This window comes from Ovis aries, chromosome 2 (assembly GCF_016772045.2).
Source record: "Ovis aries strain OAR_USU_Benz2616 breed Rambouillet chromosome 2, ARS-UI_Ramb_v3.0, whole genome shotgun sequence".
Classification (NCBI taxonomy): domain Eukaryota; kingdom Metazoa; phylum Chordata; class Mammalia; order Artiodactyla; family Bovidae; genus Ovis; species Ovis aries.
Window position 1 is genome coordinate 116,759,731 of NC_056055.1, and position 72,089 is coordinate 116,831,819.

Consider the following 72,089-nt stretch of genomic DNA (forward strand, 5'->3'; position numbering starts at 1 on the left):
GGCTTTTTAGTTCCTCTTCACTTTCTGTCATAAGGGTGGTGTCATCTGCATATCTGAGGTTATTGATATTTCTCCCGGCAATCTTGATTTCAGCTTGTGTTTCTTCCAGTCCAGCGTTTCTCATGATTTACTCTGCATAGAAGTTAAATAAGCAGGGTGACAATATACAACCGTGACGTACTCCTTTTCCGATTTGGAACCAGTCTGTTGTTCCATGTCCAGTTCTAACTGTTGCTTCTTGACCTGCATACAGATTTCTCAAGAGGCAGGTCAGGTGGTCTGGTATTCCCATCTCTTTCAGAATTTTCCACAGTTTATTGTGATCCACACAGTCAAAGGCTTTGGCATAGTCAATAAAGCAGAAATAGATGTTTTTCCGGAACTCTCTTGCTTTTTCCATGATCCAGCGGATGTTGGCAATTTGATCTCTGGTTCCTCTGCCTTTTCTAAAACCAGCTGGAACATCAGGAAGTTCACGGTTCACGTATTGCTGAAGCCTGGCTTCGAGAATTTTGAGCATTACTTCACTAGCATGTGAGATAAGTGCAATTGTGCGGTAGTGTGAGCATTCTTTGGCATTGCCTTTCTATGGAATTGGAATGAAAACTGACCTTTTCCAGTCCTGTGGCCACTGCTGAGTTTTCCAAATTTACTGGCATATTGAGTGCAGCACTTTCACAGCATCATCTTGCAGGATTTGAAATAGCTCCACTGGAATTCCATCACCTCCACAAGCTTAGTTCCTAGTGATGCTTTCTAAGGCCCACTTGACTTCACATTCCAGGATGTCTGGCTCTAGATGAGTGATCACACCATCGAGAATATCTGGGTGGTGAAGATCTTTTTGTACAGTTCTTCTGTGTATTCTTGCCACCTCCTCTTAATATCTTCTGCTTTTGTTAGGTCCAGAGCATTTCTGTCCTTTATCGAGCCCATCTTTGCATGAAATGTTCCCTTGGTATCTCTAATTTTCTTGAAGAGATCTCTAGTCTTTCCCATTCTGTTCTTTTCCTCTATTTCTTTGCAATGATTGCTGATGAAGGCTTTCTTAGCTCTTCTTGCTATTCTTTGGAATTCTGCATTCAGATGCTTATATCTTTCCTTTTCTCCTTTGCTTTTCGCTTCTCTTCTTTTCACAGCTATTTGTAAGGCCTCCCCAGACAGCCATTTTGCTTTTTTGCATTTCTTGTCCATGAGGATAGTCTTGATCCCTGTCTCCTGTACAATGTCATGAACCTCATTCCATACTTCATCAGGCACTCTATCTATCCGATCTAAGCCCTTAAATCTATTTCTCACTTCCACTGTATAATCATAAGGGATTTGATTTCGGTCATACCTGAATGGTCCAGTGGTTTTCCCTACTTTCTTCAATTTGAGTCTGAATTTGGCAATAAGGAGTTCATGATCTGAGCCACAGTCAGCTCCTGGTCTTGTTTTTGTTGACTGTATAGAGCTTCTCCATCTTTGGCTGCAAAGAATATAATCAATCTGATTTTGGTGTTGACCATCTGGTGATGTCCATGTGTAGAGTCTTCTCCTGTGTTGTTGGAAGAGGGTGTTTGCTATGACCAGTGCATTTTCTTGGCAAAACTCTATTAGTCTTTGCCCTGCTTCATTCTGCATTCCAAGGCCAAATTTGCCTGTTACTTCAGGTGTTTCTTGACTTCCTACTTTTCCATTCCAGTCTTCTATAATGAAAAGGGCATCTTTTTTTTTTGGGGGGGGGGGGGGGGGTGTTAGTTCTAAAAGGTCTTGTAAGTCTTCATAGAACCATTCAACTTCAGCTACTTCAGCGTTACTGGTTGGGGCATAGACTTGGATTACCGTGATATTGAATGGTTTGCCTTGGAGACAAAGAGAGATCATTCTGTTGTTTTTGAGATTGCATCCAGGTACTGCATTTCAGACTCTTTTGTTGACCATGATGGCTACTCCATTTCTTCTGAGCGATTCCTGTCCGCAGTAGTAGATATAATGGTCATCTGAGTTAAATTCACCCATTCCAGTTCATTTTAGTTCACTGACTCCTAGAATGTCGACGTTCACTCTTCCCATCTCTTGTTTGACCACTTCCAATTTGCCTTGATTCATGGACCTGACATTCCAGGTTCCTATGCAATATTGCTCTTTACAGCATTGGACCTTGCTTCTATCACCAGTCACATCCACAACTGGATACTGTTTTTGCTTTGGCTCCATCCCTTCATTCTTTCTGGAGTTATTTCTCCACTGATCTCCGGTGGCATATTGGGCACCTAATGACCTGGGGAGTTCCTCTTTGGTATCCTATCATTTTGCCTTTTTCTACTGTTCATGGGGTTCTCAAGGCAAGAATAGTGAAGTTGTTTGCCATTCCCTTCTCCAGTGGGCCACATTCTGTCAGACCTCTCCACCATGACCCGCCCGTCTTGGCTTGCCCTGCAGGCGTGGCTTGGTTTCATTGACTTAGACAAGGCTGTGGTCCTAGTGTGATTAGATTGACTAGTTTTCTGTGAGTATAGTTTCAGTGTGTCTGCCCTCTGATGCCCTCTTGCAACACCTACCATCTTACTTGAGTTTCTCTTATCTTGGGCGTGGGGTATCTTTCACAGGTGTTCCACCAAAGCGCAGCCCCTGCTCCTTACCTTGAATGAGGGGTATCTCCTCACAGCCGCCTTTCCTGACCTTCAACGTCGGATGGTTCCTCTTGGCCCTTGAAGACCATGTCCTTATCTCACATGGGAAAAGGAAATTCCTACCACTTAACCTTCTCCGACCTCTTGCATCATCTAAGGAAGGGTGAGGAACATAGCCCACAGGACTAAGGGTTTCAAGAATATAAATTGTAAACACTGTATCCAATGAAAAGACAAGGGTGATGGTGGGGAGAAAGGGGTAAAATGTGTACCAAAGCAATATGCTAATTACTTCAGAGACACAGGTTCACACAAGAAAAATAGATGACTTGAATAACTATCATCTATCAACATTTAAATCAACTATTGGAAATGTTGGAAAACCTTCCAAAAAAAGAGAAGCAAGTCCAGGTGTATTCACTGATGAATTCTGAAAATATTTAGGAAGACATAATACTAATTCTGCACACAATCTTCCAGATAGAGAGGCAGAAGAAATACTTGATCATCTATGAGACTCAGTACAGTTCAGTCATTCAGCCATGTCCAACCCTTCGCGACCTGTGGACTGTAGCACACCAGGCTTCCCTGTCCATCACTAACTCCCGGAGCATGCTCAAACTCGTGTCCATCGAATCAGTAATGCCATCCAAACATTTCATCCTCTGTAGTCCCTTTCTCCTGCCTTCAATCTTTCCCAGCATCAGGGTCTTTTCCAATGAGTCAGTTCTTCACATCAGGTGGTCAAATATTGGAGCTTCAGCTTCAGCATCAGTCCTTCCAATGAATATTCAAAACTGATTTCCTTTAGGATTGATTGGTTTGATATTCTTGCAGTCCAAGGGACTCTCAAGAGTCTTCTCCAACACCATAGTTCAAAAGCATCAATACTTTGGTGCTGAGCTTTCTTTATGGCCCAACTCTCACATCCATACATGACTACTGGAGAAATGATAGCTTTGACTAGATGGATCTTTGTTGGCAAAGTAATGTCTCTACTTTTTAATTTGCTATCTAGGTTTGTTATAGTTTTTCATCCAAGGAGCAAGCGTCTTTTAGTTTTGTGGCTGCAGTCACCATCTGCAGTGATTTGGGATCCCAAGAAAATATAGTCTTTCACTGTTTCTCTTGTTTCCCCATCTATTTCCCATGGGGTAATGGGACCGAATGCCAAGATCTTCATTTTTTGAATGCTAAGTTTTAAACCAGCTTTTTCACTCTGGCTTTTTAAGTTCCTCTTCACTTTCTGGCATAAGGGTGGTGTCATCTGCATATCCAAGGTTATTGATATTTCTCCTGGCAATCTGATTCCAGCTTGTACTTCATCCAGCCCAGCGTTTCTCATGATGTACTCTGCATAGAAGTTAAATAAGCAGGGTGACAATATACAGCCTTGACGTACTCCTTTTTCTATTTGGAACCAGTCTGTTGTTTCATGTCCAGTTCTAACTGTTGCTTCCTGACATGCATATAGATTTTTCAGGAGACAGGTCAGGTCGTCTGGTATTTTCCATCTCGTTCAGAATTTTCTGCAGTTTTTTGTGATCCACACAAAGCTTTGGCATAGTCAATAAAGCAGAAGTAGATGTTTTTCTGGAACTCTCTTGCTTTCTCTATGATCCAACAGATATTGGCAATTTGATCTCAGGTTCCTCTGCCTTTTCCAAATTCAGCTTGAACATTGGGAAGTTCTCAGTTCAGGTACTGTTGAAGCTTTGCTTGAACAATTTTGAGCATTACCTTGCTAGCGTGTGAAATGAGTGCAATTGTGCGGTAGTTTGAACATTCTTTGGCATTGCTTTTATTTGAGATTGGAATAAAAACTGACCTTTTCCAGTACTGTGGCCACTGCTGAGTTTTCCTAATTTACTGGCATATTGACTGTAGCACTTTCACAGCATTATCTTTTAGGATTTGAAATAGCTGAACAAGAATTCCATGACTTCCACTAGTTTTATTCGTACAGATGCTTCCTAAGGCATCACATTTCAGGATGTCTAGCTCTAGGTGAGTGATCACACTATTGTGGTTACCTGTTCATTAAGATCTTTTTGAATAGTTCTTCTGTGTATTCTTGCCACCTCTTCTTAATAGCTTCTGCTTCTGTTAGGTCCATATCGTCTGTCCTTTATTGTGCCCATTTTGCCATGAAATGTTCCCTTCGTATCTCTAACTTTCTTGAAGAGATCTCTGCTCTTTCCTGACCAGCGTGAGGAACTCCGCCCATGGCAAAGGTCATGAGGAAGGAGGCTTGGCATACGCAAAGGCGTGACCAAGCCTCAGGAAACCCCCTGTTCCCGAGCATCTACCCCAAAACCAAAGTCTGTTTTATGCTCTCCCCCATAACCGTTTCTCTCAGAGAAGGAGTAAACGTGCAGCTCCAAGGCAATAAAAATTTCTGGGCGTGACAAGAGTGTTTCAGCTTACGGAATCCTCTGAAGGTTATCTAGCCCACCTGTATAGGTTGGTCTGGCCACATGTGATTGTTTACAGCCTCCCAATCTGAGAGGCATGAGATGTTTTAGACTTACTAAAGGCAAATTCTTTTGGGGAGTTGGAAATTATTAGTGTAGTGGGTTGGTTAGGAATTATATTGGTGAATGGCTTTTCATCTGTTGTGCCAATAATTGCTGCTAATTCCCTACCCTGGGTGTGACAAGGGTGTCTTAGGTCAAACCTCTCTGCTGACAGACTAGCTTGTGTGACAGGATTACCCACACTCCTGCCACTGCACATGATTGTTTACTACCTCTCAACCATAAACAGCACAGAGAGTTTGGAGTATTTTGAAAGTCTTAATTAGCATAGGGCTTTTCTCATTGTTGAGTCAGTGATTGCCTCCAGGCCTCCATATCCTTAGGCACCTGGGAATATATTAATCAATGTATTTGGAATATAGAAAAGGAAATATAGTAGTTTTTTAGGGTTAGCAATACTAGACTTTTTGAGTTAATAAATTTTCTCTTTTGTAATAGATCACTGTACTTTGTTATAAATCACTGTGTCCTTGCTATGTAAAAATGTAACTTTATCAATATCTTAAGACTAAATAGATCTTAAGGGGAACATTGGTGAAAGGATTTTCATTTGTTGGGTTGATGTTTGCTACTAAATCTCCATGTTCCCTGCCCTTATAATGAATATAACTAACATATAGGAGAAATAAGCATTAACCTTTAAGCATATAGGAGAAATAAGTATTAACCTTTAAGATTAATCATGTTAACCTTGGGTTAAATAAATTCCTTTCTTGATTGTAACTCACTACACCTCACCCTATAGGAATGTAACTTTATTTGGAGGATGGTGCCTGGTTTAAGAAAAAACACCCTTGGAAGAAATAAGGTTTTTGATTATCAGAAAGAAAGGATCATAGAATGTCAGCAGGTCTCACTCATGGCCAGAAGATGATGTAAAATCCCTAAGACCTTTTTATGTGAAGCACCTGATTTTGGTAAAGGTCAGGACTGCTGACCCCCACGTGACTCTGTATTCATCCCTATGTGTAACAAAAGGTATATAAGCAAACCCAGAAATAAAGAAATCGGATCAGTTTCTGGAAAGACTGATTCCCCCATGTTGTTTCTTTCTTACTCCCCGTTTTTCTGGCTGAATTCCCATCTGGAGCATGGATGCTACTCCACGTAAACCAAGTTATTCAGCCTCTTTTTCTCCACTAATATTCCTCCTACACTATCCGTTTCTAATCTCTCTCTATATCTGTAATTAAATATGTATTTTTCCAAGGACGCCGACGCTGTCCCACCTTTGAATTCCCTGGATCCACCAGGGCTGGACCCCAGCACTTTCCCATTCTGTTGTTTCCCTCTATTTCTTTGCATTGATCACTGAGGAAAACTATCTTATCTGTTCTTGCTATTCTTTGGAACTCTGCATTCAGATGAGTGTATTTTTCCTTTTCTCCTTTACCTTTTGCTTCTCTTCTTTTCTCAGCTATTTGTAAGGCCTCCTCAGACAGCCATTTTTCCTTTTTGCATTTCTCTTTCTTGGGGAGGATCTATCTCCTATACAATGTCACATAACTCCATCCATAGCTCTTCAAGCACTCTATCAGATCTAATACCTTGAATCTATTTATCACTTCCATTATATAATCATAAAGGATTTGATTTAGGTCATACCTGAATGGTCCAGTGGTTTTCCCTAATTTCTTCCATTTAAGTCTGAATTGGCAATAAGGAGTTCATGATCTGAGCCACAGTAAGCTCCCAGTCTTGTTTTGGCTGACTATGTAGAGCTTCCCCATCTTTGGCTCAAAGAATATGATCAATATGGTTTTGGTATTGACCATTTGGTGATGTCTGTGTTTAGAGTCATCTCTTGTGTTGTTGGAAGAGGGTATTTGCTATAACAAGTGTGTTCTCTTGGCAAAACTCTGTTAGCCTTTGCCTTGCCTCATTTTGCACTCCAAGGCCAGACTTGCCTGTTACTCCCGGTATCTCTTGACTTCCTACTTTTGCATTCCTGTCCCTTTATGATTAAAAGGATATCTTTCTTTGGTGTTAGTTCTAGAAGGTCCTTTAGGTCATTATAGAACTATTCAACTTGAACTTCTTTGGCATTAGTGGTTGGGGCTTAGACTTGGATTACTGCGATTTTGAATGGTTTGCCTTGGAAACAAACAGAGATCATTCTGTCATTTTTTGAGCCTGCACCCAAGTACCTAATTTTGGATTGTTTTGTTGACTGTGAGAGCTACTCCATTTCTTCTAAGGGATTTTTGCCCACACGAGTAGATACAATGGTCATCTGAATTAAATTTGTCCATTCTCATCCATTTTGTCACCCTGCTTATTTAACTTATATGCAGAGTACATCATGAGAAATGTTGGGCTGGATGAAGCACAAGCTGGAATCAAGATTGCCGAGAGAAATATCAATAACCTCAGATACGCAGATGACACCAATCTTATGGCAGAAAGTGAAGAAGAACTAATGAGCCTCTTGATGAAAAGAGGAGAGTGAAAAAGTTGGCTTAAAGCTCAACATTCAGAAAAATAAGATCATCACATCCAGTCCCATCACTTCATGGCAAATAGATGGAGAAACAGTGGAAACAGTGGCTGACTTTATTGGGGGGGGGGCGGTGGCTCCAAAATCACTGCAGATGGTGACTGCAGCCATGAAATTCAAAAAGGCTTACTCCTTGGTAGAAAAGCCATGACCAACTTAGACAGCATATTAAAAAGCAGAGACATTGCCAAAAAAGCTCCGTCTAGTCAAGGCTATGGTTTTTCCAGTGGTCATGTATGGATGTGAGAGTTGGACTGTGAAGAAAGCTGAGCACCAAAGAACTGATGCTTTTGAACTGTGGCGTTGAAGAAGACTCTTGAGAGTCCCTTGGACTGCAAGGAGATCCAACTAGTCTGTCCTAAAGGAAATCAGGCCTGAGTGTTCATTGGAAGGACTGATGTTGAAGCTGAGACTGCAATACTTTGGCCACCTGAAGTGAAGAACTGACTCATTGGAGAAGACCTTGATGCTGGGAAAGACTGAGGGCAGGAGAAGCAGATGACAGAAGATGAGATGGTTAGATGGGATCACCAACTCAATGGACATGAGTTTGAGTAATCTCCAGGAGTTGGTGATGGACAGGGAGGCCTAGTGTGCTGCAGTCTATGGGGTGGCAGAGTCGAACAGGATTGAGTGACTGATCTGAACTGAACTGAACCTTTTAATTCACTGATTCCTAAAATGTCAGTGGTCACTCTTGTCATCTCCTGTTTGACCACTTCATGTTAGATTCATGGACCTAACATTTCAGGTTCCTACGTAATATTGTCCTTTACAGCATTGGATTTTAGATCCATCACCAGTAACATCCACAACTGGGCATTGTTTATGCTTTGGCTCCATCTCTTCATTCTTTCTGGAGTTATTTCTCCACTCTTCTCCAGTAGCATATTGGGCATCTACAAACCTGGGGGATTCATCTTTCAGTGTCATATCTTTTTGCTTTTTCATACTATTTATGGGGTTCCAAAGGCAAGAATATTGAAATGGTTTGCCATTCCCTCCTCCAGTGGACCATGTTTTGTCAGAACTCCACCATGACCCATCCATCTTGGGTGGCCCTATTCGGCATGGCTCATCGTTTCATTGAGTTCATTGGATCACGAGGCTGTGATCCATGTGATCATTTTGGTTAATTCTCTGTGATTGTGGTTTTCATTCTGTCTGCCCTCTGATGGATAAATATAAGAGGTTTGGGAAGGTTCCTGATGGGAGATAATGACTTGGGGGAATCTGGGTCTTGTTCTGATGGGCGGGGCCATGCTCATAAATCTTTAATCCAATTGTCTGTTGATGGGTGGGCTGTGAGGCTAGCACTATCTTAATATGAAAAACAGAAAATGACTTAACAAGAAAAGAAAATTAAAATCCCATCTCTCATTTATTTGCAAATAAACATAAACATCCTCCACAAAATATTAGAAAATAAAATGCAATCATGAATAAATTTTGTAAACCATAACCAAGTGAGATTTATTTTAGGTTTGCAAGGCTGGTTCAACATTCAAAAGTTAGTTAATGTAATTTACCATATGTCTGTCTAAAGGAGAAAACTAATATAATCATTTAATGACAGCAATAGACAAAAGTCAACATGCATGGTTTAAAAAATAAAAAACCCTGTGGAGAAAACCAAGATGGCAAAGGGTTAGATGAACATAGAGTACATCTCTCTCCAAGGATGCATTAGAAACACATCTATAGATACATCAGTTCTCACAGAACACTGACTGAATACTTGTAGGGGTCCTTGACTCCGAATCCAGGGAAATTGGTTGGAACAGAAGAGAAACATTTGAGGCTGTTGGAGGAGGATGAAGCAGATGCTCTGTGACATTCTGAATAGAGTGAGAAACACACAGACAATCTGTACCATGACAGTACATGCTCCAGACTGGGACACACGTCCACTGGTGTGCACAGCCGGGAGCTGGAGCATGGAGATTGGAGAGTAATTCTGGGATGAGGACTGCTGTTGACTGCAGGGAGATGGCCTGAGGGGAAGAAGGAAAGAAATCTGAAACAGAGAATGCCTTTGGAGAGAAACCAGGTGGCAATGGAAGCAGAGTGCTACTGCTGAGTCATGTGCAGTGGGTGGAACCACCACTATAGCCCCTTTCTCCCCTCATGCTGGCCCTGACAATTGTGTAATAGAGAAGGACCAGCCAGGGCTGCCTTTTGAGTGCCTGCTGTGCCAAGCAAGCTCCAGAGGCAGAGAAACTAAAGAAGAGCAACTCAGAAAACTTTCCATGAGATGCAAAACCTGCAGATTAAATCAACACAATCAACTAGATATACTCTATGTCTGTGGAATATATATTAAAAAATAAAAATTTTTTTAAAAAAAGCTTTTCCACAAAAGGACATGCTCTAGCTCTGGCAGAGCTAGACATTGGAGGCAAGCACACATGGGAGCAGGGCCAGATTAGAGCCTAAGCTGTCTCTACAGCAGATTCAGACCAGCCTTCCTCAGTATAGGAGGTCCTCCTAGGCATTTAGATGTGGGTTCACAGCTGGGTGAAAGATGCTAACAGCTGAGATGCTAGGAAAACATTTTTTATTATTTTTCTGTTCTGCTGTTGGATTTGCTGTTGTTTCTTTCTTTCTTTTTTCTTTGTTACTGTAGTTGTTGCTTTTATTGTTATTAAGCATTGGGATTTTTTAAATCATGCTTTTAATTTATTTTATATATTTCTCCTTCTATCTTGACTTTATGCTGTTCTGTTTCTTTTTGTTTGTTTGCTTTATTGTTGTTTTAATTTATATATACAGATCTTTTTTCATGTTTCTGTTTAAACTTAGATTTTCTCTTTTTTTTTCATTTACTATTTTTGTCTCTCTTGTTTTCCATGCTTTATTCCCCAGTTGGCACTCTGCTTGGTTTTGTTTTCTGTTTTGTCCTTTAGTTGCTTTGTTTTTAATTGGTTGGTTTCATTTTTGGTTTATTTTGTTCATCAGGTTATTCTTTTGTAATTTCTTTTTTTTTTTTCCAATCTGTATTGGTTTCTCCTAGGTGTGTTTGTTCCTTTTTTTGTTTTTTTGTTTCCACTTATCTGATATTTATTTTATCATCTGTCTAGGTTTGATTTTTTTGCTTTTGTTTTGGGAGGGTTTTATTGTTACGGCAATAAAGTCTAAGGTTAACAGCTGAACTTTCAGCAGAAACTCTGCAGGCTGGAAGGGAATGGCAGGATATACTTAACATAATGAAAAGGAAAAACCTACAACCAAGATTACTCTACCCAGCAAGGACCTCATTCAGAATCAATGGAGGGGATAGAAAGAGACATCTGATACAGGTAAAAAATCAAAACAAAGTCAAAGTTATAAATCTCATATTAGGCAAAATAGACTCTAAGGACTACTACAAGAGACAAGGTAGGAGACTATATAATGATCAAGAGATCAATCCAAGAAGATATACCAATCGTAAATAATTATACACCAGATATAGATGCACCACAATACATAAAGCTAATGCAAATAGACATAAAAGGGGAAACTAACAGCGACACAATAATAGCAGGGGACTTTAACACCTCCTTATACCAATGGAGAGCTCATCCAGACAGAAAATTAACAGGGAAATGAAAGTCTTAAATGACACATCGGAACAGATGGACCTAGTTGATATTTAAAGTCCATTTCATCCAAAAGCAACAGAATACACCTTTTCCTCAAATACATATAGAACATTCTTCAGGAGAGATCACATCTTGGGTCACAAATCAAGCCTTGGTAAGTTTAAGAAAATTTAAACTGCAACAATGCTGAGATTAGATAACATTTACAGGGGGAAATAAACCTAAAAATCACAAATGTATGGAGGCTAAACAATACTGTTCCAAAAAAAAAAAAAAAAAAAAGAAAGAAAGAAAGAAATTATTACTGAAGAAATCAAAGAGGAAATTTTAAAATACCAAGAAACAAATGATAATAATAACACAGCAACCCAAGGACTGAAAGTATTCTAAGATGGAATTTTATAGCAATACAATCCTAGCTCAAGAAATGAGAAAAACATCAAATATATAATCTAATCTTATACCTAAAGCAGCTAGAAAAAGAACAAAAACATCCAAGGTTAGTAAAAGGAAAGAAATCATTAAAGTCAAGACAGAAATGAAAAAGAAATGAAGGAAATGATAGCAAAGATCAATAAAAGTTGGTTCTTTGAGAAAATTAACAAAATTGATAAACCATTAGCCATACTCATCATGGAAAAAAGGAAGAAGATGAAAACCAATAAAGTTCAAAATGAAAAAGGAAAAGTAACACCAGATAATGCAGAATAACAGGATCATAAGAGACTATTATGAGTAACTATATGCCAATAAAGTGGATAACTTGGAGAAATGAACTAATTCTTAGAAAAATACAACCTCCAAGTCCGAACCAGAAAGAAATAGAAAATATAAAGAAAATAATCACAAGCACTGAAATCAAAACTGTGAATAAAAATTTTACAAAAAATAAAACCACATGCCCAGATGGTTTCATAGGCAAATTAAGTTGCTCAGTCATGTCCGACCCTTTGCGACCCCATGGACTGTAGCCTACCTGGCTCCTCCATCCATGGGATTTTCCAGGCAATAGTACTGGAGTGGATTGCCATTTCCTTTTCCAGGGGATCTTCCCAAACCAGGGCTCAAACCCAGGTCTCCCGCATTGTAGACAGACGCTTTACCGTGTGAGCCCCCAGGGAAGTCCTATTAAATGTTTAGAGAAGAACTAATATCTCAAATTCTTTCAAGAAAATTCAGAGGGAGGAAGACTCCAAAACTCATTCTCTGAGGTCACCATCTCCCTGATACCAAAACCAGACAAAGATACCACAAAAAAAAAGAAAGAAAGAAAATATAAGCCAATATCACTGATGAACTTAGAGGCAAAAATTCTCAATAAAATATTAGCACACAGAATCCAACAACACATTTAAAGGATTACATATCATGATAAGTGGAATTTATCCCAGGGATACAAAGTTTCTTCAATATATACAGATTGAAAAATATGTTACACCATAATAACAAACAGAAAGATAAAAGCCATATGATTATCTCAATAGATGCATAAAAACCTTTTGACAAAATTTACAATAAAAACTCTACAGAAACTGGGCATAGAAGGAAACTACCTCAATATAATAAGAAATCCATGACAAATCCATGGCAAACATTATTCTCAATGATGAAAAACTGAAAGCTTTCCTCTAAGATCAAGAACAAGACAAGTGTGTCCATTCCTACCATTATTACTTAGTATAGTTCTGAAAGTCCTAGACATGGCTATTAGAGAATAAAAAGAAATAAAAGAAATCAAGATTGGAAAAGAAGAAGTAAAATTCTCACTGTTTACAGATCATATGATACTATATACACAGAAAAACCTATAGATGCAACCAGAAAATTACCAAAGCTAATCAATAAATTTAGTAAAGCCACAGGATACAAAATCAATACCAAAAAAATCCCTTCATTCTTACACATTAACAGTGAAAAACCAGAAAGAGAAATTAAAGAAATAATCCCATTCACTATCGCAACAAAAAGAATAAAATACCTAGGAGTAAACCTATCTAAGGAGACAAAAGACATATATGCAGAAAACTGTAAGACACTGATAGAAGAAATCAAAAACAGTACCAACAGATGGAGAGATATATCATGCTTTTGCATTGGAAGAATCAGTATTGTGAAAATGACTATACTACCCAAAGCAATCTACAAATTCAACACCATCCTTATCAAATTATCAATTACCTTTATCACAGAACTATAGCAAAGATATTTACAATTTGTATAGAAGCACAGAAGACCTCAAATAGCCAAAGTAATCTTCAGAGAGAAAAACAGAGCTTTGGTAATCAGATTTCCTGTCTTCAGACTATACTACAAAGCTATAGTTTCAAGACAGTATGGTACTAGCACACAAAAAAAAAGACATAAGGATCAATGGGAAAAAGGTAGAAAAAGCCCAGAGATAGACCCATGTACCTTTGGGCACCGTATCTTTGACAAAGGAGGCAAGAATATACAATGGAGAAAAAACAGCTTCTTCAATGAATGGTGCGGGTAAACCTTGACAACCTCAAGTAAAAAAATGAAATTAGAACACTTCCTAAAACCACACACAAAGCTAAATTCAAAATGGATGAAAGACCTAAACTATAGGCCAGATACGATAAAACTCTTAAGGGAAAACACAGGCAGAACCCTCTTTGGTATAAATCACAGCAAGATCCTCTTTGACCCACCTCCTGGAGCAATGGAAATTAAAAAAAAAAATAAATAATTGAGAGCTAATTAAACTTAAAAGCTTTTTACACAGCAAAGGAAACTATAAACAAGGTAAAAAGTCAGATCGGGAGAACATAACTGCAAATGAAGCAACTGGCAAAGGACTAACCTCTAAAATACACAAGCAATTCATCCAACTATTAAAATATCAGAAAAACAAACCAACCAATCAAAAAGAAAAAAATAGGCAGAAGATCTAAACAGACACTTCTTCAAAGATATACAGATGGCTAACAAACACATGAAAAGATACTCAACATCGCTCATTATTAGAGAATTGCAAATCAAAGCAACAATGAGGTTTCACCTCACACCAATCCAAATATCCATCATCAAAATATCTATAAGCAATAAATGCTGGAGAAGATGTGGAGAAAAGCAAACCCTCTTGGAGGACAAAGGTCTGTATAGTCAAAGCTATGGTTTTTCTAGTAGTCGTGTACAGATGTGAGAGTTGGACCATAAAGAGGGCTGAGCACCAAAGATCTGATGCTTTTGATTTGCGGTGCTGGAGAAGACTCTTGAGAGTCCCTTGGACAGCAAAGACATCAAACCAGTCAATCCTAAAGGAAATCAACCCTGAATATTCACTGGAAGGACTGAGGTTGAAACTGAAGCTCCAATACTTTGGCCACCTGATGTGGAGAGCAGGCTCATTGAAAAAGACCCTGATGCTGGGAAAGATTGAGGGCAAGAGAAGAAAGGGACGACAGAGGATGAGATGGTTAGATACCATCACTGACTCAATGGACATGAATTTGAGCAAACTCCTGGAGATGGTGAAGGACAGGGAAGACTGGTGTGCTGCAGTCCATGGGGTTGTAAAGAGTCAGACACAACTTAGTGATTGAACAGTAATAACAACTTGCACTGTTGGTGGGAATGTAAGCTGATACAGCCACTATGGATAACAATATGGAGATTCTGTAAAAAACTAGGAGCAAATCTACCATATGACCCAGCAATTCCACTACTGCATATACCCTGAGAAAGTTCAGTTCAGTTCAGTTCAGCCACTCAGTCATGTCACATTGACCACAATTCAGAAAGACATATGTACCCCATTCATTGCAGCACTACTTACAATACCAGGATATGGAAGCAACCTAAGTGTCCATCGGCAGACAAATGGACAAGGAAGTTGTGGTACATATATACAATGGAATATTGCTCAGCCATTAAAAAGGAATGGATTTATGGCAGTTTAAGTGCGTTGGATGAATTTAGAGCCTGTTATACAGAGTGAAGTAAGTCAGAAAGAGAAAAACAAATACTTTATATTAACACATATATATGAAATCTAGAAAAGAAATCTCTATGAACCTATTCAGAGGGCAGGGATAGAGGTATAGACATAAAGAACAGACTTGTGGTCACAGCAAGGGAATAAAAGGATGAGACAAATTGAGAGAGTAACATTTTTCCATGTGTAAAAATGATAGCTAGCAGGAAGTAGCTCTATAGCACAGGGAACTCAGCTCAGTGCTATGTGATGACCTAGAGATATGGGATGGGGGAGGAGGGGAAGGAGGTTCAATAAAGAGGGGATAATATGTGTATTCATAACTGATTCATGTCATTGTATAGCAGAAATTAACACAACATTATAAAGCAATTATCTTCCAATTAGAAATTAATTTTAAAAATTAAAATTTAAAAAACCATAAGAAAGCTAGTAATAGAAGGAAACTCATTGACATGATAAATAACATCCACCAGAAAAGAACTATGGCTAACATCATAGGTAATAGCACTGTTAGATTAAGAACAAATCTCACCAATCTTATTCAACATCACACAGAAAATCCTAGCTAGTGCAATAAGACTAAAGAAAAGAAGAAGGATGAAGAGGAGGAGAAAGAAATAGTAAGAAAGAAGAAAAGGGAAAAAGAGAGGGAGAAGAGGTATATTGATTTAAAAGGAAAAGATAAAAACATCCTTATTCACAAATGACGTTACTATCAACATAGAAATTCCCAAAGAATCTACAAAAATATTACTGAAAGTCAGTATAGCAAGGTCACAAAATACAAAGTTAATATACAAAACCAGTTGCTTTCCTTTGAATAATCAATGAATAATTGAAGTTTGAAAAAAATTTTTAATGCCATTTAAAATAACACCTAAAAGCAAGATATTTAGATATAAATATGCAAAGATTCAGGCTTCCCTAGGAGCTCAGCTGGTAAACAATCCACCTGCAATGAGAAGACTCCAGTTCAATTCCTAGGTTGCAAAGATCCCCTGGAGAAGGGATAAACTACCCACTCCAGTATTCTTGGGCTTCCCTGGTGGCTCAGACAGTAAAGAATCCACCTGCAATGCAGGAGACCTGGGTTCAATCCGTGGTCCTTTGTTAGGAAGATCCCCTGGAGGAGGGCATGGCAACCCACTCCAGTAGTCTTGCCTGGAGAATCCCCACAGACAGAGTAGCCTGGCAGGCTACGGTCCATAGGATCAGAAAGAGTCAGACACAACTGCACAACTAACCATAGCACATGCACAGACTCTATATGGGGAAAACTGTAAACACTGATGAAAGAAGTATAAAATATATAAATAAATGGATATTTCATGTTCATGGATTTTAAGACTCAATGCTGACATCAGATCTTCCCAACTTCATATATAGATTCCATATAATCCCATTAGCTATTTGTATATATCCACAAACTAATTCTATAACTTATATAGAAATCCAAAAGACCTGGAATATACATCACAATATGAAGAAGGTTAGATTGGAGAATTTATACTACCTGATTTCAAGATATACAGTAAAGGTAAGGTAATCAAGACAATGTATTATTGGTGAAAGAAATACATAGATCAATGGAATAGAATTAGGAGCCCAAAAAAGACCCATAAAAATGTAGTCAACTGATTATTTACAAAGGCACAAAGGTCATTGAGAGAAGACAATCTTTTCAAAAACACTACTCAAAAATTTAGATGTCCATATGCAAAAAAAAAAAAAAAAAGAACCTTGACAAAGACATTGCACTTCCACAAAAAGTAACTAAAAATGGATCATAGAAATAAATATAAATGAAAACTTATAAAACACAAGAGAGGATCTGCCAGGGTCCAGCCCCGGTGGATCTAGGGTGATTCGAAGCATGGATGGCGTAGGTGAGAAGAAATTTATTTATTTATTAAGATTAGATTATGAAGAAATAGTGTAGTAGGAAAATTAAGTGGAGAAAGGAGGCTGAACAACTTGGCTTACGGGGAAGACCAATAAAATCTCAGGACAAGAGATTTGCACCATCTACATTGGGCCACTGGCGCCCACTTGAATATCGAAGGGCGCCCCACCTTAGGCTCCCTTTTGTGCGGGTCTTAGAAGCCAGGACAAGCAACTAGACTTGGTGAGCTGCCCCACTCCAGATGGGAATTCAGCCTGAAATTAGAGTAAAGGAGAGACACGGGGGAAACCAGTCCAGCGAGTGGCCCGGCCTCTATTGTTCAGAAGGCAGTCCATGGGGTCACTAAGAGTCGGACACGACTGAGCAACTTCACTTTCACTTTTCCCTTTCATGCATTGGAGAAGGAAATAGCAACCCAGTCCAGTGTTCTTGCCTGGAGAATCCCAGGGATGGGGGAGCCTGGTGGGCTGCCATCTATGGGGACTCACAGAGTCGGACAAGACTGAAGTGACTTAGCAGCAGCAGCAGCACATAAAGATCAAGAGACAAATTGTACTGAATAATCTATATATAAACCCAACCACATAATCACGGTCATGATTTTCAACAAATGCAAAAGAAAACACAGTCATTTCAATAAATGATTCTGTACTACTTAACATCAAAGGCGAAACAAAATCTGAGAAGAAGATACAGAGGAAATTCAAGTTTGTGAATTTGGGCTTGGCAAATATTTCTTAACTACCACACCAAAAGCATGATTCACAGAACAGCTATGAAGTATATTTCATCAAAACTAAAAACTCTGCTCTTGCAAAGACAGTAGTAAAAGGATGATAACCCGCAGATTGGAGAAATATTTGCAGAAACATATACCTGGTAAATGATTTGTGTCCTGGTTTTGTAAACAAATGTCAGAACTCAACTGTAAGAAAACAAAGTTAATATGATTTCTAAAAATGGGTAAAAAGTGAAAGATTTATACAATCTCAGGAGAGTGTGATGAAGAGAAAGTAGCATTGACATACAGTCCATAAGGCTGCAAGGAGTTGGACATGACTGAAGTGACTTAGCATGCACGCATGTGTAAAATAGATAGCTGGTGAGAAGTCTCTATGATACTGGATGCTTGGGGCTGGTGCACTGAGATGACCCAGAGGGATGGTACGGGGAGGGAGGAGAGAGGGGGGTTCAGGATGAGCAACACGTGTATACCTGTGGTGGATTCATGATGATGTATGGCAAAACCAATACAATACTCTAAAGTAATTAGCCTCCAATTAAAATAAATAAATTTATATTAAACCCCCCCCCCAAAAAAAGAAGGCTTTTTATACTTTTGATAGTACATGGAGATCAATGGGTAATACAAAATTATGCAGCATTAGCAGCCAAGACTCTCATCAAAACCAGGCTTTTCTCTCTGCATACCTAGTTGTATACACAAGTCTTAGGTGATTTACATCATCTTCTGGCCAAAAGGGCCAATTAACATTTTACAGCCTTTTTTCTGATAAGGGTTTGTCAACCAGAAGACTTATTTGTGATGATCTTCCCAAAGTCTGGTGCCACTCTCAGAAAGCACTAAATAAATTTACATTCTTACATAGCAAAGATACAGCAATTTATAACAAGTGAAAGGAGTACAGTGGTTTATAAAAAAAGAAAAGTAATTAACTCAAAAGTCTAGTGTTGCTAACATCAAAACTACTATATATCTTTTCCATATCCCATTTACATTGATTAACATCCTCTCAGATGCCTAAAAGATAAAGAATATGGAGGCCTGGCGGCAATCATTGAGTCAACAGTGAAAACCCATCACCGATATGATTTTTAGCTCTTAGAAAAGGCTCAGTATCTTAAGATGCTTTAAACTTTGCACCTCTTGCAGTTGGGGGGCTGTAAGCAATTCACAAGCTGTAAGAGGTCTGGGGGAACCTGTTAGGCAAGCTAGAGAGCTATCAGAGGGGTTTAACTGAAACATCCCTTTCAAATGCAGAAGACTAAAGCCCTGATTTGACTTTTTCCAGAGAATATCAGAAGAGTGGAAAAGCAGGCAGATTCTTATTTTGGGGGGAGTGGATGCTCAGAAAATTCCAGGGGGAACCCCTGAAGCCTGATCACATCCTTGCATTTTGTCAGGCTTCCTTCTGCATGACCTTGTCACGGGCTGTCCCCCAGCATGGATCAACATGACATTAGGTTTAGAGATAAGTTTTTGATATAACATCCTACGTGATCCACGAAAGAAAGAAAATGATAAGCTGGCCCATTTTTTGATTGGGTCGTTTATTTTTCTGGAATTGAGCTGCAGGAGTTGCTTGTATATTTTTGAGATTAGTTGTTTGTCAGTTGTTTCATTTGCTATTATTTTCTCCCATTCAGAAGACTGTCCTTTCACCTTGCTTATAGTTTCCTTTGTTGTGCAGAAGCTTTTAATTTTAATTAGATCCCATTTGTTTATTTTTGCTTTTATTTCCAGTATTCTGGGAGGTGAATCATAGAGGATCCTGCTGTGATTTATGTCAGAGAGTGTTTTGCCTATGTTCTCCTCTAGGTGTTTTATAGTTTCTGGTCTTACATTTAGATCTTTAATCCATTTTGAGTTTATTTTTGTGTATGGTGTTAGGAAGTAATCTAGTTTCATTCTTTTACAAGTGGTTGACCAGTTTTCCCAGCACCACTTGTTAAAGAGATTGTCTTTACTCCATTGTATATTCTTGCCTCCTTTGTTAAAGATAAGGTGTCCATAGGTGTGTGGATTGCTAACAAACACATGAAAAGATGCTCAACATCACTCATTATCAGAGAAATGCAAATCAAGACCACAATGAAGTACCATTTCACACCAGTCAGAATGGCTGCGATCCAAAAGTCTGCAAACAATAAATGCTGGAGAGGATGTGGAGAAAAGGGAACCCTCTTACACTGTTGGTGGGAAGGCAAACTAGTACAGCCACTATGGAGAACAGTGTAGAGATTCCTTTAAAAATTGCAAATAGAACTGCCTTATGACCCAGCAATCCCACTGCTGGGCATGCACACCGAGGAAACTAGAATTGAAAGAGATACATGTACCCCAATGTTCATTGAAGCACTGTTTAGAATAGCCAGGACATGGAAACAACCTAGATGTCCATCAGCAGATGAATGGATAAGAAAACTGTGGTACATATACACAATGGAGTATTACTCAGCCATTAAAAAGAATACATTTGAATCAGTTCTAATGAGATGGATGAAACTGGAGTGTATTATACAGAGTGAAGTAAGCCAGAAAGAAAAACACCAATACAGTATACTAACACATATATATGGAATTTAGAAAGATGGTAATGATAACCCTGTATGCAAGATAGCAAAAGAAACACAGATGCATAGAACGGACTTTTTGACTCTGAGGGAGAGGGAGAGGGTGGGATAATTTGGGAGAATGGCACTGAAACATGTATACTATCATGTAAGAAACGAATCACCAGTCTATGTTTGATACAGGATACAGGATGCTTGGGGCTGTTGCATGGGGATGATCCAGAGAGATGATATGGGGTGAGAGGTGGGAAGAGGGTTCAGGATTGGGAACTCACATACACCCGTGGCGGATTCATGTCAATGTATGGCAAAACCAATACAGTATTGTAAAGTAAAATAGAGTAAAAATAAAAATTTTTTTAAATATAAATAAAGTCTAAAAAAATAAATAAATAAAATATTTTTAAAAATGACAAGCTGGGCTTCATTAAAATTTAAAACTATACAAAAATTGTAAATTTCTGTTTTATGAATACACTTAAGAGAAGGAAAATACAAGTCACAGACTGGGAGACATTTTTGCAAAGCACATATAATGAAGGACTTGTATTTACAATGTTCAGTGAACTCTTAAAGCTTAACAATAGGAAAGCAAATACCCAATTGATAAATAGACAAAATACCTAAGCAGACATCTCATAAAGAATGTGTACAGATGATAAATAAGTATGTAAAAAGGTGCTCAAAGTCATTTATCATAAGCAAAATCCACATCAAAACAACAATGAGGTATCATTACATCCCTACTAGGATGGCCAAAGTCAAAACACTATTAATACCAATTGCTTGTGAAGATGTAGAGCAACAGGAACTCTCATTTCATTGCTGCTGAAAATGCAAAATGGCCCAGTTACTTTAGAAGACAGTTTGTCGCTTTCTTACAAACTGTACATAATCTTTCATAAGGTCCAGCAATCTCACTTCTAGATATTTACCCAACTGATTTGAAAACTTATGTCCACACAAAATCCTACATGGGATATTACAAGAGCTTTTCATAATCACAAAAAACTTGCAGAAACTAAAATATCCTTCAATAAAATGAGTGAGAAAAAAGAGTGAGTACATTCATACACTGCAAAATTATTGAGCACTAAAAGAGCATAAACTGTCAAGCCACATAAAGCCATGAGTGAATCTTAAATGAATATCACAAAGTAAAAGAGCCAACTTAAAATGGCACATTCTGTATGGTTCAATTTGTATAACATTATGGAAAAGGTAAAACTGTATACACAAAATTATAAACAGATAAGTGTTTGCTAGGAGTTCAGCAGGGGTAAAGCAGAGGGTTGAATAGGTGAAGCATAACAGATTTGGAGGGTGGTAAAACTATTCTGCTTGATGTGATAGTAAATACACGACACTATGCATTCATCAAAATCCATGGAATTTTTCAATATGAACAGTAAACTTTAATGACTGCAAAATTTTTAATAATTGTTTAGGTCAATGGACACAGATTAATGCATTATGTGATGAAAGAATCCAGTTGTAGTACAAATGTATGAGACGACCTCATGAAAGTGGTTTCCTCCTCATGAAGGTAAAAAAGGTGTTGATCTAAGTAACTTTGGAAATGAGAATGGTCTGTGAGATTAAAGGCAGAAAGAACTGTACAAAAGCATTGTACTCTAGATGATGAAGCTGTTTTCTTAAAAGCTAAGTATCAATAAATGGGTAGCGTATGGTGGGAACCAGGTTTCTCATTTCTGGACCTGGAAGGTATGGAGTAGCAAGGGGAGAGGGCTAGAATGATTCATATAATAAAGCATTAGAGATATTAATATGATCTCATATCTATCTTAACATACAAATACATATCAAAAATATATATATGTGTATATATACCAAAGTGTGGTGTATATGAGAACGCTCTACACTATTTTTATAACTTATCTGTAAATCTAAAACTATTATTAAGGTAAGCAATTTAGAAAGAAAAAAGGACTAAAATCCCCACCCCCAGAGCATTCCCTCTCAATTATTTTTCAGTATTAAACAAAGTTTCCTAGTATTAACAGCAGCAGGACAGAACAGCTAATGCATATCAGTTCAGGAATGTTCATCTAGGAAATGAGGTTTCATGGAGCCAAGAACCTGGTGTCCAGACTCGCTCCATCTCCCAACCCTGCTCTTGCCCACCATAAAAGGCTTACTTTTCCTTTGGCTTAAAGCTGAGTCTGCTATTACAGTGCTCCTAACACAAAAATCTCAAGCTGTTGGAAAAGATCACAGAAGACAGGGTGAGGCAGAAAGTTTCTTGGCTTGAGTGACTGGTGATCCCATAGAATGGTTTGAAATCTTCAAGAAGCTGCCTCACTTTTTGAGAGTGATTTTCTCATCTGAGAACCAATGAAAAAGAGACTTAACTTGCTGGGTAGTTGTGATGATGAAATGAAAGAGCAAACATAAAAGTAACCAGCACAACATAGATACTGAACACTGTCATTACCATCCAGAAACTCATCAAAGCTCATGCTGAGAGGCCAGGATACACACTCAGGGGCCACGCGGTGTTGTTGTAAGATGGAAGCTATCATGTATGATCTTTGTGTTCCATGGCCAATGTCATAGTGAAGCAGGATCCTGCCTCTGTGCTGTCCTCTGTCCTTTGGGATCGAGTGGGTGGGAATCGGCTATGGAACCATGTAAGAGTGGAGAAGTGACCTCGTAAAACAGGGGTTTAGGGCCAGTATCAGCCTATCCTAAGTTTCCACCTTGTAATACTCAGAGTCCTCAAAAGTGAGAGAGCGATTTTAAGGAGTTGATGTATGGGATTGTGCAGGCTGGCAAGTCCAAAATCTGCTCGGGTAGGTAGGCAGGCTGGAGACCAGATGAATAGTTGATGTTGCAGTTTAATTCTAAAGGCAGTGAGCCATAAGAACTCTTTCTTACTCAAGGAAGGTCTCGTTATTTGCCCTTAAGGCCTTCAACTGATTGGACGAGGTCCACCACATTCAAAGAGTCATTCTCTTTGCTCAGAGTCCACCAATTGAAATGTTAATATCATCTAAAAAACACCCTCACAGCAACATCTAGACACATTAGGCCAAATGTTTGGCTATCATGACACACCCAAGCAGACATAAAGTTAACTATGACACAGTGGCCAGGTTAGCTCCCCCACTGAGTATCCAGAAGGAGAAGGGATGCTCTGGGGGCTTAGTTTATTGTCTCAGAATGCATAAAAATAAGTTTAAAATGAGAGCTATAAAATAAGTTTGAATTATTATTAGAGATGTCACCTTTGAGCTCCAAAGAAAGTCACTAAGGATGGAAGGGAGAGGTCCCAGGCCCCTGGGAATCATGTCACAGCCTGTGTAGAGCCTGGGTCTATAGATGCCTGCCCAGGGCAAGCATTCTGCCTGCTGTAGTGGACAGATCTGAGCAGAAGTAAGCATCTTTGGGGTTTCTCCTCTCAGACTTCAGGGTGTATCTGTCTTAACAATATGAAAATGTTCTAGGCAGGCAGTAAAAAAACGCCAGATGACTGGAAGGAGAAACGTGCAGAAAAGTGAACTAAAAAAGGAGCCTTAGGAATCCCAGTAAAATGGGAAGTGAAGCTGAGATCCACTCTCCATGCTTCTACACCCATCACTTGCTTCAAACACATAGAAATGATAAACAAAAGTTGGCACACTTGGACAAGCTTAAACATGGCTCACAAATGGGTATGAAGTACAGCGTCAATGCTGAACCTGCATCAAAGTGACCTGCGCACAGGAATGCAAGGCCATTTCTTAGAATGGAGTTCTAACATCCTTGCAAGGTAGGAAGCATCACACCTGGCATAGAGTGGGGCCTGAGTTTCTAGGATGCCTCTGGCCACAAGGAAAGGGAAACAAGAGCTGCAGGGCCCCAGGGCACGTGCACATTTTTTAGGTAATTGATGCCTTACCCTATGACCTGCGGTGCCCCTCTCTGGGTTGGTGGGGGGTAGGATTTATTCCAAGAATCAGAGACCACATTCTTGTAATCTTCAACCTTCTAAAGAGAGTAAAAGAAGTTCTAGGCAGAAGGAGAGACATGGGGGTGGGATGGGGGTGTGGTGCAAAGGCCTGGAAGAGTTGGAGACAAGCAAGGTTCAGTTCAGTTCAGTTCAGTTCAGTCGCTCAGTCGTGTCCAACTCTTTGTGACCCCATGAATCGCAGCATGCCAGGCCTCCCTGTCCATCACCAACTCCTGGAGTTCACTCAGACTCACGTCCATCAAGTCGGTGATGCCATCCAGCCATCTCATCCTCTGTCATCCCCTTCTCCTCCTGCCCCCAATCCCTACCAGCATCAGAGTCTTTTTCAATGAGTCAACTCTTCGCATGTGGTGGCCAAAGTACTGGAGTTTCAGCTTTAGCATCATTCCTTCCAAAGAAATCCCAGGGCTGATCTCCTTCAGAATGGACTGGTTGGATCTCCTTGCAGTCCAAGGGACTCTCAAGAGTCTTCTCCAACACCACACTTCAAAAGCATCAATTCTTCGATGCTCAGCCTTCTTCACAGTCCAACTCTCACATCCATACATGACCACAGGAAAAACCATAGCCTTGACTAGATGGACCTTAGTTGGCAAAGTAATATCTCTGCTTTTCAATAGGCTATCTAGGTTGGTCATATGCAAGGTAGGAATATGCAAACAGAATCTACTCTCTCAGGAGGCAGCCTGGGCAGAACATAGATCCCAAGGTGTGTGCTGGGGATGCTACCAACACCCACAGTGGAGCCTGAATTTCTTCTGGAAATAAAAAAGGCTTTCTTATTGCTCATCATTTATTTTTAACATCCTCAGAGGCTCGAATGTTGCTGCCTGGAATATAGTAGGCATTCAGTATTTGTGAAATAGAAGGAAATAAGGAAGGAAGGAAGGAACAAATGAACTAATGAATGAAGAGAGAGAGAAAATAAAAAGGAAGGAAGGAAGGAAAGAAGGAGAGAGAGAAGGAAGGAGGGGCTGATTTGAGTTCCTGCTGGAAGCTTCCAGGACTCCATCAGCTATTCCCACGTCACTCACCTCCTAAAGCTTGCTACTGAGCACGTGCCACATTTGACTGTGAGGGAACTTAGGCACAGTGGTTACAGGCTCCAGCCCTGGTGTGCTGGCTCCCCACACCCGGTTGAATGGACAAGTCACTCAATCTCCCTGCGCCTTAGTTTCTTCACCTAGAACTTGAGAAAATGACAGTTGCCAGAAAGTAAAACAGGGTAAAATGTGGCTTTAAAAAGGACTTAAAAGGTACTGATTATGAATCCCCTTCTGCCTTCCTCCATGAAATCACGAACCTCTTATGATGAGTGCCCAAGTTCTACCCAGATCTGAGAATCTCAGACCTGACTCAGAGGAGAACATGGATGTGGCACATGTCTGATGAATGAATAACTGAAGATGCAGCTGGCTAGAGGAGGGTCTCTACGGCTGATTAACTGACTTGCACACATGCGGAAGCAGAGACCACCCATCCCCTCCCACAGGAGGCTTCAGAGATACGGTTTTATGTAAAGACAGTCAATAATTTAGCTCTATCCAAGAATCCCAGACAGAACCAAGGAAGCCATGCTGTTAGATACAGCCTCTTCCCTTCCTGCAGAGAGGTTGCTGCCCTGCATGCGGGCCACAGAGGCCTGGCATGTGCCTGGAGATGCTTGGTGTGGATCTGGGGCACATCTGGCTTAGCAACCGTAAACAGAATCTCTCCGAGACTTAACTAGCTGTGGGCAGCTAGTGTGGTCAGGGAACATTCCCCCCATCTTGGACAGCACCACTTATTAATAAACACACTCAGGGATACAGTTCAGGAGGGAGAAATCCCTGGAGGACTTTTTTACCCTAAGACCAAACAAAAGACCTGAAACAATGGAAGGATGAGTTGAGAGTGATAGTAGGCTTACTCTGGAACTGAAACAGGAGGGAAGCAAACAGGGCACAATCTTAAAAGAGTGACCCAGCCATGAGGATATGATATAAACTAGTTAGAACCTACTAGATCCAAGATGGCAGAAGTTTCAACTTCCAATTGAACTTAAGTCTCCAAACTGTGGAAATTTCTTAAACAGATGGGAATAACAGACCACCTGACCTGCCTCCTGAGAAATCTGTATGCAGATCAAGAGACAACAGTTAGAACTGGACATGGAACAACAGACTGGCTCCAAATTGGGAAAGGAATATGTCAAGGCTGTATATTGTCACCCTGATTATTTAACTTATATGCAGAGTACATCATGAGAAACACTGGGCTGGAAGAAGCACAAGCTGGAATCAAGATTGCCTGAAAAAATATCAATAACCTCAGATATGCAGATGACACCACCCTTATGGCAGAAAGTGAAGAGGAACTAAAGAGCCTCTTGCTGAAAGTGAAAGAGGAGAGTGAAAAAGTTGGCTTCAAGCTCAACATTCAGAAAATGAAGATTCTGGCATCTGGTCCCATTTCTTCATGGCAAATAGATGGGGAAACAATAGAAACAGTGACAGACTATTTTGGCGGGCTCTAAAATCACTGCAGATGGTGAGTGCAGCCATGAAATTAAAAGACGCTTGCTCCTTGAAAGAAAAGCTATGTCTAACCTAGATAGCATATTAAAAAGCAGAGACATTACTTGGCTAACAAAGGTCCATCTAATCACAGCTATGATTTTTCTAGTAGTCATCTATGGATGTGAAAGTTGGATATAAAGAAAGCTGAGTGCCAAAGAATTGATGTTTTTGAACTGTGGTGTTGGAGAAGACTTTTGAGAGTCCTTTGGACTGCAAGGAGATCCAACCAGTTCTTCCTAAAGGAAATCAGTCCTGAATGCACATTGGAATGACTGATGTTGAAGCTGAAGCTCCAATAATTTGGCCACCTGATTGAAAGTACTAACTCATTGGAAAAGACTCTGATGCTGGGAAAGTTTGAAGGCGGGAGGAGAAGGGGATGACAGAGGATGAGATGGTTGGATGGCATCACAGACTCTATGGACATGAGTTTGAGTAAGTTCCAGGAGTTGGTGATGGACAGGGAAGCCTGCCGTGTTGCAGTCCAGGGAGTTACAAAGAGCCGGACACAACTGAGTGACTGAACTGAATTGAACTGGTATATTCATTGTAATACATCAACTAAATGACACACCCACAGGCACCAACAGTTCTGAGGCCAACCATAAAAAGCCAAAATGTGGGGGGTGGCCTAGTTCCTGGAAATTTCCACCTCTTCCATAAAATAATTGGAATAACCTTCCCACTCATTAGCCTATGAACTTATCCAGAGCATAAAAGTTAACATCATACTTCCGCACACTCTGTCTGAGGAGTGTGCTTCCCCCAAGGCCTCTGTCACCTTTTTAGATAGATTATATTCTGTCTATGGAATGTGTATCTTTCTAAATAAATCTACTTCTTAACCATAACTTTTTGCCTCTCACTGAATCTTTCTGTGCTGGGCCATAAAGAATCCTCTGAGCTTCAGTAACTCCTAAGACCAGGTGTGTGATATCAATTAAAAGACTGGATTCAAGTTCCAAACTGAGTTGTGTAGTTTCCACATGAGTCCTATATTGGGTTCACGTGCATTTATTCTCCTCATTAAACACTGTGAGAGCCATTAGCCAGTGAGACCAAGGGGTCTGTCGCTGTCTGTCACAGTCAGGTTGTGCCCCTTGTGTGATCTGATTCCCATGGATCCCCATTGTGCTCAATTATGTCCAACTCTGTGCGACCCCATGGACTGTAGCCTGCCAAGCTCTTCTGTCCATGGAATTCTTCAGGCAAGAATACTGGAGTGGGTAGCCATTCCCTTCTCCGAGGCATCTTCCAAACCCAGGGATCAAACCCAGGTTTCCTGCATTGCAGGCAGATTCTTTACCATCTGAACCACCAGGGAAGCTCCAGGTCAAGTTTAAGGAGTCCACAAAAGAGCCCAGCACTGAAGACACTAGCTTTCCACAGTGTCCAGACAAAGAAACCACAGAGGGATGACAGATTCCCTTGATGTCTGATATCCCCAGAAAGCCCCCTGCCCTGTCCTGGCCCGACTCTCCTCTAGTCACTGAATTCAAGAGACCCTGGGGCCATAGCAGCAGCTTTGGGACAAGAAATATCAGGGCCACAAGACTCTGTCAATCCCACCCAGTCCCCTTGAAGGAGCAGAGATGCCTGGGGGCCTGATAGAGATGGTTGTGGTGGGGAAGGGATGAACAGGGAGGCTTCTGCTCATGCAGAACAGCATCAGGCAGCTATATTCAGTTCAAGGAAGCTGAGTACATATCTGTGGGCAGTGGTTATGACATTCTATTGCCATTTAATACTAATTCTAACCACTACCACTTGCTTTATTTTCTTTTCTTTTTCCTCCCTTGTACTTAGACATTTTTTTCTTTCTAGTCACTAAACTTATCTAATTATAGCAAATGGGAAACAAACCACATCCCACAGTTGGAGATGCATTTTGTTCATAATTAATTAGAACTAATTGATTAGATACCTTTCCTAATGTGCGGTTTTATGGTCAGGTTGATATATAACCCCAATCCACCCTAGCACAACTCCCTGCGTCCAGAGGAGATACTGCTCACAGCGAACCATGAGCAAGGGTGTTGAGCAGCCTTGCCACAGCAGCCAGGACTGCAGCAGTAACTCTTGCCTCGCCCGGTCTGACCCTTTCCTGCCTGCCCCACTCTGGCAAAGGGACCCAAGGCTGCAGCTCCCACTTCTATTCCTTCATTCAGTGAACCCTATCTGCCTCTGGCATTGGCATTCTGAAGCAGACAACATGTCCTCCACAGAGTCAGGGTCTGATTAAGGAGATGACAAAGTCAGCAAACAAACATAAAGGTGTGCTGAGTGCAGGGGGTACTCCAGCCAAATCCCTGAACCTCCAGGGCCATCCTCTCCAGCACTGCCCAGATTTTTCCAGCCTCTCCTGTGGCTGATTCTGTTGTCCTCTCTTCATAGACAGCACCTAGCTGGACAGGCATCTAACCATTCCCCTTGAGTTGCTTCTGCAGAAGAGAAAACAGCTGCCACCAGAGGTGGGCTTGGCCTCTCGAGATGAAGCCTGAGGAAGCCCTTGACCTGTTTGCAGCACAGGGGACAGTCTGTACAGCTTTGGCTTTCAAACTCCAAATAGGTTGGATTGGTTTGTTTTTCACCAAAAGAGACTGCTCTTTTGCATCATATTTGTCTTTTTTTTTTTTTTCAACTTCCTCTTAGGAATGAGGAAACAGAAGCAGAAAGGATTTGGCCCCCACTAGTGGCCCCAGAACAAGCTGCATCACCTCCTAGATCTATGCTTGCTGACCCCCGTCAACCATTACCTCCAGTCCTTGTGGAACTGCCTTTCCTTATGGTCCCCTTCTAGAGGGCTGGAAAGGTTCTGGAGAAGTCAGCCCCAGCCCCCGCTCTTCCACATCCTTCTTGAAGTCACAAGGCCAGCAAAAGTTTCCTTTTTCTCTCTGTAAATGTCAGGCCAATCTTGTACTCAAATACAGTAGAAGTGATTGTAGACCCAAAATAAATGAGTATTTATATCAATTTCAGTTGAGAAACTGGCTGAAACAATAAAGGATTCATAGTCTTTTGTAATGCAAAGGTCTATGGGAAGAGGGGGCTTCCCCTCCTCTCAGCTTCTCAGCTCTCTCCCTCACTTCCCCCAGCCCCCCTGTGCTGGCTGTGTGCCCAGGCTGGCTTTCTTCCTGGTCATAAGAGAGTCAGCAGCACACTGGGCCTAGAATAGCCTTCCCTCCACCACCAAACTCAAGTCTTGATGCTGACCCTGCCCGTTCAGGCCAGTGGGCAAGGGCACACCTTGTGAGGATGACTTGGGCCTGGGAGAGTAGACACGTGGCCAGGATGGGGAGGAGTGGGGTTACAGGAAGAAAGCCACCACATCCTCTACGCCACTACCTTGGCTGATTTTCTGTGATCTTATAAAGGCTTACTTACTTTCCTGATTATGCCTGCATGCATGCTAAGTCACTTTAGTCCTACCTGACTCTGCAAAGCTATGGACTGTAGCCCACCAGGCTCCTCCTTGGAGAATACATGGGGTTCTCCAAGCAAGAATATTGGAGTGGGTTGCCATGTCCTCCTCCAGCAGATCCTTCCAACAAAGGGATCAAACCTGTGTCTCTTACATCTCCTGCATTGGCAGGCAGGTTCTCTACCACTAGTGCCACCTGGGCCAACCAAACCCCTACATCAAGAGGTTACTGCCATAAATTCTTGTGTATTTTCTCCCTTTCCTTTTAGGTAGAAATTAGATCCCCTTTCTCCCTTTTCCAAGAATAGTCCTAGTTTTTAGCAGGAGCTGTCCCTCCTCCCGGCTTCCCTAGTGATTCCATAGTAAAGAATCTGCTTGCCAATGCAGAAGACACAGGTTGGATCCCTAGGCTGAGAAGACCCCCTGGACTAAGAAATGGCAACCCACTCCAGGATTTTTGCCTGGAAAACTCCATGGACAGAGGAGCCTAGCAGGCTACCATTCACAGGCTCACAAAAAGTCAGACATGACTGAGCCACTGAGTACCAACACACACATCCCTCCCTCATTGGATCCATGTGTGGCTGGGGCTCCCCTAGGCTACAGGCAAAAGCCGCAGGCCCAGCTCAGGGCCAGAGGGACAGCCTTCTCAGTGGTGGTCATATGACCCCTGCCCCATCCAATCAGAGAGAGTTTCCAAGGGGCCTTTCCTTGCTGAAGGAAGTCAGGAAGATTTTCACTGTTTGCGTCCCTGTGAACCCTGGGAACTACTTTCAACCAGAGTCCTACCTTGGATCAGAATCAAAACAGAAGTAACACTGAAGTATGTAAACATAGAAACAGATCCTGATCACTTTGTGGGGGCCCTGTACAAAAGTGTTCCTGAGCACAGTGCACCCCCAAAGGTGTGGGCCCAGAATCTCCTTGCCTCTGCTAATTGGGCTGTATTTTCCACCAGGTGCATAAATTCTAGCATATCTTTTCAACATGTAGATGTTGGGTCATATATTATTAAGGTAAATCTGCCCTCATCCCTAATTATTTCCTTAGGCTATTTTCCCAGGCTTGAAACCATTAAGTCATGTGCTTTATTTTCAAGGCTTTTGTATACATATTGTTAAACTGCCCTCCAGAAGTGTTGGACTATTTATTCACTCACACAGTGTGGGAGTGATTTTCTCACCACTTAATCAATAGATGTTTCGAAAATCTTTTTACTTTGGTAAGTGAGCTAATCTTACATTCAAATATATGTATCATGTCTGCTTTACAATCATAGCTCCGGGGCATACTGCAAGGCTCATTCCTACCCAGGTGTCCAGTGGTGGTGTGGGCCTTGGGAGCCAAGCCCATCTAGCTCCTCCCTGTGTCCACTGCAGACCTACCTAAAGTGGAAATGTGCCACTTGAGGATGCTCAGCAGCAGCTAAACCCCACTTATGAGACCGATTGAGTGACTGAGTGTACTCCAGGTGCAGAACTGGAGATCAAAGGATCATTGATTTACCCCGAGCACTTATCTGGTGTGAAAGCAGTGACCACACGACAATCTCATGGAGGATTCAGAGTGCGCAGCAGCACTCAGCTTTAAGAGAGAGTGGGGTGCCTCATGGGGCCCAGGACCCACGTGGGCAGGCCATGGCACCTGGGTCAGCAGCCACACCAGCAGAGGACCTGCTGCTCCACGGTGGGCCCCGCTGTGGTCCTGATGCCCAGCCTCTCTCATCTCAGCTCATGTGCCAGATCTGGTTCTCCAGTCCTCCTGGTGATTCTGTGAGTTCCCCAGATTTTTAAAATAAATCCCTTTCCTGAGTAAACAACCAGCCTGTTTATTTTGCCTACAATCAAGAGCCCTGGCTAGTATGGTTACAGAATCTCTCAAAATGTAGGTTTCCAAATCTTGAAGTGGGCAAGCCACAACCCATCTGAGGACAAGCCTGATGGCAGGTCCTGCTGAACAGACAGAGCCTGGGGAAGGAAAGAAGGAGGGAAAAAGGAAGACTGACAGACTGTGAGAGGGCAGTGAAAGTCCCCTCCTTCCAGCTTCTGCATCAGTTTCACTCCCTCATGGAAGGTTCAGGACTCCAACTGATCCAAGCCCCAGGTTTTTCCCTTGATAACAAATTCAAAATTTGAATTTAACTAGAGGTTTCTCAATTATTCAAAAGTAGAGTGTTCCTATGAAATCTTTCATAAGCTGAAATGGTGAAAAGCAAAGAAGCAATTACCTTAGGACACATTTTGCTAACAAAATAAATTGAGATAAACACAGATGCTCACAGACACAGTCCTAGGCTGTGGGCGCTTGATGCTGAGACGCTGAGTGTAGTTCCAGGGAAGGAGTTTGGTGGAGTCGCTCTGGTTGCTCTTTGAGGGGGTACTACCTATATGACAGTTGCCTGCAAAGCCAGTGCTATTCTTCGCTTTTGCCTTTATTTTTGTAAAAGCGAACTTCCTCTTTAGACTTTGTTCTGGTTAACAAAAATAGGTACTGATGTGATGTGGATTTTTCACAAAAGTGAAGTGGCATAAACTGATCTTTTGAAAAGTGGGGATACCTGTATTTACTTGTTAAAATATTTGTTCTCTGTCTGGTCCCCACAAGGGTGACATGTCAGGGATGGTAATAATCAGGTTCACTCCTGATAATGACGTCAGATAATAACATCCATTCACTCTAGCGCTGCAGTATCTGGAGTGCTGCTCAGTGAAGCTATGTTAATGAGCATCGTAAGCAGATTCCTGATTCCTTCAAAAAGAGTTTGTTGTCACTTTAGTGTGTTTTGTCATCACCCACCTCTTGTTACTTGGAAAGTGAATTTTGTTCTATTTCCCCCCATATTTCATTACCTTGAATTTCGTTGTATGAAATGACCTTTCTCTTGATCTTGAGTGGCCCTTGAAGCAGGGTTTCAGTTCCCAGTCAGAGACCGAGGTCAGGTTGTGGCCGTGAGAGTGCTGAATCCTAACTGCTAGACCAGCAGTCAGTGACATGGCCCTGGCCCTTCGGCTCTGCAGAAAAGATAAAGACAGAAAGTAGTGAAACAAGTAAAATATTAATTAGGAGGCAAAATAGTACATTATGTGTGGATAAATACACAGGCAGACTAAGAGAGTCAGCCACACTGTCATAGCAGTTTATCACTTTTATGGAGAATTTGTTTCATGTTTTCTTTGGCCTGTCATTTTGATTTGCCTGGTTCTGAGTCCACATTTATTTTATCTCAAGGTCTTCCTCCTGTGTGCACATGCACCCCTCAGCCAAGATGGATTCCAGTGAAGGGGCCAGTGGATAGCTTTAATATCACTCCCATTTGACCTCCAAGGAGCTTTCTAGTCAAGAAGGTCTCCTTGACATCAAGAATGAGAAATACATGGTCTCTTATCTTTTATTTGGGCAGGGCTCAGCCTCCTCTCTAGACTGTCCTGCTCTTGCTACGTCGGAGCTTCTGTTCACAGGGAATGAACTCCAGTGTTCACCCTCAGAGGGGTGGCATCTATCTCCTGCTCACTCGCTTTGAGCAATCTAGTTCTTCCATTGTCCCTCCCATTCCTTTAATTACTGTGGTTAGATAATAGATCAGGCCCCAACGCTTTAGTAAAATAAATTGATGTTCTCTCTGTTCACAGCCTGCAGGAGACTGACCGCCACGTCATCATGTATGAAACATGCCAGAGCTCCAGTGCAAGTTTGCATAATCTTGGAAATGCATCTGTTTCTTCATAACAAACCACCCCAAAGACAATAATGACCTTTCATTTGGCCACAGGGACATTTGTCTTTGTTATCCCCTAGTATAAGCCATCAGTCGGTGGGGACTCAGAGGCTGGGCTGGAACCCCTGAAGCCCTGCTGTGTCTGGTATGTGGTGATCAGAGCAGCCCAGATGGAGCTGGAGCTGAAGCCTGGAAAGTGGCCTCCCGCATGGCTCCGTAGCTTCCTCACGGTGTGGTAACTGCGTCCTTGGTGAGCTGTCCAAGGTGAAGACCGTACTATGTCACCTCATAGGACCTAGCCAAGGAAATCCAATACCATCACTGTGGCCATAGGCCCTCCAGGTCCAAGAGGAAGGGGCTCTGTGTCATTGTAGAGAACACGGGTGGGGGGAGGGAAAACACATCAAGGGTCTATAGGATGCACCTACTACCTGCCACACAGGTTGTCACCCGAGGATGGGAAGGGCTAGGCAACAGCAGTAGGAGCACAGGTAGAACTGGACAGACATGATTCTGGTCACAATGGATTACATTTGGCCACCTGACCTTAGATGCACTTTTCAGTTGCATTACATGAAAGTCTTAAGATCTCTGCTGGTGTCCAGAGACACCAATTCTCTGCGTGGAGAATTCTACCAAAACTTAATGACTTGAAACAACATACAGCTATTATCTCATGGCTCCCATGGGTGAATAATCTGGGCACAGCCCAGCTGAGTACCTCAGGGTCTGTCACAGGCTACAGTCAGGGGCCACAGTCCCATCCCAAGGTTGGACAGGGAGGGCTGCCTCTAAAACCACTCACCTGACTTGGTCCTCACTGGCTATAGAGCCAACGGCCTCACTCTCTTGCTGGCTGCTGGACAGAGGCCACCCTCAGCTCCTTCCACACAGACCTTGCCAGAAGGGCAACTTGCTTCATAAAGTGTAGAAGCCTAGAGGCATAGAGAGAATAGCATCCTGGCCAGAGATATGCCCTCTTTTCTCCATATGCTAAGGGTTAGAATTAAGTCTGGGTCCAGTCCACTCGCCAAGGAGAGTGGGGCCTCGTCAGACACTGCCCACCACAGGGTCCCAGGAAGCTTTTCCCATCCCTGACCAGGTATCCTCACTGCATACTTCAATTGATGATGAAATAGATGTGAGTAAATTATAGGAACACTTCAAACACTCTTTGGATTGAATTATGATGGTGGGCCAAGAGTCTGGATGAATGAATTATGTTAAATTTTACACAGTTTAGTTTGTAGAGCTCTTTAAAAACCTGATACACTGTCATTACCCTCATTTCAGTCAAATTTTAATCCTAATCTCTTCCAATTCAATATTTTAAAATTTACCAACCATATTAAGACATGCACAGAATGGAAATGTGAGTACCAAACCTGTTCATGACTGCAAGTTTTATTTACTTTAGAAATCTCTATTTACATATTGCATTAGATGTATTTATTAGACATCACATCTTTCTATGAGATTTTTCTATTCCTTAGATATGCATCACCCCTTTCCTCCTTTGCTCGGTGATTCTGCAGACCTCTCTTGTGTAACGTTTGTTCTCCAAAGGCTAAAAACCACATTCTAAGCATAGTTTCTTGTCCAGAGCTTTCTTGAATTGGACCTGACCTGCTCCTTGGTTCCGTTTCTTAGGGGAGGTTTCAGTGGTGTGAGCCGGAGTTTCCTCACACCACAGTAGTGTCAGGGCCTAGGGAACAGGAAATGCTCTCAGGCTAGAGGACCAGCCCACTCTGGCCAGCAGCTCCCTGGAAGCATCCCGGCTGAAGCGCCAGTTTCTCTCTGCTGCCCTGGCTTCCCTGTATCCTCCCTGTGGCCCTGTGTATTCTTACTCCCAGTGCAGGCCCAGGTTCTCCTTATCTCTAAAGCATGGTCCTTCTTCTGTCTCACCTTTCTCCCCTCCTACTCCTCCACTATTTTCCTGACTCACACTTACGCATGGTTGGATATCCTTAGGCCTATGTTTATATCATGCTTTCAAATTTTCAAAACACTTCCAACTTAAAAAAACAACAACTGATAATTGTGAGCTCCTTTGTCTCCAGATTTCTATAGCCTCAGCACTGTGTTGGAGAGAAATTCCTGTTGTCTTACTCAATCCTTGTTTTCTTTTTTTTTTTTTTTTCCCCAACTTTTGATGTTTAAAATAATCACAGATATTTAGGAAGTTGCAAAACCAGAATGGAGAAGATTTTCAAGAGGGCAGAGGAGTAAGATGTGGATATCATCTTTATCCCCACAAATACATCAAAAATACATCTGCATGTGGAACAACTCCTACAGAACACCTACTTAATTCAGACAGAAGACCTCGGGCTTCCAAAAACGCAAGCCAATCTCCACGTAATGGGAGATTAGAAATTAGATTAGGGGAAAAGAAAAAAGAGAAAGGAACTGAGATGGGAGCTGTGACGGAGTAAAAATTTCTGCACACGTGGAAACCCCTTCACAGGCAGGGGTGGAGAGGAGCTTTGAAATTTCAGAAAGGTGTGGAGCAACATGTGCACAGCAGGCAAAGTGGAGAGAATTCAGCACAGAGATCAGTGCCATCCAGCACTTCCCAGCCTGAGACACTTGTCTGTGTGCCCATTGCAGATCCAGAGAACTTTGTAGAAATATTGGAGTTCACCCTGAGAAGGCAAATTGCCTGGAGCTCATTGAGTAGCAAGGACAGACAGCTCAGGCCACAAGAAAATATTCTTACAACCACTCTTCCTCTCTACATATATTTTTTGTCTTCTTTTCTTTTTAATTTTGTCTATGATTATTCTTTTCTATTAATAATTTCATTTTTTATATTTTTACTTCTTTTTCAATGCTTTTATGTTTTGGATATATTTCTTTTATTTTTTCCATTTTCTACAGGGCTTTTTCATTATCTTACATTTTCCCCATGTTTTTGGTTTTGTATTGTTGTTAGTCTAGTGTTTGTTTTCATTTAGTTTGTTTTCAATTAGTTTTATTGCTCTCTTCTTTTTGGTTCTTCTTTTATTTTTCATTTCTTCTCTTCATTTTGTGAATGTGAGTGTATGAGTTTCTCTTTAGTGTTGCTTTTACTATTTGCCTTGGGGTTTTATCTGTCCTTTTTTTGTTAGCATGCTAATATTTGATAAATGTTTTATATTACTTTATTTTTCTCTTCTGTGCTCTGTGACTTGTGGAGTCTGGTGTTCCAGTGAGGGGTCAGGCCTGAATATCTGAGGTAGAAGACCCAGATCCAGGACATTGGACCACTAGAGAGCATGTGACTCTGTGGAATACTAATTGGCAAGAGCTCTCCCAAAGGTGTCAGTCTAAACACTAAGACCCATGCAAAGGCCAGCAAGCTCATGTTGGACACCTCAAGCCAACAACTAATAAAGTTAGTTAGTTGGTCACTCAGTCATGTCCAACTTTATGTGAAACATGAACTATAGCTTACTAGGCTCCTCTGTCCATGGAACTGTGTAGGCAAGAATACTGAAGTGGGTAGCCATTCCATTCTTCAGAGCATCTTTCCAACCCAGGGATTGAGTCTGAGTCTCCTGCATTGCAGGCAGATTCTGTACCATCTGAACTACTGGAGAAGCCCAAAAACTAGCAAAACAGCTTAGCAGACAGGGTGCCCTGCCCAAAGATATCCCAAACTCACAGATAACCAACACACTACTAGACATGGCAGTGCCCTTCAGAGAGACAAGATCCAACTTCACCCACAAGAACACAGGCATCAGTCCCCTGCCCCAGCAGAAATCCTTCAGAAGACACTGGTCCAAACTCACCCACTGGAGACAGACTTCAAAAGTAAAAGGAACTATAATCCTTCAGCCTACAAAAAGGAGACCCCAAACACAGTAAATTAAACAAAATGAAAAGGCAGAGAAACATGTAGATGAAAGAGCATGATAAAAGCCCACAAGACCAAATAAATGAAGAGAAAATGGGCAGTCTACCTGAAAAAGAATTCAGAGTAATGATAGTAAAGCTGATCCAAAACCTTGGAAATAAAGTGGAGCACAGATAAATAGACTGGAGGCATGGAACAAGAAGATACAAGCCATGTTTAACAAGAACCTAGAAGAAATAAAAGACAGACAATCATCAATAAGCAACACAATAGCTGAAATAAACAAAACAACTGACAAAGAATCAATCTCCAAAATATACAAGCAGCTCACGAAGCTCAATACCAGAAAAACAAACAATCCAATCAAAAACTGGGCCAAAGGACTGAACAGACATTTCTCCAAAGAAGACATGCAGATGGCTAACAAACGCATGAAACGATGCTCAACATCACTCGTTATTGGAGAAATGCAAATCAAAACCATAATGAAGCATCATCTCATACCAGTCAGAATGGCTGCCATCAAAAAGTCTACAAACGAAAAATGCTGGAGAGGGTATTGAGAAAAGGGAACCCTCTTACACTGTTGATTGGAATGCAAACTGGTACAGCCAGTATGGAGAACAGTGTGAAGATTCCTTTAAAAACTGGAAATAGAGCTGCCATATGACCCAGCAATCTGCTGCTGGGCATGCACATCAAGGAAAAAAAAAATTGAAAGACATACATGTACCCCAATGTTCATTGCAGCACTGTTTACAATAGCCAGGACATGGAAGCCACCTAGATGTCCATTGGCAGATGAATAGATAAGGAAGTTATGGTACATATACCCAATGGAATGTTACCCAGCTGTAATAAGGAATGCATTTTGCCGAGAGCCAGCATGGGAGATCCAACCCATGACAAGGTCATGTGGAAGAGACCTGACGAGCAAGGTGGATCAGGACTGGAGGGACTCCCTGGACCTGCTCAACCATCTACCCCCCAAAACAAGAATCTGTCCATCTTACTATTTTGTGCCTTTCACCAACTCTTCTGACATTAACAGGGGGCTATCCCCGACCACCTTTCTCTGGAAAAAATCAACTTAGGGCTCTAGTTGATAAGTCTCTTGGGCATGAAAGGAATATTTCAATTCAAACCCCTTCTGTTGGCATGCTAGCTTGCTTGGCATGTTTATCCAGACTCTTGCAGCTACGCTTGTGATTGTTCACAGCCTCCCAACTGTGAGAGGCATGGGAAGCCTAAAACATTCTAAAAATACAGAGCCTTTTGAAGAGTTAAAAACTGTTAGAATAGTGCTGGTGTAGGATTTCATTGTTGAGCCAATGCTTGCTGCCAAGTTCCCATATCCCTATCCACTGTGCACCTGGGAGTACATTAGTTAACATAGTTGGAATGTAAGAAAAACAAGTGGTAGCCTTGGAATTAACCACATCAGACCTTTGAGCTAATTGGTTATTTCTTTGTTGTAACTCACTGCACCTTTGCTCCGTGAGAATGTAACTCTGTTTAATACTTTCTGAGGCTGACATAGATTAGAAATATAAAGAAAAAATACTTCAAGGGAAAATAAGTTTTCTGGTTGAGCAGCCTTTATCAAAAGAGGGTCATAAAATGTCCACAGGCCTCCAAGGCCAGAAGATAATGTACACAACATTGTTTATGGGAAAGGTATGCAGAAAAAATCCTAGTTTCGATAAAGACAAAACAGATGAAATGTTTGGGCTGACACTGCATGACTTTGCATCTTTCACTTCCCTCTATGTACAAGTCAAGGTATAAAAGTTCCTTTTGAAAATAAAGTTATGGGCCTCGCTCACTGAAGCTTGGTCTCCCCATGTCATTTTTTCTTTCTCTCTCTCCCTTTCTTTTTCAGGCTGATCCCTTGGAGAGCAGAGGCTTTCTGAGTTCACTTTCCTGCCTGGGCTTCTAAGACCCTCTCGAGAAGGTGCTCTGCACCTTCTCCCCATCAAGAGGGCACCTGTGGCCTATGTGAACAGAGCAAGTCCCGTGTTGGGGCTTTATTGGCTTTCTGTGTAAACCAAGGAATGTCAACCTCTTTCTCTCCTTTATTTTCTTAATTGCAACATTTTTTCTTTATCTCTCTCTAAATCTCTCTCACCAACACTGTCTCCCCTGAGGGTATCCCTGGATCCTGCTGAGGCTAGACCCCAGCAGCATTTGAGTCAGTTCTAATGAGGTAGATGAAACTGGAGCCTATTATACAGAGTGAAGTAAGTCAGAAAGAGAAACACCAATTCTGTATATTAACATATATTTATGGAATTTAAAAAGACAGTAACAACAAGCCTATGTACAAGGCAGCAAAAGAGAAACAGGTGTAAAAACAGACTTTTGGACTCTCTGGGAGAAGGTGAGGTTGGGACAATTTGAGAGAGTAGCATTGAAACGTGTATGTTACCATATGTAAAACAGATGACCAGGGCAAGTTCGATGCATGAAGCAGGGAATTCAAAGTGGTGCTCTGGGACAACCCAGAGAGATGGGTGAGGAGGGAGGTGGGTACGGGGGTCAGGGCAGGGGGACACATGTGTACCCATGGCTGATTTATGTTGATATATAGCAAAAACCATCACAATGTTGTAAAGGAATTATCCTCCAATAAAATGAATTAATTTAAAAATGCACTAGAGGGAACCAATAGCAGAAAAACTGAGGCAGAAGAATGGAAAAGTGGGCTAGAAGACAGAAATGTGGAAATAACTGAAGTAGAGAAAAATAAAGAAAAAGAATGAAAAGAAATGAGGACAAACTAAGAGACCTCTGGGACAACATTAAGTGCAAAAACATTTGAATTATAGGGGTCCCAGAAGAAAAAGATTAAAAAAAAAAAAAAGAGTATGAGAAAATATTTGAGGAGATTATAGTTGAAAACTTCCCTAACATGAAAAAGGGAAAAGCCACTCAAGTCCAGGAAGCCCAGAGAGTCCCATATAGGGTAACCCAAAGAGAAACATGCTAAGATATATATTAATCAAACTAACAAAAAATAAACACAAGTAAAAAATATTAAAAGCAGCAAGGGAAAAGCAACAAATATCATAAAAGGAAATCCCCATAAGGCAAACATCTGATCTTTCAACAGAAACCCTTCAAGCCAAAAGGGAATGGCAGGGAATATTTTAAAAGATAAAAGGAGAAACCTACAGCCAAGATTACTCTACCCAACAAGAATCTCATTCATCTTTCAACAGAGAAATCAAAAGTTTTGCATATAAGCAAAAGTTAAGCAAATTCAGCAACAAAGCAATTTTACAACAAATGATAAAGGAACTTCTCTAGACAGGAAACACAGAAGAAAGAAAAGACTTTAAAAAAACACACAAAACATTAAAGTAAATGGTATTAGGATCATAAATATCAATAATTACCTTAAAGGTAAATGGGTTAAATGCTCCAACTAAAAGACAAAGACTAAATGGATACAAAAACAAGACCAATATATGTGCTATCTATAAGAGACCCACCTCAGAACTAGGGACACATATAGACTGAAAGTGAGGGAATGGAAAAAGATATTCCATGCAAATTGGAAATCAAAAGAAACTGGAAGTCAAATTCTCATAACTGATAAAATAGACTTTAAAATAAAGAGCATTACAAGAAACAAAAAGGGACACTACATAATGATCAAGGGATCTATCCAAGAAGAAGGCATAATAAATATAAATATATGCACCCAACATAGGAGCACCTCAATACATAAGCAAATGCTAACAAGTATGAAAGGGGAAATCAACAGTAACACAATAATAGTGGGGGACATTAACACCCTACTCACACAAAAGGATAGATCATCCAGACAGAAAATTAATTAAAAAACACAATCAAATGACACATGGATCAGATGGACCTAAGTGATACCTACAGGACATTCCATCCCAAAACAATAAACAACAGTTTTTTTCTCAAGGGCACATGGAACATACTCTGGGATAGATCACCTCTTGGGTCACAAATCAAGGCTTGGTAAATTTAAGAAAGCCAAAATGGTATCAAGTATTTTATTTCTTACCACACCACTACAATACTAGGTATTAATTACAGGAAAAAACTGTAAAATCACAAACATATGCAGACTAAACAATACACTTCTACATAACAAAGAAGTCACTGAAGAAATCAGAGGGAATTTTAAAAATACCTAGAAATAAATGATAATAATAACATTATAACCCTAAACTTAGGGATGTAGTAAAAGCAGTTCTAATGAGGAAGTTTGTAGCAATAAAAGCCTACCTGAAGATATGAGAAAAACACCACATAAACAACCGAAACTTATACCTAAAGCAACTAGAAAAAGAACAACAACATCAACAAAAATCCAAACTGAGCAGAAGAAATCATAAAGATCAAAGCCTAAATAATATTAAAGAGAAATGAAAGAAACAATAACAAATATCAAAAAAAAACTAAAAGCTGCACCATTAGCCAGACTCACAAAGAAAAAGAGGGAGAAGATCTGAATCAAAAAATTAGAAATGAAAAAGAAGTTGCAGCAGACTACACAGAAAAACAGAGGACTGTAAAAGACTGATTTAAATAGCTATAAGCCAATAAAATGGACAGCCTGAAAGAAATAAACAAATTTTTAGAGAAGCGCAATCTTCCAAGACTGAATCAGGAAGAAATAGAAAATATGAATGGATCAATCACAAGCATTGAAATTGAAACTGTATTTTAAAATCTTACCACTGGGATGCCCCAGAGAGATGGTATGGGGAGGGAGGTGGGAGAGGGGTTCGGGATTGGGAACTCATGTACACCCGTGGTGGATTCATGTTGATGTATGGCAAAACCAATACAGTATTGTAAAGTAAAATTAAAAAAATAATAAATATACCCTAACTGGTACTTTTCCAAAAAATAAAATAAAATAAAATCTTACCAAACAAAAAAGCACAGAGCCAGATGGCTTCACGGTGAATTCTGTCAAACATTTAGGGGAAAACTAAGACCTATCTTGCTCAACTCTTCCCAAAAAAAATGCAAAAGAGGGGAAACTTCCAAACTCACTCTAGGAGACCAGCAACACCTTAACACACACAAAAAAACAGAAGTTCAGTTGAGTTCAGTTGCTCAATTGTGTTCAACTCTTTGTAACCAATGGACTGCACCATGCCAGTCTTCCCTGTCCATCACCAATTCCCGGAGCTTACTCAAACTCATGTCCATTGAGTTGGTGATGCCATCCAACCAACTCAACCTCTGTCACTCCCTTCTCCTCTTGCCTTCAATCTTTCCAGCATCAGATTTTTTCCAATGAGTCAGTTCTTCCCATCATGTAGCCAAAGTTTTGGAGTTTCAGCTTCAGCATCAGTCCTTCCAATGAAGATTTAGGACTGATTTCTTTGGGATCTCCTTGCAGTCCAAGGGACTCTCAAGGGTCTTCTCCAACACCGCAGTTCAAAAGCATCAGTTCTTCGGTTCTCAGCCTACTTTATAGTCAAACTCTCACACCAGTACATGACTACTAGAAAAATCATATCTTTGACTAGACGAACCTTTCTTGGCAAAGTAACGTCTCTATTTTTAATACACTATCTACACTGTTCATAGCTTTTCCTCCATGGAGCAAGTGGCTGCTAATTTCATAGCTGGAGTCACCATCTGCAGTGATTTTAGAGGCCAAAAAAATAAAATTTGTCACTGTTTCCATTTTTTCCCCATCTATTTGGCATGAAGTGATGGGACTGGATGCCATGATCTTAGTTTTCTGAATGTTGAGTTTTAAGCCAACTTTTCACTCTCCTCTTTCAGTTTCATCAAGAGGCTCTTTAGTTCCTCTTCACTTTCCATGGCATCATCTGCATATCCCAGGTTATTGATATTTCCCCCACTAATCTTGATTCCAGCTTGTGCTTCATCCAGCCCCAGCATTTCTCATGATGTACTCTGCATATAAGTTAAATAATCAGGGTGACAGTATACAGACTGACATACTCCTTTCCCGATTTGGCACCAGTCTGTTGGGCCATGTCCAGTTCCAACTGTTGCTTCTTGACTTGCATGCAGATTTCTCAAGAGGCAGGTAAGGTGGTCTGGTATTCCCATTTCTTTAAGAATTTTCCACAGTTTGTTGTGATCCAACAGTCAAAGGCTTTGGCATAGTCAATAAAACAGAAGTAGATGTTTCTCTGGAACTCTCTTGCTTTTTCAATGGTCCACCAGACGCTTTCAATTTGATCTCTGGTTCCTCTGCTTTTTTAAACCCAGCTTGAACATCTGGAAGTTCAAAGTTCACATACTGTTGAAGTCTGGCTTGGAAAATTTTAAGCATTAATTTTCTAGTGTGTGAGATATGTATAATTGTGCGGTAGGTTGAGCATTCTTTGGCATTGCCTTTCTTTGGAATTGGAATGAAAACTGACCTTTTTTCAGTCCTGTGGCCACTGCCGAGTTTTCCAAATTTGCTGGCATACTGAGCACAGCACTTTCAAAGCATCATCTTTTAGGATTTAAAAAGCTCAATTGGAATCCCATCACCTCCACTAGCTTTGTTCATAGTGATGCTTCCTAAGGCCCACTTGATTTCACATTCCAGGATATGTGGCTCTAGGTGAGTGATCACACCATCGTGGTTATCTGGGTCATTCAGATCTTTTTCTGTATAGTTTTTCTGTGTATTCTTGCTACCTCTTCTTCATATCTTCTGCTTCTGTTAGATCCATATTATTTCTGTCCTTTATTGTGCCCATTGTTGCAGGAAATGTTGCCTTGGTATCTCTAATTTTCTTGAAGACATCTCTAGTCTTTCCCATTCTGTTCTTTTCCTTTGTTTCCTTGCATTGACCACTGAGGAAGGCTTTCTTATCTCTCCTTGCTATTCTTTGGAACTCTGCATTCAAATGGGTATATATTTCCTTTTCTCCTTTGCCTTTAGCTTCTCTTCTTTTCTCAGCTACTTGTAAGGCCTCCTCAGACAACCATTCTGCCTTTTTGCATTTCTTTTCCTTGGGGATGATCTTGATCCCTGCCTCCTGTACAATGTCATGAACCTCCATCCATAGTTCTTCAGGCACTCTGTCTATCAGATCTAATCCCTTGAATCTATTTCTTGCTTCCACTGTATAATCATAAGGGGTTCGATTTAGGTCATATCTGAATGATCTAGTGGTTTCCCCTATTTTCTTCCATTTAAATCTGAATTTGCCATAAGGAGTTCATGATCTGAGCCACAGTCAGCTCCCAGTCTTGTTTTTATTGACTGTATAGAGCTTCTCCATCTTTGGCTGCAAAAAATATAATCAATCTGATTTCAGTATTGACCATCTGGTGATGTCCATGTGTAGAGTCTTCTCTTGTATTGTTGGAAGAGGGTGTTTGCTATGACCATTGCATTCTCTTGGCAAAACTCTGTGAGCCTTTGCCCTGCTTCATTCTGTACACCGAGGCCAAATTTGCCTGTTACTCCTGGTATCTGTTGACTTCCTACTTTTTCATTCCAGTCCCCTATCATGAAAAGGACATCTTTTTTGGGTGTTAGTTCTAGAAAGTCTTGGAGGTCTTCATAGAACCATTCAAATTCCGCTTCTTCAGCATTACTATTCAGGACATAGACTTGGGTTGCTGTGATATTGAATGGTTTGCCTTGGAAACAAACAGATTATTTTGTTGTTTTTGAGATTGCATCCATGTACTGCATTTTGGACTCATTTGTTGACTATGATGGCTACTCCATTTCTTCTAAGGGATTCTTGCCCACAGTAGATATAATGGTCACCTAAGTTAAATTCACCCATTCCAGTCCATTTTAGTTTACTGATTCCTAAAATGTTGATGCTCACTCTTGCCACCTACTGTTTGACCACTTCCAATTTGCCTTGATGCATGAACCTAGCATTCCAGGTTCCTATGCAATATTCCACTTTACAGCATAGGACTTTACTTCCATCACCAGTCACATCCACAACTGGATGTTGTTTGTGCTTTGGCTCCATCTCTTCTTTCTGGAGTTATTTTTCCACTGACCTCAAGTAGCATATTGGGCAGGCACCTACCGACCTGGGGAGTTCACTTTTCAGTGTCCTATCTTTTCCTTCATCTTTTCATACTGTTCATGGGGTTCTCAAGGAAATAATACTGAATTGGTTTGCCATTCCCTTCTCCAATGGACTACATTTTGTCAGAATTCTCTACCATGGATCTGTCTTGGGTAGCCCTACATGGCATGACTTATAGTTTCCTTGAGTTAGACAAGGCTGTGGTCCATGTGATCAGATGGGTTAGTTTTCTGTGATTGTGGTTTTCAGTCTGTCTGCCATCTAATGGAGAAGAATAAGAGGCTTTTTGAAGCTTTCTGATGGGAGAGACTGACTGAGGGTCTTGTTCTGATGGGCAGGGCCATGCTCAGTAAATCTTTAATCCAAATTTCTGTTGATGGGCAAGGGTTGTTCCCTCTCTGTTATTTGATCTGAGGCCAAACTATGGTGGAGGTAATAAAGATAATGGTGACCTTTTTCAAAAGGTCCCATGCACACACTGCTACACTCAATGCCCTCAACCCTGCAGTAGACCACTGCCAACCTACATCTCTGCTGGAGACTCCTGGGCACTCATAGGCAAGTCTGGGTCAGTCTCTTGTGAGGTCACTGCTCCTTTCTCCTGGGTCCTGGTGTGTACAAGGTTTTGTTTGTGCCCTCCAAGAGTTTGTTTCCCCAGTCCTGTGTAAGTTCTGGTGACTCTATTGTGGGGTTAACAGTGACTTTCTCCAAGAGGATTTATGCCATATCCAGGTCTATTGCACCCAAAGCCCCTGCCCCTGCCACAGTCCACTGCTGACCCATACCTCCACAGGAGACACTCAAACACAGTTCTGTCTCAGTCTCTGTGGGGTCTCTGGGTCCTAGTGTGCACAAGGTATCTTTGAGCCCTCTGAGCATCTCTGGAGGGTATGGGATTTGGTTCTAAACATGATTTCGTCCCTCCTACTGTCTTGCTGGGACTTCTCCTTTGCCCTTGGATGTGGGGTACCTCCTCAAAGTCACTCCAGTGCCACATATCCACTGCTCCAGCACCACACAGCCACCTCTCCAGCACCACCAGTCACCTCTCCGGTGCTCCAGCATCTACCATCTTTTGGGGCTTCTCTGCCCTTTGGATGTGGGGTATCTCCTCACAGTAGTTCTAGCACCACGCAGCTACCACTCCATCACTGCAGGACGTTTTAGTCTCCATAATTGCATTAATCATCCTCCCATAATAAATCTCTATCTATCTATCTATCTCTCCTATCAGTTCTATTTCATTGTAGAACCTCAACTAATTCAATGATAAACCCAAATAAGCTCATGCCAAGATACATTACAATCAACTCTTAAAAACTAAAGATGAAGAAAAGAATATTTAAAACAGAAAGAAAGAACTCTTCATTTAAAGTAGGGGAAAAACAGAAAGATGGTAGATTTCTCATCAGAAACTATGTAGAGCAGAAGGAATTGTTACCTCTTTTACATGCAAAAAGAACTGCCAACCTCACATCTTGTTACCAGTAAAAATCACCATTAGGAATGAAGGGGAAGTCAAGACATTCTCAGATGAGGAAAAGCAAAGAGATTCTCCCACCAGCAAACCTACCCTAAAAGAATGACTAAAAGAGAGTTATCTAAACAGAAATAAAAAGATAAAATACAAAATCTGGAACAGTGGGAAAAACGAAAGAACAACCAAAAGAGAAAAAATGTAAGTACATAAAATAGACTTTTCAGATTTCAGATTCTGAATTTGATGATTGAAGCAAAATTAAAACATTCCCTGATACCATTCTTAAAGTATGCAGAGAAAATATTTAAGATAATTATAAATGGGAGAAGATAAAAGGATCAAGTGAGGGTAAAGTTTTTATATTTCATCCAAACTGGTAAAATATTGACACCATTAGACTGTGACAAGTTATTTACATATAATTTAATTCAACATGTAGTTATATATACAGTATTTAATAATTAAATATAATTTAGTAATTAAGTGAGCAACCATAAAATATCTATCCAAATATAGACACTCAAAGTACTTCACTGATATATCAAGATGGAATTTTAAAGAAAGCACAAACAACCCACAAGAAAGTATGATAAAGGAAATAAATAAAGAAGGAAAGAAGCAGAAAATGAAGATTAAAATAACACACTTCAGTGCTAACATTTAACAACTGCATTAAATGTAATTGGTATAAATATACCAATTAGGTGACAGATTGACAAAGTGGACTTAAAAATGATCCAAATATGCCATTTACAAGAAATTCATTTCAAATACAATGATATAGGAAGGTAGAAAGCAAAGACTGGAAAAAGATACACCATGCAAAATTTGATCAAATGAAAATATACATAAGATTAATAAGCTACAAGAATATATAGTACAACACAGAGAATATAGCCAACATTTTATAATCGGTATATTGTATACCTGAAATTTATATAATACAGTACATCAACTGTATCTTGATAAAAAAGCATGAATGACTATATTTATATCAGATAAAGTAACTGCAGAGCAAAGGAAATTACTAGAGACAAAGACAGACATTACATACTGATATACAGATCAATCCATCAAGAAGATATAGCAAACCTAAGTGTGTAATGTATCAAACAACAAAGCTAAGAAATATGTGAAGCAAAAATTATTGATTTGAGGAAAGAAATACAAATTCTTGACTATAGTTGGAGACTGCAGTACTCTTCTTCCAAAAATTGATATAATATGAAGACAGAAAAGTAAGTACATAGAATATTTCAGCAACACCATCAGTCAATAGCATCTAACTGACAGTTATAGGATATTTCATTCACTAACAGAAGAATGCACATTCTCCTCAAGCGTTCATGGAACATTTACAGACTATTCCATATCTAGGGCCAAATAAACTTTAACAAATTTAAAGTATTATAATCATACAGTGTACATTATCTGACCACATGGGAGTCAAAGTAGAAATGAGTAACAGAAAAGTTACAGGAAAATATCTAAACACTTGTAAACTAAGCAAGACAATTTAAAATCGATCACTGATCAAAGGCAAATAAAAAATACATCAAACTGCATGAAATAGAAATACAACACATCAAAATTCAGGGGACAAAGTAAAAAGAGAACTGAGAGGAAAACCTTAGAACATTAAATATTTGAATTAGAAGAAAGGAAATAGTTTAGTACCCTAAGTTTTCACTTTATAAAGCATAGGAAAAAGGAGCTATATAAATCAAAGAAAGTATAAAGAAGGAAACAATAGAGATAAGAGTAACAATCAATGTAAGTGAAAACAGAAAAAAAAAGGGGGGGGGGGTCCTGGATTAAAGCAACAAAAAGCTGGCTTTTTGAAAAGTTCCACAAAATTTACAGACTCTAACAAGACTATCATCCTGCTTATTTAACTTACATGCAGAATCCAGCCATCTCATCCTCTCTGACATCCGCTTCTCCCACTGCCCCCAATCCTTCCCAGCATCAGAGTCTTTTCCAGTGAGTCAACTCTTCCCATGAGGTGGCCAAAGTACTGGAGTTTCAGCTTTAGCATCATTCCTTCCAAAGAAATCCCAGGGCTGATCTCCTTCAGAATGGACTGGTTGGATCTCCTGGCAGTCCAAGGGACTCTCAAGAGTCTTCTCCAACACCACACTTCAAAAGCATCAATTCTTTGGTGCTCAGCCTTCTTCACAGTCCAACTCTCACATCCATACATGACCACAGGAAAAACCATAACCTTGACTAGCCGGACCTTAGTCAGCAAAGTAATGTCTCTGCTTTTAAATATGCTATCTAGGTTGGTCATAACCTTTCTTCCGAGGAGTAAGCATCTTTTAATTTCATGGCTGCAGTCACCATCTGCAGTGATTTTGGAGCCCAAAAAAAATAAAGTCTGACACTGTTGCCACTGTTTCCCCATCTATTTCCCATGAAGTGATGGGACCGGATGCCATGATCTTTGTTTTCTGAATGTTGAGCTTTAAACCAACCTTTTCGCTTTCCTCTTTCACTTTCATCAAGAGGCTTTTGCATCACGGACTCGATGAACGTGAGTCTGACTGAACTCCGGGAGATGGTGATGGACAGGGAGGCCTGGTGTGCTGCAATTCATGGGGTCACAAAGAGTCGGACACAACTGAGAGACTGAACTGAACTGAGTACATCATGCAAAATGCCAGGCTGGATGAAGCACAAGCTAGAATCAAGATTTCCAGGAGAAATATCAATTACCTCAGATATGCAGATGACGCCACACTTATGACAGAAAGCAAAGAAGAACTAAAAAGCTACTTGATGAAAGTGAAAGAAGAGAGTGAAAAAGTTAGCTTAAAACTCAATATTCAAAAAACTAAGATCACAGTATCCAGTTCCATCACTTCATGGAAAATAGATGGGGAAACAATGGAAACAGTGACAGACTTTATTTTCTTGGACTCCAAGATCACTGTAGATGGTGACTGCAGCCATGAAATTAAAAGATGCTTTCTCCTTGGAAGAAAATATATGACCAACCTAGACACCATATTAAAAAGCAGAGACATGTCTTTGCCAACAAAGGTCAGTCTAGTCAAAGCTATGGTTTTTCCAACAGTCACGTATGGATGTGAGAGTTGGACTTGCACATCTGAGCACTGAAGAATTGATGTTTTTGAACTGTGGTGTTGGAGAAGACTCTCGAGAATCCCTTGAACTTCAAGGAGATCCAACCTGTCCATCATAAAGGAAATCAGTCCTGAATATTCACTGGAAGGACTGATGTTGAAGCTGAAACTCCAGTATTTTGACCACCTGATGTGAAGAACTGACTCATTTGAAAAGACCCTGATGCTGGGAAGGTTGGAAGGCAGGAGGAGAAGGGGATGACAGAGGATGAGACGGTTGGATGGCATCACCTACTCAATGGACATGTTTGAGTAAACTCTGGGAGTTGCTGATGGACAAGGAAGCCTGGCATGCTGCAGTCCATGGGGTTGCAAACAGCTGGACATGACTGAGCGACTGAACTGAACTGAACTGACTGAAAATAATTCAAAACAAAGAAGAAAGTAGGAAGAGTTGGTCAATTTGATTTTAAGATTTTTATGCTATGGTAATCAAGACAACATGTTATCGGTCCAGGGATGAACACAGATCAATGGAAGAGAGTAGAGAACCCAGAAACAGCACCACAGAAGTATAGCAAGTTGATTTTGACAAAGGCACACAAAACATTCAATCAAAGAAGACAATCTTTTCCATAAATAGTGCTAGAGAAATTGTCATAGCAAAAAAAGAAAAGGAACTTGATGACAAAATTAGTTCTTAATGGATCCTAGAAATAAATGTAAAATGTGAAACTATCGTACTCATAGTAGAAGATCTTTGGGACTTCGACTTTAGTGAGAAGTTTTCAGGCATGAAGAATCAATAACTCAGGCTGTATCAAAATTAAAAGATCTTCTCTGTGACTAATCTTGTTAAGGAGGATGAAAGGACAAGCTATAGAATTGGGGGGGGGGGGGCGGACTTGCAAGCCACAGAGCTGACAAATGATTTGTGTCCAGAATACTTAAAGAATTTTCAAAACTTGACATTAAAAAAGCACACAATCCAATTAGAAAATGGGCAAAAAAAAAAAAAAAACCATGTAGAGACAATTGACTGAAGAGCATATATAGATGGCAAATAAGCACAAGAAAAGATGTTTAGCAACACTGGACCCTAGGGAAATGCAACTTAAGACCACATCATGATGAGATCTAATTCCTCTTCTGTGTCCTGCTACTGAAACAGATGAAATAATTTTTTAAATAATAATAATAACAATACCAAATGCTGGTAAAGATGTGAGGATACTGCATCTCTCATAATTGCTGTGAGCATGTAAAAAGTTTCAGCTACTCTGGAAAATAATTCAGCAATTTTTTAAGAAAACTGTGTCTAATTTACACAATAATCATTTGGGGGCATTTATCCCAGACCAAAAATCACACAGTCCCAGTTAAACAAAGACACTCCTGTTTGGTATGGCAGAAATTACTTCCCAGAATCCAGGGCAAATGCCAGGCATCTCTTTAGCCAAAGAAGGAGAAACTCTATGCAGTCAGCAAAAACAAAATCTAGAGCTGACTGTGGCTCAGATCATCAGCTCCCTATTGCAAAATTCAGGCTTAAATTGAAGAAGCTAGGGAAAATCACTAGGCCATTTGACTTAAATCAAATCCTTTATGATTATACAGGGGAGGTGATGAATCAGTTCAAGAAATAGGTTTGGTAGACAGAGTGTCTGAAGAATTACAGACAGAGGTTCATAACATTATATAGGAAGCAGTGACCAAACCATTCCAAGGGGGCGGGGAGGAGGTGAGGTTTGCAGGGAATGAAAGCAGGCAAAGTGGTTGTCTGAGGAGGCTTTACAAATAGCTGAGGGAATGAGAGAAGTGAAAGGCAAAGGAGAAAGGGAAAGATATACCCAACTGAATACAGAGTTCCAGAGAATAGCAAGGAGAGATAAGATGGCCTTCTTCAACAAACACTGCAAAGAAATAGAGGAAATAATAGAATAGGAAAGATTAGCCATCTTTTCAAGAAAATTAGAGATACCAAGGGAACATTTCACGGCTCAATAAAGGACAGAAATGGTATGGACCTAACAGAAGCAGAAGATATTAAGAAGAGGTGGCAAGAATACACAGAAGAACTGTACAAAACAGATCTTAATGACCCAAATAATCATGATGGTGTGATCACTCACCTATAGTTAGACATATTGGAGTGCAAAGTGAGGTGGGCCTTAAGGAAGCTAGTGGAGGTGATGGAATTCCAGCTGAGCTATTTTAAATCCTAAAAGATGATGTTGTTAAAGTGCTACAATAAGCTCAGTTCAGTCACTCAGCCATGTCCAATTCTTTGCGGCCCCATGGACTGCAGCACACCAAGTTTGGAACCGTTGACATTTGAGCTGAGCTCTAAAGATGGGGGAGGGTTTAGATGAGTGGACTTAAAGAGCGAGGCAGTTCTAGACAGGCTGTGGGGTTGAGCAAGAGCTGCACCTGGAGTAGGTCAGCGTTGGTCTGCTAGGGAGGTGGAGCAATATAGATTCTGACCCAGCACTGCCCCTTGGTGCTGTGCAGCCTTAACCAAGTCACCTAATCTCTCTGATTCCCAGAGAGAGCCTTTCTCCTGAATAGGAACAATTTTAATAAAAATATCTTTCTCAATGTATTTTTGGAAGAACTCCATGAGATTTTTAATGTAGAAGCATTTAGTGCAGTGTCTAAAAAGTTTCCCAAAAGATCTAGATGCCTAAGTAGGGCTTTGAAGAATGAATAGTTTTTGAGATGGACAAAGGATAGGAAGCTATCTCAAAACATGGGGAAAACAACAAAGTATAGAGGCATGAAGCAGCCCTGGATGGCTGCTTACTAACCAGAACAGTGAGTTACACCACCAGGAAGAAGCTCACCAAGATGTGTTTCCATCACACTGAGACCAAGAACTGTGTGGGCCAGAAAGGTTTTGGTGAAGACACTGGTGGTGGTGATGATGACAACAGAAAGAAGAAAGGGAGGAGAGCTCAAGAAGCAGAAAGAAGGAGAAGCAATGGAAAGAGAATTAAAGGAAAAGGAAATAGTAGTTTCTCTGCCAGGTCTGCTCCCACCTCAAAACCTTCACACATTGCATTTCCCCTGCCAGCTGGGCTGTTTCTGCAGGTAACCATGTGAATTCCCCAGGCTTCTACTAAATGTCTTCCGACCAGTATTTTGCCCAATGGATCCAAAATAGCATCATCCCTATATTTGTAGCTTTCTTCTCTGCTGTTTTTTCTCCTAAAGTCCCTACCCTCATCTAACATATTTCACATTTATTCATTTATTTGGTTGTATCAATCTCACTTCCCCAGATATGAGCTCCATGAAGTCAGCATCTGTACTATTTTATTCACAAGGGTCTTTAGAAGCAAGAGTCTTAATCAGTGTCTGCAAAGAAGAGCGTTGCTAATAATTTGCTCCATGAATGAAAGAAGATAGAGAAAGAAGAGACAGGATGGAGGGGTTAATAGAAGGTTGAGGAGGAGGAAGAAAAACCACTGCATCACTGTCATTCAGCAGCCAGGTTGTGAAAATGTGGTGAAGTGAAGTGACGGGAAAGTCGCTCACTCATGTTTTACAGCTCCATGGTCTACCAGCTCAGTTCAGGCGCTCAGTCGTGTCCGACTCTTTGTGACCCCAAGAATCGCAGCACGTCAGGCCTCCCAGTCCATCACCAACTCCCGGAGTTCACTCAGACAAATGTCCATCGAGTCGATGATGCCATCCAGCCATCTCATCCTCTATTGTCCCCTTTTCCTCCTGCCCCCAATCCCTCCCAGCATCAGAGTCTTTTCCAATGAGTCAACTCTTCCCATGAGGTGGCCAAAGTACTGGAGTTTCAGCTTTAGCATCATTCCTTCCAAAGAAATCCCAGGGCTGATCTCCTTCAGAATGGACTGGTTGGATCTCCTTGCAGTCTAAGGGACTCTCAAGAGTCTCCTCCAATCCACAGGTCAAAAGCATCAATTCTTCTGCGCTCAGCGTTCTTCACAGTCCAACTCTCACATCCATATATGACCACTGGAGAAACCATAGCCTTGACTAGATGGACCTTGGTTAGCAAAGTAATGTCTCTGCTTTTGAATATGCTATCTAGGTTGGTCATAAATTTCCTTCCAAGGAGTAAGCATATGTTAATTTCATGGGTGCAATCACCATCTGCAGTGATTTTGGAGCCCCCAAAAATAAAGTCTGACACTATTTCCATTCTTTCCCCATCTATTTCCCATGAAGTGATGGAACCAGATGCCACGATCTTCGTTTTCTGAATACTGAGCTTTAAGCCAAATTTTTGACTCTATTCTTTCAATTTCATCAAGACACCTTTTCTTTCCTCTTCACTTTCTGCCGTAAGGGTGGTGTCATCTGCATATCTGAGGTTATTGATATTTCTCCTGGCAATCTTGATTCCAGCTTGTGTTTCTTCCATCCCAGCGTTTCTCATGATGTACTCTGCATAGAAGTTAAATAAGCAGTGTGACAATATACAGCCTTGATGTGCTCCTTTTCCTATTTGGAACCAGTCTGTTCCATATTCAGTTCTAACTGTTGCTTTCCTGATGTGCATATAGGTTTCTCAAGAGGCATGTCAGGTGGGCTGGTATTCCCATCTCTTTCAGAAATTTCCACAGTTTATTGTGATCCACACAGTCAAAGGCTTTGGCATAGTCAATAAAGCAGAAATAGATGTTTTTCTGGAACTCTCTTGCTTTTTCCATGATCCAGCGGATGTTGGCCATTTGATCTCTGGTTCCTCTGCCTTTTCTAAAGCCACCTTTAACATCTGGAAATTCATGGTTCACATATTGCTGAAGCCTGGCTTGGAGAATTTTGAGTATTACTTTGCTAGCATGTGAGATGAGTGCAATTGTGTGGTAGTTTGAGCATTCTTTGGCATTGCCTTTATTTGGGATTGAAATGAAAACTGACATTTTTCCAGTCCTGTGGCCACTGCTGAGATTTCCAAATTTGCTGGCATATTGAGTGCAACACTTTCACAGCATCATCTTCCAGGATTTGAAATAGCTCAACTGGATTTCCATCACCTCCACTAGCTTTGTTCATAATGATACTTTCTAAGGCCCACTTGACTTCACATTCCAGGATATGTGGCTCTAGGTGAGTGATCACACCATAGTGATTATCTGGGTCATGAAGCTCTTTGTTGAACAGTTCTTCTGTGTATTCTTGCCACCTCTTCTTAATATCTTCTGCTTCTGTTAGGTCCATACCATTTCTGTCCTTTATCGAGCCCATCTTTGCATGAAATGTTCCCTTGGTATCTCTAATTTTCTTGAATAGATCTCTAGTCTTTCCCATTCTGTTCTTTTCCTCTATTTCTTTGCATTGACCACTGAGGAAGGCTTTCTTATCTCTCCTTACTATTCTTTGGAACTCTGCATTCAGATACCTATATCTTTCCTTTTCCCCTTTGCTTTTTGCTTCTCTTCTTTTCACATCTATTTGTAAGGCATCCCCAGACAGCCATTTTGCTTTTTTGCATTTCTTGTCCATGAGGATAGTCTTGATCCCTATCTCCTGTGCAATGTCAGGAACCTCCATCCATAGTTCATCAGGCACTCTATCAGATCTAGTCCCTTAAGTCTATTTCTCACTTCCACTGTATAATCATAAGGGATTTTATTTAGGTCATACCTGAATGGTCTAGTGGTTTTCCCTACTCTTTGATTTAAGTCTGAATTTGGCAATAAGGAGCTCATGATCTGAGCCACAGTCAGCTCCTGGTCTTGTTTTTTCTGACTGTATAGAGCTTCTCCATCTTTGACTGCAAAGAATATAATCAATCTGATTTCGGTGTTGACCATCTGGTGATGTCCATGTGTAGAGTTCTCTCTTGTGTTGTTGGAAGAGGGTGTTTGCTATGACCAGTGTGTTCTCTTGGCAAATCTCTATTAGTCTTTGCCCTGCTTCATTCCGCATTCCAAGTCCAAATTTGCCTTTTACTCCAGGTGTTTCTTGACTTTGTACTTTTGCATTCAATCCCCTATAATGAAAAGGACATCTTTTGGGGGTGTTAGTTCTAAAAGGTCTTGTAGGTCTTTATAGAACTGTTCAGCTTCAGCTTCTTCAGCGTTACTGGTTGGGGCATAGGCTTGGATTACCGTGATATTGAATGGTTTGCCTTGGAAACGAACAGAGATCATTCTGTCATTTTTGAGATTGCATCCAAGTACTGCATTTCGAACTGTTTTGTTGACCACGATGGCTACTCCATTTCTTCTAAGGGTTCCTGCCCACAAGAGTAGATATAGTTGTCACCTGAGTTAAATTCACCCATTCCAGTCCATTTGAGTTCGCTGATTCCTAGAATGTTAACCATCACTTTTGCCATCTCCTGTTTGACCACTTCCAATTTGCCTTGATTCACAAACCTAACATTCCACGTTCCTATGTAATATTGTTCTTTACAGCATTGGACCTTGCTTCTATCACCAGTCACATTCACAACAGGGTATTGTTTTTGCTTTGGCTCCATCCCTTCATTCTTTCTGGAGTTATTTCTCCACTGATCTCCAGTACCATATTGGGCACCTACTGACCTGGGGAGTTTCTCTTTCAGTATCCTATCATTTTGCCTTTTCACACTGTTCATGGGGTTCTCAAGGCAAGAAACTGAAGTGGTTTGCCATTCCTTTCTCCAGTGAACCACATTCTGTCAAACCTCTCCACCATGACCTGACCATCTTGGGTGGCCCCACATGGCATGGCTTAGTTTCATTGAGTTAGACAAGGCTGTGATCCTAGTGTGATTAGATTGACTAGTTTTCTGTGATTACAGTTTCAGTGTGTCTGCCCTCTGATGCCCTCTCGCAGCACCTACTGTCTTAGTTAGGTTTCTCTTACCTTGGACATGGGGTATCTCTTCACGGCTGCTCCAGCAAAGCATAGCCACTGCTCCTTACCTTGGATGATGGATATCTCCTCAAGGCGACCCTCCTGACCTTGAACGTGGAGTAGCTCCTTTCACCCCTCCTGTGCCCACACAACCGCTGCTCTTTGGACATGGGGCTGCTCCTCTTGGCCTCCGCCCCTGACATTGGGTGTGGGGTAGCTCTTCTAGGCTGCACCTGTGCCATGGCAGCCTGGCACACTCAGTCGCTGCCCCTGACCTTGGGTGAGGGGTAGCCCTTCTCGGCCACACTTCTGCACAGTCAGTGGCAGCCGGTGCACTTCTGCCCACCAAACAGAAGATGCTTGCATTCTTCATACCAGAGAATTACCTCTTGAGACCAGATTAAAGGAGTGCAGGCCCTGCATACACCCTGATCTTTATCAGTAAGGATCTTGAACTTGCCATTGAACTATTACTATAAAACTCCTCACCAAATCCTTCCACACTGGGACACACAGCTTCTGAGGGACAAGAGCTCACTGTGTGCCTGGCAAAACAATAAAGTTATCCTTTTCTACTCTACATAAAACTGTCTCTGTTGTTCAATTCAGCACTGGTGCACAGAGACTAAGTTTTCAGCATCACAGGTGCACCTGCTAGGATTCAGAGCAGAAGCACTCCTCTCTCAGTCTGTTGGTACCTTCCCAGCTGCCCTCCCCTGAGAAAAGGAGAAGCATGGGCTGTTTTTCTTGGTCTTGTCTGCCTCATTATAGTGGAAAATGAGGAAAAAGCATGGCTCAGCCTGGGTGGGGCACAGAGGCTCAGGAAATGATTGAAGAAAAAGAACAGTGTGGACTCCAGTAGTTTAGGAGGGCTTTCCAAGGGAGGTGACCCATTCACTGTGATAAGAAAGTGCAGAGAGGGTGACTCCCTGCCTGCACTGCATCCTTGAATTGAGCCTAACCCATGCCTAATATGAGCTATTCCTTGATCTCCTTCCCACTGGTGAGTGAAGAAAGAGGAGGGGCCTCCTCTGTGGGTGAGCAGAGCTCTTCATTGCTGCCCACCTTTGGCGTGCACCCTTGTCTATAATGGGGGGCGGGGGGGGGGCACTGCCCACAATAGCTCTTACCTTGCTATTTCCGTGGCACTGCCCTTGCAAAGTGTAGACAGGTTCCAGCTGGTGGAGGCTCTCCTTGTCAGAGATCAATGGCCCACCTGCCAACAGCCGTGATCCACTTTCTGCCTGACCTAAGTTTGTCAGGATGGTTTGATGTGTTTTTAAAAAAATAAATGAAAAGTTTTCTTCTTTTCTTTTTTTTTTTTAAGCAAAAAAGCTTTACCACGGCCCCTTCATGTACATGAGTGGCCTGAATTCCTGTGCAAAGAGAGAAGATGAGAAGTCTCGGGAATTTCCTGCTCATTGGAACCATGTGACAGTGCTGCAGGCTGCCCACTTCAGGTGGGCTGAACCTAGAGATTGATTTTGAGGGCAGATTCTGAAGCCCCTCTCTTAAAGCCCACCTAGAGCTCTACCTGCGAAATGGAGTATTTTCTGACATATTACTAAACAAGGATGTTGCAGCCATCAGGGATTCCAACCCTCCAAATGTGAATTTCTGAGCCCAGGCAGAACAATGCCTGGTATCCAACAAGTTGGATACCACTCCCTACAGTGATTGAGGAACTAAGGCTGTGAATAATCAAATCACAGCATGCTGGCCCAGGCAGCTGAGATATATATGAAAAGGATATCAGTAAGCCCAGACTCTTGCATCTCCCCATACATAGAAAAATGTTAAATTCCTTAACTTGAAATATCTGGTTTTTCTTAGTTAACAATTTTTGATGTTCAGACTACCCACCCCTTGCTGCAAGTTTCTATATAACTCCTCCCTCTCCTTGAATCAGTTCTCTCAGAGTCACTTGAGATGCTGTCTCCTGGGAGCTTGAAGTTCTAAAAATCCCCACCAAATAAAACATAGCTTTCAACTTCTAGGTTGTGACTACTTTTTTAAATCAACAGTTTTGGCAACCACCACGAAGGGACTCAGAGCAGATTACTCTCCTCTGCCTGAACTCTGTGAGGATACAGGGCCTTGGTACCAGCAGAGGCCCCATGCTTGTTCTCAGTTTATGTCCTCCAGGTCAGACATTTCCTTCTAAAACAAAAACATTTTAGTTAGAGGTAGTGATGTACTCAGCTGAAAATAACATCCCAACCTGTAGGGATGGTGCTTTCTCAACAGCCAGTAAGAGGTAGGCACAAGTCCTGAGGTAGTCACCCTTCCTCAATTAAACATCAATAGCAACAACAATATAACCTTCTCTCTGTTTTGAAACATGTGAGGCCTAGAGAAGCAGCAGCCACCTTGAGATCTTGAGGCAACGCTTGCAATCACAAGCCACATGCACAGGTCAAAGAGCAAAAGGAGAGAGAGAGCCTGCTTCCCAGGGCAAGGCTGAGCCAAGCACCGGTCATGGACTCCCTGTTGTTGGACCTTTTGCTGCTTGAGACAAGCAAACTCTTCCCTAGTCCTGCCACTCTCACCATTTCCCTGAAACTTGCAATCTGATATGGATCACTGACATGCTTCTATGCCACATTGGTGAGCCTTAAGGCTCTTTTTCTCCCTGGTGCTCTTTCCTTCTAGCAGCTTCACAGACCTTTCTCATTCTTCCTGTCACTCCTCTCCCTCATTTGCCCTTTAAATCATTGTTCCATCAAAAGTGTCTTGTTCTTTCCTGCCTCAGGGCCTTTGAATAAGCTATTCCCTCTGTCTGAACTTCTACCCTTTCTTGTCTAGGTTAAGCTCTGATTTGTTTTTAGGATTTGAGAGAAGCTTCAAGAGGCCCCCAGTTAGGTCAAATACCCATCATATAATCCCATGATGAATGCAACTTTCCATGGCAACATCACCATGCTCACAGTTCAGTGCTGCTTCCCAAGGGATCAGAAGTCCTTGGACAAAGGAACCAGGCTTTTGTGTCCCATGCGATGTCCTAGCATCAAGCACAGGTCTCAGCACATAGCAGATGCTCAATAAACTACTGTTGGGACTTCCTTGATAGTCCAAGTGTTAAGAATCTGCCTTCCAATGCAGGGAATATGCATTCAATCTCTGGTAGGGGAACCAAAATCCCACATGCCTTGGAGCAACTAAGCCCTCACACTGCAACCAGAGGGACTGCATATCACAGCTACTGAGCCCACACAGTCGAAAGCCCATGCTCCACAGGAGAAGCCTGTGCACCACAGCTAGAGAAGCCCTCACCTGCCACATTTAGAAGAAGCCTGCACACCACGAGGAATAGCCTCCATGCTGCAACAAAGACTCAGAAGAGCCCAAAAAATATTTTTAATGACATTTGAAAAAATTAATTAAAAAATAAATTACTGTTGAATGAATCAACAACCATGCCATCACACACTGTGATGAAAACTTGTCACACTGTGAGAGCCCCTAACACACTCACCTGCAGGGGAGGTTCAGCCTGGAGGGAAGGTGGGCTCTGAGAGGCAACAGGGTTGAAGGCAGAAAAAGACTGTTAGGTCAAGAGAAAGACACAGAACACCCACAGGCCGTGCGAGGAGGGTGGTTTGGTTGACAACAGCAAATGAGTGGAAGGTGGTATGGATCAGGTGGTGAGACCAGGCTACACAGGCCTCGGGGACCTGGCCAGCCAGCTAGTGGTTCTGGAGACAGTGCAGAGCAGCTTATAGTGTGTTATGCTGATTCAGTGACTTCAGCATGTCTGTGTTTTCAAAGCTTCCCTCTGCCCTCAGGGTGGGAATGTTAGAGAATTGAGAGGGGACGTGCAGACCCCCAGGCTGTCCCCTACAGTAACCCAAGTGCAAGCATGGGAGACACCTCCGCTCTGTTCCAAGAGTTTTGCATGTATCAGCTCATCTCACCACCAACAATCCTGGGGTGGAGGAAATGGAGGCATGGGCAGTTTAGAACCCATTCAGGTCATATGGCTGGACAGTGGGTGAGCCTGGGTTGAACTGTGCCTCAGGGTGGCTGTGACACAGGGCCCCAGTCTCCATGGCAGGGCAAGGGCATGATAGAGAATATTACAGAGGAAATGAATTAGATGGGACTGTGAGAGAGAAGCATCTTAAAAGAAAATCTGAACCAGATAAGGAACAATGGTAAGATTTACTAAAACTGGATATCACCACCACACGTTTCCCATGCCTAAAACAGTGTGTGTGTGTGTGTGTGTGTGTGTGTGTGTGTGTGTACATGTGTGAAGGTGTGTACAGACACCCACTGTTGCTCCCTGGAGATCATCAGGGGATCTTGGAAACAGTTGTTTCCGTGTCTTGCTGGGACTAGACACCAGATGAGAGCAGGTTGAGGAATGAGTGGGACTGAGAGTATGGAGACAGAAAGTTTAGACAATTCTTTGGAGAAATTTAACTCTAAAGGGGAGGAGAGAAAAAAGGTCAGTAGCTAGTGATATGCATATATTGGAGATTTTCTTTTAATTTTAAGCAATTAGACACTACAGACAGACTTGAGTCTCCTGTGAACCTCTCCTCAACCTCCTCCTCATCCTCAAAGGTATCACTGTCTGGAACTTGCTGTTTGTCACTGTCATGCATATAGGTACAGGGGAAGTAACGTTCACAGCAAGTCCAAGAATCTCAAAACTGAAGTCTGATGACAGAAAATCAATGGACAAAATGAGGAAAACAGAATTCTTCAGTTGCTATTTTACTTTTTTCTTGTCATTTTAGGAAAATGGTCTCAGGAGTAAAGGAGTAGAAAGCCAGACAGAAACAGGAGGCGGATGTGGGGCAGCTGTGACTATCTCTTCTTTAATGGATAGCTCGTGAAGATGGCCTGGGGAGGTCTCTCAAGCGTGCCTCTAGGCTCTATTCTTTACCTTGTCTTCACAGCCACTGAGTCTTTGATGACTTGTGTGAGGTCATGTGAAAACTGCTTTCAGGTAGTGTGCAGAGTAGGACGTGGGACATGAGCTGAGGCTTGAGTCTGAGTAGGTAAGCACAAAGGGAAGGGGAGTTATAAGACTAGAACGTGGGCCTTGGAGGACAGATGAACTTCAGAGCACTACAAGTCAGCTGGACTGGTCCAGGGCTCCATGAAGACAACTAGGGGAAGTCTTCGCGGCAAGTCCCCCTTGACAAAGGCCCTGCATCCCTGTGGAAGTGGACAATCCAAGGAGAAAAGCAGAAAAGGATAATCTAGGAGTTGTTTGGGAAATAATAGGAATGAGAGGGGGATGAATTGTCAGGAGTGTGAACCAAAGAGCTGTCCAGGTGTGAGCATGGCACGCCAGCCAAGAGCTGGGGTCAGGGCAGGCTTCCACAGACACTGACGTTTTGAAGATGGTGATGCAGGAGTGATTGGAAAAACCCAAGCTAGATCTCCAGGTCCTCTAGATCTGATTTTTGCTAATACCCACAGATGTACAGAAGCTACAAGGAGGAAAGCATATGATAGAAGACAACTCAAGTTGCAAAATGGTGTTCTGGAGAAATAGGCTAGATCCAGTTAGCACAGTGGTTCATACGGATAAGCATCAGGGGTCCTTGGGGCTAAAATCCATCATCTGAGTAGAAGATGGGGTAGATACTGCTTAACAATAGCATGTTTGACAAGTTGGGCTTTAATTCATGTAGTCAGCAAATACACTGATTCTGCAAAGGCTAATCCAAACCTGGGCTACACTCTCCAACGTTAGTATCTGGCACAATTAGGTCTTTGTAGACTCGGCACAAATCAGCCCACACCTGGAAAATGAGTCTCAATTCATGGAGTCCCACTTATAGAAGAATTTGAACAGGCACCGGGTGGCAAGGACAACTTGTCAGGTTAAAAAAAATGTGAAAATACTGGGGAGATGCCACCTGAGACAAGAAGACTCAGAAAGGATTTAAGACCTGTGTGTGTGTGTGCTCAGTTGTATCTGACTCTTTTCGACCCCATGCACTGTAGCCCACCAGGCTTCTCTGTCCATGGAATTTTCCAGGCAAGAATACTGGAGTGGGTTGCCATTTCCTACTCCAAGGGATCTTCCCGACCCAGGGATTGAAACTACGTCTCTTGTGTCTCCTGCATTGGCAGGCTAATTCTTTACCACCATTCCACTTGGGAAGCCCAATCTTCACATAAATGAAGGCAATAAGGATTCAGACTAACAAGTCCTAATCTGAGCATTAGGACCAAAGGGCGGGAGTCAGAGGACAGACCCTTCAGGTCTAAGAAAGAAACCCCTAGGACCACTCAAAGCTGCTTGAAAGGGAAAACCTGTCTCAGTATACATTGTTTTCCCTGGCAAAGGACAGTCTTGCAGCAGATGAGGCAGAGGGAAAAAGATGGAGCTAAACCAGAGGAATGACCAATTAACCTCCAACTCCAAAGGCAGATTTCAGTATTCTGAAAAATTCTCTCCAAATATTTAATGATATTCATTCCCTAATGACAACAGACAAATGAGGCTACATTGTTTATACTCATGAGTTAACACAAACGTCATTTAAGACAATTTTCATTTATCCATTTAAATAGGTGTCAGAAAACAGAGGAGAAATAAAATATGCTGTTTCATGTCAGATGCTGCGGCTATATGTATATTTTATCTTTAAATTAATCCTAAACATGTGTCCCTGTTTCATGATCTATTTCACATATGGTAATATACATGTTTCAATGCTATTCTCTCAAATCATCCCACCCTCACCTTCTCCCACAGAGTCCAAAAATCTGTCCTTTATATCTTTGTCTCTTTTGCTGTCTCTCATATAGACACATGTACACCCGTGGCTGATTCATGGCAAGGTACGGCAAAAACCACCACAATACTGTAAAATAACTAGCCTCCAATTAAAATAAATTAATTAATTTTAAAAATTAATCCTAAACAACCCTATGAAATAAATATTTCTATGTGCCTTTAATAGATCAGAGAACTGTGGCTCATAGAGGTTACACACTTTGAAATGAGATTGGATAGACCATAAATGAGAAATCAAAAACTTAAAATGAACTTCATGGGAATTCAAGCTTCTCATTAGGATATGAAGAAGCTGAAAAAAAGCATTGCTCTCACTTTGTAACCAAAAAATTCTGGATAATTTGCAAATATCACAATTTTTCTTGAATAAGTAAGAGGTCTGAGATTGGAACTAAACAATTAACCCAAAATCTAAGAGAAAGCAAGCACCTCCAGTGAGAGATAGGGCACAAGCACTTATCTGCATCAGACAATGAACACAATATAAAATGGTAAGATCTCCTCTAAAAATTTTAACGAATATCTGAGGGTTTGTGTGTATATTCAATCATGTCTGACTCATTGTGCCCCATGGACTGTAGCTCATCAGGCTCCTCTGCCTATGGAATTTTCCAGGCAAGTAAATATCAGAGTGAGGTGCCATTTCCTTCCCCAGGGGATCTTCCTGACCCAGGGATTGAACCTGTATCTCTTGTAAAGACTGTGCATTCCCAATACAAGGGGGCCCAGGTTCAATCCCTGGGTCAGAGAACTAGATCCCACATGCCAGGACTAAGAGTTCACATGCTGCCACTAAAAGATTCCACGTGCTAAGCTAAGACCTGGTGCAGCCAAATCAATAAATACATGTTGTTGAAAACCTTGATGGAAACTAGAGGGTAAGGAAAACACTATTTACAGAGGAACAAATAAAAGAATTATAGAAAGCGTTTCACCAGAAACTATATGAGCCAGAAGGCAATAGAGTGACATATTTAAAGGGCTGAAAGAAAAAAAAAAGTCGATTATAAATCCAATATAATATCTTTTTAAAACAAAGGAGAAAGAAAAACATATTCATCAAACAAAACAAAACAAAAAAGGTACTTCCAGTACAACTACTCTAGAAGAAAATTCCTCAGATAGAAAAAATATGGTACAAAAACCTAGATCTGCACAAAGAAATCAAAGTGCTGGGAATATCACTAATAAAATGTTACATACATTGTACTGCTCTAAAAACTAGCTTATATATGACCCAAAGTCAGTACAATTCCTCTGTAAAGGATCGAATAGTAAATGTGTTGCACTTTGTGAATCACACATGATCCCTCTTATACATTCTTTATTTTTTGCTATTGTTTTCATTTATTAGGTTTTGCTATTTTTTTTTCCTAGAGCACTTTAATATGTACAAACCATTGTCAACTTGCAGACCATACAAACAGGGCTTTCAGGGAAGATGAAATAAACAAATCCCTCTCTATTCTCCAAATATTTCTCTGCTAAGTACACTAAAACCCCTGGATGCTATGTATAAAATAAACAGCAGAAGATTCTGAAAGGTGAGGAGAAGAAAAAAGATGAGCTGAGTGTGTTCAGTCAGGTAGATCTGGTTTCAGTAGAATATGTCCACCAGAAAATTGCTAAAGTCAATTCTTAAAAGAGTTTCAATTCAGTTTAGTTGCTCAGTCGTGTCCAATTCTTTGCAACCCCATGAATTGCAGCATGCAGCATGCCAGGCCTCCCTGTCCATCACTAACTCCCAGAGTTCACTCAGACTCACGTCCATCGAGTCGGTGATGCCATCCAGCCATCTCATCCTCTGTCGTCCCCTGCTCCTCCTGCCCCCAATCCCTCCCAGCATCAGAGTCTTTTCCAATGAGTCAACTCTTAGCATGAGGTGGCCAAAGTACTGGAGTTTCAGCTTTAGCATAAGTCCTTCCAAAGAACACCCAGGGCTGATCTCCTTCAGAATGGACTGGTTGGATCTCCTTGCAGTCCAAGGGACTCTCAAGAGTCTTCTCCAACACCACAGTTCAAAAGCATCAATTCTTTGGCACTCAGCTTTCTTCACAGTCCAACTCTCACATCTATACATGACTACTAGAAAACCATAGCCTTGACTAGATGGACCTTTGTTGGCAAAGCAATGTCTCTGCTTTTGAATATGCTATCTAGGTTGGTCATAACTTTCCTTCCAAGGAGTAAGCGGCTTTTAATTTCATGGTAGGTCCCTTCAAAAAACACTGGAAGAGGCAACTACAGCCCCAGACACCAATATGGGTATGAATGCTTTTTTGACAAAATAGTGGTCCTATAATGCCAGTCCTAATTTTCAGCAAAAGGAGATCAGGAACAGGAAAGACACAATGCCTCAATTTTGTAAAATGTATTTTTTAACATGTGCATTGGTTTCATTTTTTATTGAAGTATAGTTGATGTACAATATTCTATAGATATACAATGCAGTGATTCACCATCTTTAAAGGTTATGATCCATTTATAGCTATATAAAGTATGGCTATATTCCCTATGTTGTACAATATATCCTTGCAGTTTATTTTACACTTGATAGCTTGCACCTCTCAGCCCTCTCCCTCTACACTGCCCCTTCTCCCCTCTCACTCTCCTCTTGTAATCACTAGTTTGTTCTCTATATCTGTGAGTCTGTTTCTTTTTGTTATATTCATTAGTTGTTGTATTTTTTTGGATTTCACATATAGATGATATCAGAGGATATTTGTCTTTCTCTGACTTGTTTCACTAAACAGACTTGTGCATTCATTTTAAATTCTAAGATGGCTTTTGCACTCTGTCGAGTTGCTCTGGAAATCAGAAAAGCAAATCCTCCCCTGAAAGGGAATATGCAGTCTGTTGTACTGGAATGATGGCAGGAACTCACTCTTCAGTGTCCGTTCAGCCCATGGAGCCTCAGAAATACAGGCTAGGGTGGCTTCAAGGGTCTTGGGGTCCAGGCTCACTCACTCAACTGACCAGTGGGGAAGTACGAGCACACTGTTACTCAGAGTGTGCATCTGAGCATCTCCTCAAAAACTCTCTTCTTCTCTGCTTGCTGGGTGTCACACTGGACAACTCCAGCCCCAAGAGATGCCTTAATTTGGGGATACACCAGGCCCTGTGAGGGGCTCCCAGGTAGCTCCGCTGGTAAAGAATCTACCTGCAATGCAGGAGACCCCGGTTCAATTCCTGAGTAGGGAAGTTCCCCTGGAGAAGGGATAGGCTACCCACTCCAGTAGTCTTGGGCTTCCCTTTTGACTCAAACTATTAAAGAATCCACCCTCAATGAGGGAGATTGGGTTCGATCCCTGGGTTGGGAAGATTCCCTGAAGGAGGGAATGGCAATCCACTCCAGCATTCTTGCCTGGAGAATCTCCATGGACAGAGAAGCCTGGCAGGCTGCAGTCCATGGGGTCACAAAGAGTCGGACATGACTGAGCAACTAAGCACAGCACAGCATAGGTCCTGTAGGAGGCAGAGAGGAAGAAGTAAGCTGGAGCCCCATTCTCACAAAGCCAGCCTCTGAGATGGAGACAGGGGCTCCAAACTTGACAGAGAAAACCACATACAGTTATCTTACTGTGGTAGAATCAGTGCTGGAGCTGACCCTGGACAACAGGGGCTCCAGGAAACCAGGCCAGTGTAGCCCACAGTGACAGATGCACAGGTGTGGTGGGTTTAGCTTGGGGACGGTCAATCAGTGATTCATGGGCAGACTGAATTCCAGCACCATCACTCAATAGCTGGTGATGCTAACTACAAATTACTTTAATTGCCTCAGTGTCCTCATCTGTAAATCAGGTATCACCATGGGAGATTCAACAAGGTATTAACCACATCAGAACCATACATTGAGTACAAAAACACACAGAGTGAGTCAGAAAGCCCAGCCCCTCACCAGGCTTGACATACTCCTGTCAGCCTCATTCCTTAACGGCCTATGGGAGTCATAGGCATTTAATTCCGAGAATTGGGATCCGCTGAGAAGAGGGATCTGACAAAATGTGGACGACTGGAGAAGGGATGGCAAACCACTTCAGTATTCTTGCCTTGAGAACCCCATGAAAAGTATGAAAAGGCAAAATAACAGGATACTGAAAGAGGAACTCCCCAGGTCAGTAGGTGCCCAATATGCTACTGGAGATCAGTGGAGAAATAACTCCAGAAAGAATGTAGGGATGGAGCCAAAGCAAAAACAATACCCAGCTGTGGATGGGACTGGTGATAGAAGCAAGATCTGATGCTGTAAGAGCAATATTGCATAGGAACCTGGAATGTCAGGTCCATGAATCTAGGCAAATTGGAAGTGGTCAAACAAGAGATGGCAAGAGTGAACGTCAACATTCTAGGAATCAGCGAACTCAGATGGACTGAAATGGGTGAATTCAACTCAGATGACCATTATATCTACTACTATGGGCAGGAATCCCTTAGAAGAAATGGAGTAGCCATCATGGTTAACAAAAGAGTCCAAAATGCAGTACTTGGATGCGATCTCAAAATGACAGAATGATCTCTGTTCGTCTGCAAGGCAAACCATTCAATATCACCGTAATCAAACTCTATGCCCCAACCAGTAATGCTGAAGAAGCTGAAGTTGAATGGTTCTATGAAGACCTACAAGACCTTTTAGAAATAACACCCAAAAAAGATGTCCTTTTCATTATAGGGGACTGGAATGCAAAAGTACAAAGTCAAGAAACACCTGAAGTAACAGGCAAATTTGGCCTTGGAATGCAGAATGAAGCAGGGCAAAGACTAATAGAGTTTTGCCAAGACAATGCACTGGTCATAGCAAACACCCTTTTCCAACAACACAGGAGAAGACTCTACACGTGGACATCACCAGATGGTCAACACCAAAATCACATTGATTATATTCTTTGCAGCCAAAGATGGAGAAGCTCTGTACAGTGAGCAAAAACAAGACCAGGAGCTGACTGTGGCTCAGATCATGAACACTTTATTGCCAAATTCAGACTTAAATTGAAGAAAGAGAAACCACTAGACCATTCAGGTATGACCTAAATCAAATCCCTTATGATTATACAGTGGAAGTGAGAGATAGATTTAAGGGCCTAGATCTGATAGATAGAGTGCCTGATGAACTATGGAATGAGGTTCATGACATTGTACAGGAGACAGGGATCAAGATCATCCCCATGGAAAAGAAATGCAGAAAAGCAAAATGGCTGTCTGGGGAGGTCTTACAAATAGCTGTGAAAAGAAAAGAAGTGAAAAGCAGAGGAGAAAAGGAAAGATACAAGCATCTGAATGCAGAGTTCCAAAGAAGAGATAAGAAAGCCTTCTTCAGCGATCAATGCAAAGAAATAGAGGAAAACAACAGAATGGGAAAGACTGGAGATCTCTTCAAGAAAATGAGAGATATCAAGGGAACATTTCATGCAAAGATGGGCGCAAAAAAGGACAGAAATGGTATGGACCTAACAGAAGCAGAAGATATTAAGAGGTGGCAAGAATACACAGAAGAACTGTACAAAAAGATCTTCATGACCAAGATAATCACAATGGTGTGATCACTAATCTAGAGCCAGACATCCTGGAATGTGAAGTCAAGTGGGCCTTAGAAAGCATCACTACGAACAAAGCTAGTGGAGGTGATGGAATTCCAGTTGAGCTATTTCAAATCCTGAAAGATGATGCTGTGATGTGTTGCACTCAATATGCCAGCAAATTTGGAAAACTCAGCAGTGGCCACAGGACTGGAAAAGGTCAGTTTTCATTCCAATCCCAAAGAAAGGCAATGCCAAAGAATGCTCAAACTACCGCACAATTGCGCTCATCTCACATGCTAGTAAAGTAATGCTCAAAACTCTCCAAGTCAGGCTTCAGCAATACGAGAACCGTGCACTTCCTAATGTTCAAGCTGGTTTTAGAAAAGGCAGAGGAACCAGAGATCAAATTGCCAACATCCGCTGGATCATGGGAAAAAAAAGAGAGTTCCAGAAAAACATCTATTTCTGCTTTATTGACTATGCCAAAGCCTTTGACTGTGTGGATCACAAAAAAAACTGTGGAAAAATCTGAGAGAGATGGGAATACCAGACCACCTGACATGCCTCTTGAGAAATCTGTATACAGGTCAGGAAGCAACAGTTAGAACCGGACATGGAACAACAGACTGGTTCCAAATAGGAAACGGAGTATGTCAAGGCTGTATATTGTCACCCTGCTTATTTAACTTATATGCAGAGTACATAATGAGAATTGCTGGACTGGAATAAACAAAAGCTGGAATCAAGATTGTCGGGAGAAATATCAATAACCTCAGATATGCAGATGACACCACCCTTATGGCAGAAAGTGAAGGGGAACTAAAAAGCCTCTTGATGAAAGTGAAAGAGGAGAGTGAAAAAGTTGGCTTAAAGCTCAACATTCAGAAAATGAAGATCATGGCATCCGGTCCCATCACTTCATGGGAAATAGATGGGGAAAGAGTGGAAACAGTGACAGACTTTTTTTGGGCGGGGGCTCAAAATCACTGCAGCTGGTGATTTCAGCCATGAAATTAAAAGACGCTTACTCCTTGGAAGAAAAGTTATGACCAACCTAGATAGCATATTCAAAAGCAGACACATTACTTTGCCAACTAAGGTCCGTCTAGTCAAGGCTATGGTTTTTCCTGTGGTCATGTATGGATGTGAAAGTTGGACTGTGAAGAAGGCTGAGTACCGAAGAATTGATGCTTTTGAAGTGTGGTGTTGGAGAAGACTCTTGAGAGTCCCTTGGACTGCAAGGAGATCCAACCAGTCCATTCTGAAGGAGATCAGCCCTGGGATTTCTTTTGGAAGGAATGATGCTAAAGCTGAAACTCCAGTACTTTGGCCACCTCATGGGAAGAGTTGACTCATTGGAAAAGACTCTGATGCTGGGAGGGATTGGGGGCAGGAGGAGAAGGGGACGACAGAGGATGAGATGGCTGGATGGCATCACTGACTCAATGGACATGAGTCTGAGTGAACTCTGGGAGCTGGTGATGGACAGGGAGGTCTGGGGTGCTGCGATTCATGGGGTTGCAAAGAATCAGACATGACTGAGCAACTGAACTGAACTGAGAAGAGGGCTCCTACATTTGATGAATCAGCCCAGAGCTCCCTGAGGGCACTGCTCTAATTAGACCTTAGATGGGGTGTCTGGTCTCCACAGAGACTGAGGAGGGTCAGAGAGGACTCCTGTGGGCCAAGCAGTCAGCCTCGGATTGGCCCAGCTCCAAGACTGGCAGAACAGCCAAGGCCAGCAAGCTTGGTGGCCTTCAAGGAGAGGCAGGAGAAGAGGGTCCACCCATTCCTTGCAACTCTCCTGCAAACAGTCACTGAGAGCAGGATGCAGTGCCACTGAAAACCCATCTTCCGTGCAGCCCATGGCTTTGGGGTGGGGGCTCTACCTCGATCTCCGCTGTTACTCTGCTACTTGCTGCGCATGTGACTGCTTTTCTCCATCTCTGCAAGGCTCAGCTTCTTCTTCTGTCAAATGAGGAGCGTCATCTTCACCTCTTCTCAGGTGCTGACTGGGTTAAATGATGTAAGTTCAGAGTAAAGGGATCCAGTGCAGGTCTGGGACAGAGCAGAGCTGGGTGTTTCTTGTTGTGAAATGAGCAGAGGGAGAAAGAGCACACACTCCATCCCAACCACTCCTGACATCCTTGTCCTCCCCTTCCATCCAGCTGGCCCCCAGAGCCCCAGCCTAGGCCCTCTTCCATGTCATCTCCAGATCTGACCATGGCACTCCTCTGCTCAAAATCCCTCAGTGGCTCCTAAGTACCTGGGCCCCTAACACTGCATAATCAGCCTTTCTGGGGGTGGGGCCTGCCACACTCACCAGCTCATCCCACCCAACCCTGGCTGACCCCCTGCAACCCAGATCTTGAGCACTGTGTGCACCCCACCCCCAAAGACCCTCCCTGCCAATCCACCTGGAGACAGACACATCCCAGACTCAGCTCATGGGTATCTCAT

The 72,089-nt window shown here is 41.5% G+C and overlaps 1 long non-coding RNA gene across 1 annotated transcript; it reads right to left on the reverse strand.

Annotated features, from left to right (window-relative positions):
- Window positions 1-9,014: 9,014 nt before the first annotated feature.
- On the reverse strand, window positions 9,015-51,661 carry LOC132659305 (uncharacterized). The gene is made up of 2 exons (XR_009599575.1): window positions 33,217-51,661; window positions 9,015-9,646 (listed from the first exon to the last, which is right to left on the reverse strand). It is a non-coding gene; the product is annotated as an uncharacterized LOC132659305 (long non-coding RNA).
- Window positions 51,662-72,089: the final 20,428 nt, after the last annotated feature.